Source organism: Ostrea edulis, chromosome 2 (assembly GCF_947568905.1).
Source record: "Ostrea edulis chromosome 2, xbOstEdul1.1, whole genome shotgun sequence".
Classification (NCBI taxonomy): domain Eukaryota; kingdom Metazoa; phylum Mollusca; class Bivalvia; order Ostreida; family Ostreidae; genus Ostrea; species Ostrea edulis.
Window position 1 is genome coordinate 20,969,190 of NC_079165.1, and position 62,101 is coordinate 21,031,290.

Consider the following 62,101-nt stretch of genomic DNA (forward strand, 5'->3'; position numbering starts at 1 on the left):
AGTGTACAGTTTCTCATTTTTAACCTGGAAGGGTAACTCTCTTGTTAATCATATTTATGAATCTGGAAGATTTGTCATAATAGATAACGTTTTACATGAAAACAAGTCAAAGAATTTTATGACATTTGATCTGTTTGTATATTCAGAAGGTAAATAAAATTTTCTACGATCACTAAGTGCTGAACAAGTCATGATATAATGAAACTCATCCCCAACCTCATTTTCACATACATTACAAATTCTCTGGTTTCTGGGCACACCACTCCATCTGCCTGTCTCAATAGGCAATCTGCGATTACTTGTTCTAAGTCTTGCTAATGTAAGAATGCTATTTCTTGGTACATTGGCTTCTAGATTACTTCTGGACGTAAAAATACTATTTTTAAATGAATTATAAAGTACACTTTTTCCTGATGTATTACATTCAGAAACCCTTTTCTGTTGAAATTGATCATTCAGAGTTTGTTTAATAACACTAATCAGCCATTTTTCATTTTCTACAGATTGTAAAATCCAGATATAATTTAAACCACACTTATGTAAACTTTTCTGTATATATCTAACCCATTTAAAATCAACATCAACATTGTCTTTTGTTGGGTTATATAAAAATTTGTACAAGATGCTAGACAACTGGGTACTGACTAAAACCCGGTCTCGGTCCCGGTCTTCGGTCTCGGTCCCGTGACTAAAACCCGGTCTTCGATCCCGGTCCCAGATTTTTTTATTCGATAAAAACAGAATACATCAGAATATTTTAGCCCCAATTTGTCGTTAATTTAGATATGACATATCATGCCTGCATTCTGATAGTTGATTGATAATATTGTTGTCGTCTTTCGTAAAATAATATGTGAAAACTCCGGGACCGGTGGGACCGAGAAGTAAAAACAGTGCTAAAAGCCGGTCCCGGTCTCGATATTTTTTATTTTTCTAAATAGCCGCTTTAATCTACTTTTTTATTAAAAATTATAAGAGTTTTATATTCAATGACATTCCTTTGTATGCACATGTATGTTTCTGATTTATTGTATGTTTGTGTTTTATTCCAATTTTCCTTTTTATGTCAAAATCGAACTCAACTACGTGATTTTTTTCTCCCACATGAACGCGTTATATTACATTTTCATAAAAAGATAAGGATGTAGAAGAGAAAGAATATATATGTAACACCTGACCATACGATTGATAAAATTTTCAAATTCAATGTTGGTGTATTCCGAACCGGGTCTCTGTATATGTACATGTATACGCGGGTTACTGTTCTCTCTCTCTCTCTCTCTCTCTCTCTCTCTCTCTCTCTCTCTCTCTCTCTCTCTTTACGAGTATATCGTGAGAATCGCATTAATTTGTTAAATTATGATGATATATTAGTTGTTATAATCAGGGAAGAAAAGCCTCTATGTAAATATTAGAATAATACAAAGTAGAGTGCACGTGCAAAATATGAGTCCAGAATGTACGATGTATGAAGTACTTTAAAAATTATAATTATTAGTGGAATGGGGGGGGGGGGGGGGGGGGGAACAACCAAATATTGTCCTTAAATTTTATTATAATTATTGAAACATGATGAATAATTGTTGTTGATAGCGAAACAAAATTAATGTGCACTCTTGTCAACAACCCCTCCCCCGCCCCTTTTCCAGAAAGATTTTGAATACAAGAATAATGCTTTTGAAAAGCAAATGTTATACCCCCGTAATCGGATATTCGGGCGCATTTATATAGTTTTTGGTCCATCCGTCTGTTTGTCAGTAAAAACTTGCACCTTTGGCATAACTTTTGAATGCATTTTGATAGGGTTTTCATATTTCACATGTGTACTCCTTGTGACAAGACCTTTCTTTATGTGCAATTCTTCACCTTTCAAATTTGACCTACTTTTGAAAATCTTTAACCTTAGTCATAACTTTTGAATGTTTAGTAAAAATACACGAGGGTATAAAATGCTTCACGCAGGCATACTTTTCATGAAGCGCTAACAGTAGGCCTATTTGTATTTTCAAAACTGAAATTTATTTCTTAAATGAATTTACATGTATGTCTTGCATATTTATAAATGTAGATTTCATTGCTTGTAAAGTGAGTTTATGTCTTTATGCAATTTGAAATATAAGATATTTTGAAAATAGGAAGCAAACAGTTTTTGTGCAGCATAATTAATACATACATGTATATGTTTGTACATATATGTATATAGCTATTCACAATAAATATAGTTACCAAATAATATTACAGTAAAAACATACCATAGATTATTTGAAGAACATCTAAACTCAGAGGGTATCTTCTGTATAAGTATACAGAATCTGACATTTTTGGTGAGCATATGCTCTATGTATGACACACTTTTATAGATACTATAAATATATCAGGTGGATTTTTAAAGCATTGTATCTAAAAGAACCACAAATGAAAAAAATAAAATAAAACTCAATCTAATTAAAATCAGATCCTAGGACTAGGAGACACTCACAATCGCTATAATACTTACACAGAGTATACGGCGCGGATCTAAAAAGTCTGATTTTAATTAGATTGAATAAAACTAAGTATCAAATAAGAAAGGAAGAAATATTTTATAGTTATTATTTATTGGTTATATACAAATATATATATATATATATATATATATATATATATATATATATATGTAAAATATATACCCATATAAAGAAATCGGGTTCGGAATACAAAACATGAATCTTTGAAAACTGATTTTGACAGGAATAAAATAAATGAACATATAAACTAACTGTAAATTACAAACAAATACACCAGGATAAGTACATATATATTATTTCCCTTCTACATCCTCATCTTCTTATGAAAAGGTAGTGTAACGCGATCATTTGGGACAAAATGTTACGTACATGTAAGTTGAGTTCGATTCTGACATAAATATAAAGAATATTGGAATAAAAAACCTACACACAATAAATCAGAAATATATGTATACAAAGGGATGCCATTGAGTATAAAGTCCTTATCTTTTTTATGAAAAGGTAGATTAAAGCAGCTATTGAGGGAAAATGTCGAGACCGGGACCGGCTTTTAGCATTAATTTTATTTCTCGGTCCCACCGGTCCCGGAGTTTTCACATATTATTTTACGAATGAAGAAAATATGATCAATTTACTATCAGAATGCAGGCATGATATGTCATACCTAAGTTATTGAGAAATGGGGCTCAAATATCCTGATATATTCTGTTTTTATCGAATAAAAGTATCTGGGACTGGGACCGAAGACCGGGTTTTAGTCACGGGACCGAGACCGAAGACCGGGACCGAGACCGGGTTTTAGTCAGTACCAGACAACTGTGTGTATTTACCATTCAACAATTTTACCCAGAATTTAATCATTCTAATTTTGACACGTATACACAATGGATATCTAGTAAGTTCACCATAAATCATATAATTCGGTGTAGTTGTCTTTAGATTCAATATAAGTTTACAAAAGTTTAGATGCAGTCTCTCAATGATATCTAAATTTTCAAAACCCATAATTCACATCCATAGAGGAGTATTGGAACAACTATTTTATCAAACATATCAAGTTGACAATCGATAGATGAATTCAATTCTTTTTTAATGATGGCATCTGGTTGCTCTTTACTCAACATATTTTCTGGTGTTGTAAAACGAAACAGTTCTTGAGAATTTAACTCCTAAGTATTTGAATTCTTTGACAATTCAATTTCGTTATTGTACAGCAATATATTAGAGGACTGTCTACCTTTGCCGAAAATACTAATTTTGGTCTTATCTACATTCGCTTGCAACAAAAGTTACGGCAATCCTTATCATTAGTGAACTTTTCACTTTGAAAACCGCCACTTAAAAATAATCAGTTAAGCAAAGCCGTTGCAAAATTCTTGAATAGGACTTTTCTGACTTTTAAGTTCACGTTCATTTATTTCGCTCACACCATCAATCAGTGGTATATGAGATACAATAAGTAATTAATAAAAGATAATGATAAGTCGTCTTAATGAATCGTGAATAGAAAAAATATAAATGATAAAAAAGAAAATGCAAGAGATGTACATACAATAGGTACAAACAAAGAAAAAGAGACATAAGTTATGAAGGAGAAACTCCGTCAATTGTAGATATTAAGAAACAGATTTTTCAACGATTTAAAACTTGTGGTTGACATAATCTCACTAAACTTAAGTATATTCGGTTTCTTACAAAATCTGGAATATAAAAAGCTTTTACTTGATACTAGCTAATGATTAGCATTATGAGGACTGGAACCCGTCTGCTATTTTACCTTAGTTACGTAATGTACAGTCTTTCGTTAAGTGGAATATTTAACCATCTATCAGTCTCAACAGGAAGTTGGTGCTTTGTAGTTCTAAATTTTACCTGTATTTTCCTAGATTTATTTGGTAAAATGCTCAGATATTTTTCACATCCAAAATTAGACTGAATTATTTTCATTAATTTGACCTTTTGATCAGCTGTTTATATCACTATGCCATTTTTGGATGATTTGATCATTTGATCTTTGTTTCAGAGCTGCAACAGCCAACTTCCTATCAATGAAAATTTGCTCATACCATATATTCGAAAATCTGCAAAATGTTAAATTTGGAAATATTGTGAATATGAATATTTATGAAATATACAAAAAAAAATTGTTTTCCGAACTAGTAAGTAATCTTATCTAGGAAGTACAATGGGACGCGTCCAGTCTCACCATATAGCATGTAAGAAAGGGTACTGTTCTTTGAACGGAAATTCCTTTTTTAAGTGTATCCGTTCACAATCTAATTAAAATTAGCCCCTATGTTTTATTATATATTATGCCGTAGGGTCTGACAATCCTATTCGAGGTCACGTTAGAATGAACTTTGTCACGTGGTTATGAAAAAAGAAAATGTATAATCAAAATAATTCCCGGAAAAATATTAATGAGAACAAACTGAATGAACCAATCAGCAATCCCTTTCCATTTCACTTTCGGATCAACAGTCAACATGGCGGATATACCGGAAAATCAGATGCGAGAAATGTTAGCTGTATTTGGCGTGGAAAAATTAAAAGATGAACAACAAAAAAAAATTATGTGTCTGCTGAATAAAAAAGACTGTTACCATCTTGACTACGGGCTTTGGCAAGTATCTCTCATATCAAATGCTGCTTCTTCTTCTGAAGAAGAAGAAACAAGAGGCCCATGGGCCACATCGCTCACCTGAGTCACCTTGGTCCATATCAGAAGACTTTCTATATATATTTGCATGTAAAACCGTAGTCCTTATTATGGCCCCAACCTACCCCTGGAGGCCATAGTTTTTGCAAACTTGAATCTACACTATGTCAGAAAGCTTTCATGTAAATGTGAACTTCTTTGGCCTAATGGTTCACGAGAAGAAGATATTTGAAGATTTTTCCTATATATTTGTATGTAAAACTTTGATCCCCCTTGTGGCCCCATCCTACCCCCAGGGGCCATGATTTGAACAAACTTGAATCTGCACTATATCAGAAAGCTTTCATGTAAATATCAGCTTTTCTGGCTCAGTGGTTCTTGAGAAGAAGATTTAAAAAAAAAATTCCTATATATTTGTATGTAAAACTTTGATCCCCTATTGTGGCCCCATCCTACAACAGGGGGCCATGATTTGAACAAACTTAACTCTGATCTATGTTAGAAAGCTGTTCATGTGAATATCAGCTTTTCTGGCTTAGTGGTTCTTGAGAAGAAGATTCTTAAAGAATGTCCCTATATATTTGTATGTAAAACTTTGATCCCCCTTGTAGCCCCATCCAACCCCCAGGGGCCATGATTTGAACAAACTTGAATCTGCACTATGTCAGAAAGCTTTCATGTAAATATCAGCATTTCTGGCTTAGTGGTTCTTGAGAAGATTTTTAAAGATTTTTCCTATATATTTGTATGTAAAACTTTGATCCCCTATTATGGCCCCATCCGACCCCCGGGGGCCAGGATTTTAACAATTTAGAATTTGTACTATATCAGGAAGCTTTCATATAAATCTCAGCTTTTCTGGCACAGTGGTTCTTGAGAAGAAGATTTTAAAGATTTTTCCTATATATTTGTATGTAAAACTTTGATCCCCTATTGTGGCCCCATCCGACCCCCGGGGGCCATGATTTTAACAATTTAGAATCTGCACTACCTAATAAAGCTTATCTATAAATTTCATTTTTTCTAGCCCAGTGGTTCTTGAGAAGAAGATTTTTTAATGACCCTTCCCTATTTTTACCTTTTCTTGATTATCTCCCCTTGGAAAGTGGCCTGGCCCTTTATTTTAACAATTTAGAATTCCCTTTATCTAAGTATGCTTTGTGCCAAATTTGGTTGAAATTGACCCAGTGAATTTTGAGAAGAAGTTAAAAATGTTAAAAGTTTACAGACGGAGAGACGGACGGACGCCGGAATACGGGTGATCAGAAAAGCTCACTTGAGCTTTTAGCTCAGGTGAGCTAAAAAACAACGGTGTCGGTAAGAAAATTCTGATATGCTGTCCATTAGTTTCTTTGATGGAAGAGCAAGTGACGAAACTGAGGAAGATTCCTGGCTATTCCGTGGATTTCAGGGTTATTGATATTTAACTATCGTTACTTTTAAAGTTTTTATGTACATGGAAGTGCATCAGCTGTCTATAGGCCAATCCGAAAACATGAGTTATCTTTCCTTGATCCGGAACGTAGTGCGCTGGCGTAACAGTAATTTAAGACTCCCGGGTAGTATATTCGAAAAGCGTCATTATCAACAGTGCAGAAGGTCGCAAAGATATTGCTGTATAATTTTACAGCAATCACGCCAACAAATATGTTAACGTTAATAAAAAATCACAATGTATAAGTTTTCTTCATGCACTTGGAAATAACCAACTTTGCATGTAAAATAATAGAAAATTAATGTTGTAAATAGAGGAGGACACCCCTCCCCCGATATAATGTTCTATCGTTAAAATGATGTAATTTCCTACGGAGGGCCTGTCCCGAGACAGTTAGATTGTTCTAAATATCCCTCCTTTCCAGGATTTCACGTGTTTTGAAATTAGTATATACATGTATCATATATTGCATAAATTTCCTCAGGATCTTTACTCTGAACCTTAACTTAGAACCCCGTGTTTTAAAACAGTCAGATTTACGATAAAATATCAGAGGTTGCTTGTTCAATATCAATGTAGTACATTCAGCGATAAAAGTACTGACACGATGTACGTCTAGGTATGTCGGACTGACACTTCTGGATTCTGGAAATGTCCACCTCCTTTGATATATTGGCGAGTAAAGCCTGAACTTGTAAATAAGAAGCAAATGACATATTTCCAGCTGGATACTCACAAATACAGTTTCAAATGCAAGAATAATCATAAAGAAAATCGCCACAAACCATTTTTAAACTGACATTTACACATGCAATGTTTTGAAAATAAAATAACTGTAATTGAACCCCCTGAATAGTAATAGATTAAATAAGTCAGCAAGAGTATGCACCTGTAAATACAGCCATTTTGGGTAAAATATTTCGAGCTTTACTCACATTATTTTGTAAATTTGTTGCGCAAAGGGGTTGGGGGTGGGGTTCGGGTCCTCTAAATCTATCAATGCAATTTCTGTTATGACACAATACGTGACTACATAATCAAACATCTCAAGGGGCTAAAACGAATAAAAGAGGAAAAGAGGGAAGATACAGATATGTCAAAAGCATTCTATTGGGGGTTCAAACTTACCTATTCCCCAAAGAGTATATCTGAGTGGCATGTAACACCCCCACCCACCCCCACCCCCCACCTCCGGATAACATCGGAAAAATAATTTATAACAATCGAACAATATTTAAGAAATGAAATTTTGTGATTTAATTACCTATTTTACTGCATTTTGAATATATCAGTTGAGATAAACAATCCCAGTTGCATATGTACAAATGATTTGCACACAGCGTGGACACGTCCAGTTACTTTGGAGAGAGTTACCCAAACATTGCAATCTGGTTTATTTTTTAAAGAGTCAGTTGGTAGTGATGGAATAATTTTAGCCCTGATAAAACAATGAGAGCGTTGATTTCATCTTTTGAGAATCAGTAGTCTTGTTCTGATTTCGTACAAAATAATTATGCCAGTCGTTATTGGAGACATTTGTAAACAAGTGAATATCTGATTTCCAATTCGATTTTTAAAATTCTTTCTCCACCCCCCTCCAAATCACACCCCTGACTCGATCAAGAAATTCTTTTTTGCTTCCATTAATATTTTCTTACCCTCTCGTAGAAATGGTTTCAACTGTTTTCGATTTTGAATAGCATCCATACTCAACATAACACTTAACATATTGCGCAGTCTGATTGTGTTACTACCCGGAAGTTGTCATATTCACACTAAAGGTTAGAATACAAAGAGAGATAACTCACGTTTTCGGACAGGCCTATAAATGCATCCATATATATCCGAAAATGAAACAATTCATTTGATGCTGTAACTTCACAAGATATCAATTAACGTTGTGAAAAATGACCAGAATTTAAATGTTTTGAGTCATGAGATATCGTTTTAAACCACTGCCACAGTAGAGACATGTTCAATACTATATAGTAGGCCTAGTGCATAAGTGAACAGGTCCGGCATAATCTCTTGATTTACCTATATTAGTTTAAATTAACTATATATGTTTTATTAAGCTATTTAAATACCTTGATGAAAGGTGAAGATAACGAACAGTAATCAATCTCAATTCCTATAAACAATACAAAATAGATAGTTGGGCAAACACGGACCCCTGGACACACCAGAGGTGGGATCAGGTGTCTAGGAGAAGTAAGCATTTCCTGACGATCGGTCACACCCGCTGTGAGCCCTGTATCCTGATCAGGTAAACGGAGTTATCCATAGTCAAAATCAGTGTGCCAAGAACAGTCTAACAATGATGAATGGATGGATTCCACACCATAACTTCTGTCTCCTATTGAAACACCGAGGTTTTCAGATTTTAGGACCTTTCAAATGAAGTGATTTATTGTCCTTATTTTCAACTATACCAATATATTTGGTCGTTAGAACCCATTATTGGGTCATATGCAGTCTGACTTGTTAGTTCGTTCTTGGCACTCTGATTTTAACTACGGATAACTCCGTTTACCTGATCAAGATCTTGAATATCCAGGGGTCCGTGTTTGCCGAACTCTCTATTTTGTATTGCTTATAGGAGTTATGAAATTGATCACTATTCGTTATCTTCAACTTTGCATAAAAATGAAACATAGACAAGCATATATTTAATATTTTTCAAAGCAAAATGCTTGAAATTTTTTCAAAATATATGCTATTTTCTTCTCAAATGTTGGACTTGCTTAAATTTGTGATAATCTTGTGGCTTTAGTCACAATTTTGTATGACTGTATATTTATCAATGCATCATCTTCAAACAAGTTTTATTATATTTCACGGTGTTAAGTCTATTTATGTCTATTTTGAAAGTTAAGTGAAAATGGGGGCTACATGGACGCTATATTGTTCTTTAAACAGATACATGTACTTGATATTAATTTATTCATTCCACCACCTTGTGGTTTTATATTGTGCTGTTCAATTGAGAATAATTTGTTTGTGGAAATTCATAACAGTAAAATCGGGAATAACTCAGATAAACTTTTATACAAGGATTTGAAGATTTAATCATTCAAATAACTGATTTTCATGAATGTCAGCTAAGTTGTACACCACCAAAGGCTGTCCACGATCCTCTCACGGTTGAAGTCCACCCGTGAGCATCCATAATATATACTAAATCTCCCTTGTTCAGTGCCAGGACGATGCTGCTACCAGCCGTAACCCACTTGCTTCCACCACCTCCGTTATTCGAGGCCTGTCTTCCTTTTATTTTCCCATTTACGTATAATCCGGCATGTGACATTTTACCAGGATCACTGAGAGTGTACCAGTTGAACAGGTAGACGCCCTTTGTTGGTGCCGTAAACTTCCCCGTCGCCGGATTGTACGCATTTCCTAAGTTGGTGACAACATTGTCATAGACCCAAACTGAACCGCCTTTGTACATTCTGTTAGAACGAATTTCAGCATGGAATGCTGAAGGCGGCTTCGGCTCTACAATAAACAAATGAAGATAACCAACAGTGATCAATCTCATACAAATTCAAGGTTAGGGAAAACAGGACCCGGGACCCCTTAACACACTAGAGGTAAAATTAAGTACCTAAGAGGAGTAAGTGTCTGCTGTTGACCGATCACACCCACCGTGAACCCTATATCTTAATTGGGTAAACGGAGCACCCCGCAGTCAAAACCAGTATGCAAAGAATGGCCTAACAATCGACGTGAAACAGGCAGCATTTTACCCAATGGTTGTTTATATTTGCAAATTAGATTATTGAAATATAACAGTCATAGACTTTGCAAAATGCTGACTTTAAACGAGACAGTTGAACCTCCTTTTGCTAGAGTTCCTCATTTACAATATCGTCGTGGTCTTTGGTGATCAGGTGAATTATGTGATTATGGATGTTATCCATCACAGGCTCTTTAAATCACCGCGGGTTGTGAATGATCTCTTTCCGAATCATGCCACCTGTTCCTTAAACTCAAATTTACAATTTACTGACAAATATATAGATGTCGTCAACATCAGAAACATTCTTTGTCATAAAAACGTTCATTCTTGTATTTCAGCATAGTCTACATCCTGTATTTTCTACAAATATACTTCTACTATTGCATCCAATTTTTTTAAAATTAGAAACAAACTTTGCAGTGTCTAGATATCAACTATCTTATAATTAATCCACCTAAATGTTATTGTTCTTCGTCTTCTTTCAACTAGCATATGCCTAAAGTTAGCAGCCCTTCACCGGCAATGGTGACGTTTCCATATGAGAGAAAAATTCTCGAGCGGGACGTTAAACAATATCTAATCAATCAATCCAGCTAGACACGTCATTACTGGTGATGTTGATATAGTTGAAAATTAGGACCTAAAATAACTTATTTTAAAAGATTCTAAATTCAGAAATCTCGGTCTTTCAATTGGCGACAGAACTTCATTTCAGTTTTGAATTCTATAAAAGATGATGCCAAACGATGGGCTAAATATGAAAAAGACAAACTTGATACATTGTCAGAGTGAATTAAAAGTACAAGAGGAGTTAAAATCCCGTATTAGACACATCAAAACAAGAGTACGTACCCTATATCCTTCTGTGTTTAGTAAAACAGAAGGGATAAAAGAATTAGATAGGTTACATGAGGCATATGGTTTGGTTTCAGCTGACAAAGCTTGTAACAACATTTTGTTTGTTTGTAAGGGTCATTATTACAACTGTATTCTAACGAACTTGGTTTTGATTCCACATCGTACTTATACTCCAACTGTCCTTTCAAAAGATAAAATTCTTAAAAATCATGCCACAGTTTTAGACACATTTAATATCCCAGTCAATGGAATGAATGAATATGAATTACTGTACCTATACTGGGTTCCTAAACTTCACAAAAACCCTTACAAAGTAAGATACATTGCTGGATTTACGAAAATATTAACAGCTTTGAAGGATTAACTTTAAACGTACTGTGCCACAACATATGCTAGAAGTGGTGGAAATACAATGTGGATTTTAAAACAAAATTCTAATTTTTAGTAAATTTGAAATCGCAATCTTTTCTCAAATCAACAACATCAAAACCTATGATTTTTCAACAGTTTACACGACCATTCTTTGTGATGTATTAAAGAATATATTTTTTCACATCATAGACAGTTGCTTCATTAACAAAAAGGAAAAAGGAAACATTCGTATCTAGTGATCAGTTATCAAAAAAAAAAACAACACTTTTATAAACACCACTCCGATTCCAATCACTAGTACTCTGAAGTTGAAACAAAAAATATGTTGAAGTTCCTCATTGACAATATCTTCGTAGTCTTTGGTGATCATGTCTTCCATCAATTTGTTTGAACCCCCATGGACAAGAATTGCGCCCCTTTATTAGCTGACTTCTTTTTATACTCTGATGAAGCAGAGCTTATTTAAAAGCTTCTACATGAAAAGAAAAATCCCTTGCTGTGACCTTTCAATCGACAGTTAGATATATCGACGACGTTTTATCTATTGCCAATAATCATTTTCATTCATATGTCGATTCGATACATCCCTGTGAACTCGAGATAAAACACACTGCGGAGTCCTCTACATCTGCTTCGTATTTAGATATTTTATTGAAAATGGATATTAACGGCAAACTAACAACTTAACTGTATGACAAACGGGATGATTTCAGCTTCTCCATCGTCAACTTCCAATATATATGTAGCAATATTGTTATGGGTCAGAACAAACCCTTAATATAGCGCAGCAGAATTTTACTAACAAAAGGCAATGAAATAATCAATAAGATTTATTTACAATAAATAATTAAAAGAAATTTGTTACAATAGCAAAATATTAAGTTACGGTAGTTGAATAATGAATCCTAACAAAATTTACACATAAAAAATAATAATCCAAAATCGTAGTTCCCAGTATAATAAAATTCAAATGAATCGAAAGCGTCTAACCAGAGCTTTTTATCACTGGAATATCAGCGTATATATAATAGAAATAAATTTTCTAGTACAATCTTGAAAGACCATGACGCAACCATTACATAATCTTTCTACTAAAATTAACTTGAGACTCTAGAACAATCACAGGTACACTCCAGGTCAACCCAGTGCAAATAGTATTACACAACAATATTCCAGTATCTCCTGCATATGGTGTTTATATCTCTCAACTAATTCGATACATAAGGACTTGTTTTTGTATGACCGGCTTTTAAATCGAGACAGGTTTGGTGTAATAGGGATTTCAGTAGTCTTGTTTAAAGTAAGGATTTTGCAAATTCTATGGTCGTTATAATGAGATAGTTTGCCCATATAACCTATCATTGGGTCAAATGCTGTTATTTCATACCGAATGTTAGGCCGTTCTTGTCACACTGTTGTTGACTACAGACTGAACTGTTTACCTGATCAAGACATAGGGCTCACGGCGGGTGTTGCCGATCGACAGGGGATGCTTACTCCTCCTAGGCACCTGATACATGTGGTATGTCCAGCGGTCTGTCTTTGCACAACTCTTTATTTTGTATTCCTTGTAGGAGTTATGAGATTGATGATTGTTCGTTGTCGTCGCCTTTAATCATATACAGATGTTATCGCGCATACATCGAATAAGCTGAGAGACATATCCATGAGGATATTCAGGAGATTATGGAATATTGCTACATATATATTGGAAGTTATATATGTAGCAATATAGGAGAAAAAGTCACGCGATGAGCTAAGGTGCGGACGTACTTTTTTTGCTCCGTCAATTTGACCGTCAATTTCACTCTTTATTTCGAGAAATTAATGCTAATTTCTCAAAGTTCTGAGTTTGGACAGATAGTGTATATATTTTTTACTCTAGTTACACAGTTTCTCAGGGTGTTCTTGTTTTTGGACAGTTTTTGTTAATTTGCACTTGTGTTGAGCGTGAATAGGTGTTCACAATCTACTCACGGTGCCTGTGATTCGAACGACATTTCTGAGTCTCAAAGTGTTTAAGACAACAGAATCATGGAGTGGACACAAACTCTTAAACCAGTTTATATGCCGAACAGAGACATCCAAATAACAAAAGGCAAATATTTCACCGACTTTGACATTGCAGAAGCTGCAACCGCAACTGTGTCGGGTGTGTTATGTATACAAAGAGATAGAGATCTGTGGAGGATCTACATAAAGTCTGCGGAGAGTAGGTCGAAATTAGTTACTGAAGGATTCTCACTTGAAAGCAGATCAATCCAGGTATACGATACGAACACATTCTCTGCGGGTACAGACTCTCCCGATGAGAAAGTTGTTCGAGTCTTGATTAAAGGAATACCTCTATCGGTTGAAGATTCGTGTATTAAAAAGATGCTCGAAGGCATAGGCCTAGGTGTAAAACAGTTAAGTCTACCAAAAAAAAAAAAAAAAAGAACTCTAGTCAGTCATACGCATGAACAAGTTAGATATTATTTCAATCAACTGCAGGGGGTTAAATACTGCAGGAAAACGTATAAAATTTTATACCTGGATTAATGATAGCTGTTTTGATATAATATTTATGCAAGAAACCCACTATATTGAAAAAATATATACTAAATTATGATGCAAGGTGGAAAGGTGTATCAATACATTGCTTTTCCGATTCAATTTTCAGCAGAGGCGTTTCAATATTATTTAATAAAGATTTGAATTTCAAAATACTAAATGTACATCAATCTAATGAAGGCAGGGAACTCATGGTTAACATAGCATATGATGAAAAAATTATTACATTAGTTAATTTATATGCTCCAAACGATATCAATTACAGATGTGATTTTTTTTATAAACAAGCTAAAGACTGGATTAGTAAATATACAGAAAATTTTGATAATATATTGATATGCGGTGACCTTAATTGCTCAACCGAAAATGAATCAGATAAAAGTGGTATAATTCTAAAACAATTCCTGAACAAGCTCTATTTACACGACATGTGGAAAACTATGAAAAGCGACAAAACATGGTATACATGGTGAAACGGAGTAAATATTCCAAGTAGAATAGACTATATTTTAATATCAGATACCTTTTGTTTTCAATGTGAAAATATAAGGCCTCAAAACATTCCTGGTTCACACTCGAACGGTACTAGGATGTCTGATCATAAGTGTTTAATTTTTCTTTGATTGTAAATGAAAACCTTAGAGGTCCAGAATACTGAAAATTTAACACATCTTTTTAATTGAAAATGAAACTTTCACAAACGAAATGAATACATTCCTAAAAAACTATAATTTTGATATAGAAAATGCACTAGATTCATGGGAAAATTTGAAAAGGAATGTAAAAACAAAATGTATAAATTTATCGAAAAATATATCTAAATCTTACAAAAACAAAATAAATTCTATTCAAGGAGAAATAAGTAAGATAGAAGACTTGCCATATGAAAAATAGATATGAACAAGAAAAGAAAATTAGAAAATGAATTGACAGAATTGATAAACAAAAAGGCAAATGGAGTACAAGTAAGATCAAGGGCAAAATGGATTGAAGAGGGAGAAAGAAATGCTTCTTATTTTTTTAAATTTAGAAAAGAAACGACAAATATCAAATGTGATAAAATCAATAAAAAATGAAAAAGGTACAGTTTTTGATAAAGATGAAATATTAGATTCTACATACAATTTTTATGAAAACTTGTATACATCAAATAATGAAAATGATAATAAAGTGAATGAATATTTAAGTAATATACAATTAGAATATAGTCTAAATGATGAAAAAAAAATGAATTTGACACCCTTCCCTCACTATCAGAATGTACGGAAACAGTATTCAATATGAAAAAAAATAAATCACCCGGATCTGATGGATTACCCTGTGAATTCTATCAAACTTTCTGGGAAAACATAAAACAATGTTATTATTGCACTCTTCAAGAGATCTTCCAAAAGAATACAATGACATATTCACAAAGACTATCTTTAATTACTCTCATATTTAAAAAAGTAAACCCCCAGAGTCTTAACAATTATAGGCCTATTAGTCTTACAAATACTGATTATAAAATAATACCTTTCATTTTAGCTAATAGACTACAAAAAGTGTTGGATAAAACAATACATGTTAATCAATCAGCTTATATAAAAGGGAGAAATATAGCTTTGAATGTAAGGTTAATTATTGATATTTTTAAATATTCTGAAGAAAATGATATAGAATCATTAATGTTATTTATTGATTTCCAAAAACCTTTCGACTCTGTTGAATGGAACTTTGTGATGAAAGTTCTTAAAAATATATAACTTTGGCGAAAACTTTCTCAAATGGGTCAACATACTATACAATAAACCTATATTTAGAATAAAAAATAATGGATGGATGTCCAGAACATGCAATATGCAAAGAGTTATAAGACAAGGATGTCCTATCTCTGCAATATTATTTCTTTTTGTTATAGAAATATTAGCGGTAGCTTTCGATCGAATCCAAATATTAGTGGATTTCAAAAACCAGGAATGACTAAAATATTAAAATTATACAACATGCAGATGATTGTACTCTTCCTCTTAAAGATGAAACCTCTCTAGAACATTCCTTAAAAGTTATAGCAAAATTCAGCAATGTTTCGGTATGTATTTAAGTATGTCGAAAACAGAATGTATCTTAACGGGTCTTTATATGATAAGTTGTCTTTGATTGAAATCAGGCCATATTAGAAGGGGGTCCCACTATCTAATCAGAGTTCCTCTTGGAATAATAACGACGTGGCAAAACTGCTATAGAATTCCCTAGGGGTAGATGAATGACTAGGGCAAAGATTACTATAAAACACCGGTCGCGGTAGCCTAGTGGGTAAGGAGCCGCGTCTGATCTAAGACATTTAGCATGTTAGTAACTGTTACATTGGTATTTCCCCTGTATTACGTGTAGAAGTAAGAATCATGGGTCTTTATATATTTCTAAAAATCGGAAGTTCCACATCATGGCAGGTATTGATAAATAAAGAACCCTCACCACTACGACTTTGAGCTCCATGCACAGGTCAAAATTTGTGGAAATCGACCAGCTAACGCCGGCAATGTTACAATTTCAGTGAAAAAATCTCAAATGGGACGTGAAAGAAAATCAACATTTAGATTTAGTACTAATGATACTACATTTATACTACATTGTATGAATTCATTGTAGGAACAATTCTAGTAAGGTGTCCACCCATATCCATTTACTGAAAAATTGAATAATTTCAAAATTAAAGAGATGTTGATTTAATCTGTCTAAAAGATCGAATACATTATCATACATGTAATGTCGATAGATACATATCAGACATAGACTGTTGTGAGCTACATTACAATCGAAAAGTCTTAGTAAAGCATACTTGAGTTGCAGCAGGAACTAGCATCTACCACCATGTTAACCAACTCCTCTAAAGTTTTGAATTTGTCTTTAATCAATATCTTTGTAACTCTTTTATTACAGTTGCCATCAACAGCTGCATAGATGATCATTGATTATGTAATAAGGGATTTTAAGAGGAATACTGTACGAAAACTTCATTTGTTCTATCTCTTAAACGAAAAATATTTTGTAAAGCATAATACAAATTGGTCAGAATGTAACTCTACACAATATGCCTTCTTCAAATTTTGTTTTACATCCCTTTTAAGGAATTAAGGGGATGACCCCTAGAACTGAATATCATATATATTTTGAAAACTAAAAATATTTTGCTAAACGTTGCTAACAACATTCGTAAATAATGACGATACCTATTCGACAATATAAAGTTTTGGGGGCCAGTCCTTCAAAGAAAGGGCCGAGAGGGGTCAAAAGTATTTTCTAAATATCTCAAAAACTGAAAAGAATTTGATAAACTTTATTAAAGCAAAGTCGTTTGTCAAAATTCGTGGTAAATGATCATCTAATGCTGGCGACGTTACAATATGAGTGAAAATTCTCGAATAGGGCGTGAAAGAAAAATGCCCCCATAAATTTAGCATACATGTAATGTTAAGTAGAATTCTAGTAAATCCATCAATCTGTCTATCCCTATACATTTGTTGAACAGATTAAATAATTTCAAATTTGATTTAATCTGATAAAGTTGATCCTAACATCAGACATAAATTGCTATATAAAAGAATGGACCGTTGTAAGGCAAAATACGATGAAATAGTGTGAATAAAACATACTTGGGCTGCAGCAGGAACCGTCGGTTACCATGTTAACAGATTTTTCCAAAGTTTTTAGTTGATCCTTTATCAACGTAATTCCTTTATCGCAATCGCCATTAACAGCTGCATAGATGGAAAACAACAACCACAGCAGTCCCCTGCTGTATGTAAACTTCTGAAACAGACATTTTATAGATGTAAAACTACCACCACTGAAGTTTCTTTCTGTGTGTACACTTCTAAAACAAACAAAACACATATTTACATGATCTCACTTGATGAAGATTGGTTTTTGGTCCTCAATTTTGTCTACTTCAAAACATTTGAGAATGTAATTCAAAGTGTTAAAGGTTTTCGATTTTATATAGCCAATGACACATTCATTCACTGACGTATCGAAAAGTATACTTGTTAACCTTGGCTTTGTTATCTATGACGGGGATGTTAAAGGCATCTTATACTTGTCTGCATTACAGATCTAAATAATGAAACATTGTCACGTCCCTATTCAAAACTGCTTTATTCCCATATGTTTTATTAGATATTTAGTAATATATTATATCTTGAAAAACTTCAAAATCAATTCAACATTGAGATTGGCCATAATTTTTAATTACACAGGAATTAGGCAAGCCATACTGACACATATCAAGAAGTTTAATTTTCTATAGAGAGGGAATTATTCTTAAACCATGTATGTTCCATTGAATATCAATTTTTTGGTATTCTCAATAAGGGATCTAAACCCATGTTTAAAATTTTAAATAAAAAATTGTGAAGCCAGTTGGTGAAAACAAATAGAAAAGATATTTCAACATCACACAAAAACAGTGCAAAGTAAAATAAGACCTCCCTTTTTCAACCACACAAAAGAGTAAATTAGAATGGTTTCAATTCAGAATTAATCATTATATTCTAGATGACTATAAATAGTTTTATTTTTGAAATGGGCGAATTAAACTCAAATTTGTGTGATTTATTTAAAAACAAAGAAAAAACAATTGATCACCTGCTGTGAGAATTGTTACTTGCAGAGTTCATTAATCTTTGTAATTTATAACATGTCATTTTAACCTTGGATGCCTATTTGGAGAATGGTGATGGCATATTGTTACATGTTGATATAACGCGTAATTAAACCTCATTTCAAGAATATGTGCCAGCTCTCAAATCATTATAACAATTAAACTGTATGGCTTCTATGATATTTTATAATATTGATACATTGTGTATGTTGCTTTAATATAAGTTTACACAATAATGCCTACATTAAGAAATTACAACTTTATTCGGGATAAGACTGAGAGAATTAAGTACAATGCTTTGATTGGTAATATTTTAAAAGGCGGATTATTAATTGTTGATATTGAATGTAAATTAAAAGCACTAAAAGTTTATCGGGTTCCTAGATTGTGAAAAGCTAAATCCTTCGTTTTGTATCATATTTTTGAAAGCAATTGTAAACGACTGAATATAGATGTACATTATATATCATGCAAGGTGATGTTTCTCAGATAAAAAAGGATACAAAATAGAAAAAGTACCACTATCTTATCGGCCAATGTTATGTTCCTTTAATAAATGCAAATTACGTACCTGCGACAAAGTTTCATCGGATGGAATTTTGCAACAACCGATACGGAACAATTGTAATGTTCTTGATAAGGTAATATACATTTTTTTAAAAACCGGATTTCATGTTGAGTTTTGTATGTGAAAGATTTATTTAATGAGAGAGGCAATTTCAAACAGCTTTTGAGTTTATGTAGAGCAATTTCATTTTTCTACTTGCAAGTTTATAGACATACACACAGAGAAAAAAAACTTTTCTTTTCTACACAGGAATTATGAATGTTGGAGACCAAAGATGCAGTTTCTTTTATAAAAATCTTGTATATAGGAAAGTTTGTAAACCATATTATCAAAGCGTTTAAATGACGAGTTTAGCATTGAATATGTAACATGGAGAGATATATATATCACTGTTAATTATTGGATATCCCTGATAAGCAGCGATCTGAATTTAACTACAAGCTTTTAAATAATAACCTGCTTGATAATGCTTATATCAATAAATGGAAAACAGAAACACGCACTAATTGCAAAAACTGTCACATAAAGGAAACTTCAAAACACCTTAGTTTTTAATGAAGGATGCCATGTATAAGTACTTATCTAGATATAAAATGGAAGCATGTTATTGTGATGTGGTGATTTTTACAATAGAATTATCTCTCTTTGTCCTGCTACATTTTGTTATCGAGGGTATTTTCCACATCTATTTTTAGTGATAAACAACCTTGTCCAACTTGTGTAAAGGTAAATAATTCTATACTCTATATTTTATAAATATTTCATTTTTCAAGTAATTGTGAGAAATGAAAGTATTTTGATGTTTAATGTATTTTAGTATTTTTTGATAAATTCCAAGTTCATTTCCGGTCGTCACGTGATATAATTGAAAGAGATTTGCACGAAATTTGACGAATTGTGACGAGTGCTGATAGCACTGTAAGTTGTTTCCAGCATTGCAAGTTTATATTTTCATGTACATTAAATTACTACAAGTGAAAATACTATATGGTGATTTAAGGTTGTAATTTTACTTTTGATGAAATAATTTATTTTCAATGCTTAGGTTAGAAAAAAGAGAACATTCCCTGTGGAGTCATGTTTGTCATTTACTAAGATGTGTAATTGATCAGTTATGATATATTGAAATATGTTTAAACTTACGTGTAAAGGTGTGCTTGATGCTCAGTTTGTGGTTACACTGGTAATTTATTTCTTGCTAGGTTATATACAAGTGTGTGGCCCTGTATCTGTTGAGTACTAGACTTGCATATTTGGCCCTATTTGGGGCAAGTTTATACTATTTGCAATAATGTGACATACATGTGTTATAAATGTTAATTACATTGGTACATAGAGTGGTGATAATCTTTAGTTCATAAGTAAAGATTGATCAAGGTCAGTCAGTTGTATATTCAGACTTTGTGTAATTATATGTGCAATTATTTTTCATGATTATTCAAGTGATATGTGAATCTCATTTTTGTACATGTAACTTAACTCATTTTTATTGTACAGTACACTGCCAATTTTGTCATATTATAATCATACATATATTTGAAACTAGACTAATAAATTGATAAACTGTGTAAACTTGGTGATCACATTATGATCGGATTATTTCATGAGGACAATAGCAGAAAAACCACATCTTTAAATCCGCTACTTTCTTATGTATCATACATGATATATAGGTATAAAATGCATTATAAGTTGTATTCACTTCTTATTTTAATGTTTTTCAACATGTCAAATTTTCTCAATGAGTTATTCTTATATTTTGAAATTTGAAATCAGTTTGGGATTTGGAAATATGTATGAGTCCAAACTTTATTAGTGTTATTATTAGGATAATATATGATGTTAGTAGTAATTCAACAGATGAAGTATCACATGGATTATTAGAGAAGCATACAATCGTCATGAACACAATGTAAGGGAATGGTTAAATGATCTTACCATTCCGATGATCTTTTTCGTCTCGACTTAGTGTTGTCTTCTGATGCTCCTAAGCACAATGATTGAAAAATCATAGAAGCTTCTTTACATATTCATTTATATGTATATACATCTACATACTCGTGCGTGCTATTTGTTCGTGTTGTCATGCAAAATACTCATTATATCATATTGAATGACCAAGTGAACTAGTCACTAGATAGTATTGACTTTATACTAATAGTATATAAAGCCGGTGTTATAGAGTGAAGCCTCTCTTTTAGGGAGACCTACCCTCTGCAAATTTGGATTTAACGCCCAAATACGTCTTTTAATATTTTTTTCGGCCGTGGAGATAAAATTGTTGTTATACTCTAACTACATGGATTATGATAAAAAAAAATTCCCCTAACTTTTGAAAATAGAAGAAACACTGAAAATATTCGTTTGTCAAAAATGTGAGTACATTGCTGTTAAAGTATCCAAAATTGACATTGAATTCCGTATGTTCGTACAAAATATAAATAAAAAATTAGAGAATTTAGTAAATGATCGATGATTTATACGCAGTAAAATTTTGATTTTGAAGCAAAATAAACAGATAAATTAACTACATTCAAAAATGTGATAACGTTTACTTTATTTTTCACAGTGAACGTTGTTTGCTTATAGAAAATGGTCGATCAGAGGGGAAACTAGAGATCAAACTTGACGGCGTGACGTTAAAAACAACCCCAGCGTTATCAAAGTGACATTTTATAAAATCTCTGACAAAACGATAAAAAAAATAGTTAGATATTGTAAAGTAATCAAATTCCACACGAGGAAGCTCATTCTCACTGTCAGTATTCTAAAATTAACTTGTTACGTCACAGGTGTAGTTATATAGCAACAAGGTAAACAGCGCGAAATGTAAATATGGCTTCTCGTGACAGCGACGACGACAGCGATCCATCGTGCGTCGATTTTAGCAGTTCCTCAGGTTCAGACATAGATATAAACGGAGACTATGATTCATTTTCCTCTGATACGGATGAAGATAATATCAATTCGCAGTCGTCTCTGGAAACTTCCTCCAGTCAGGTCAGTAATCCAGAAGATCCTGATTTTTGGTACGGCGACCTGCACCCCGTTTTCAGAGGAAACTGATTCATGTCACTACTTGTCGCCGGCCGATTATGTGCTAGATTATTTTTATTTAATGGTATCGGAGACCTAACAGATATACTGTAAGGAGTTCGGAAAAAAGGATCAACGGGGTGCATATTGGGTGGACACTAATGTCGAAGATATCAAAGCATATTTTGAATTGCATATACTGATAGGGTCCAATCAGCTTGAAAGTCGTGTGGACATACACTGATAGGGTCCAATCAGCTTCCAAGTGTGGACATGTAATGGTCACAATACAAGTTTTTATTACAGATAACATGCACATGAGTTCTGTAGAAGTACGTGTAAACTTCGATTTTAGCAGGTGCGTGTTGAACCCCCCCCCCCCAAAAATCATTAAATCATTTACATTTTTTTAAAAATATATAATCTATGGGTATATTCCTGAAAGAAAAAACCAAGGGGCACCAAGGGACGGTGCCTGTTAACAGTATAGTAATAAATTATTGTAACAAACTGTTGGTCTTGTACTCCCAACAACCAAAACAGGTTACAAATATAAAACATGAAGAAGAAAAGATAAAAAAAGAAAATGTGTACAATGCAATAAAATGTAATACTTGTAGTATTATAGTCCACTGTTGAAAACTGATTTGGATGAGGATATTTTCATTTTCATTGGTCATTAGCCAGATAAGCTTTTGATCACTTGTCCATCTTTACAAAATTCTTACATGATTTGTCTTTCATCTGATATAAGATAATGTAAAACTTATACGGTACCAATTTTGATGCACCAGATAGATGCGCATATTCTTTCTTCTGTTAATAATAAAAAAAAAGATTCTCATCATCCAGTGAATTGTTGTTGCATCTAAGACAATATCTCTCATGTCGAGAAAATTTTTGGGTAACGCCCTCTTTCAATGTTAAGTCTATGAGCTAATATACGGAAACGTGTTGAACATCTACTTTGCTTAAAATTTTAAACTTATCTTAGATAATTCTCAAAATCAAAGTTTTGTTTAAAAGTGGAAAAGAAAGATAATTTTTTATCTGAATTTCCTTTGAGGTTTGAATGTCATTTTTTGATGTAATATTTGAATGAACAATTTGTAAGAGCCTTTTAAAACTTGTATGTCCCTATAAAGGGCAGTTCAGATCTTTTACTCCATTACTATTGGTGATAAAAACCATGATAAAGTGATTTTGATTCTCAGTATACATCAAACAATATAGGAAATGACCAATAATTTCAAGTCTGTATCAGTAACTTTGCAAACTTTTTAATATGTCAAAGTGAAGGGGGAACCTTCCCAATTCAGACAGTACAGCACAATTAGCTGCAGATTTATGTACACCAGGTAGTAATTAGCAAACTTTAAGATATAATTTATCATGAAGTAGGTTTGAATACATTTTGTCTATTAGAATTAGTATATTATTTTAGAAAGTGGATTGAAATAACCCCAGATTTCTGAAGAATATAATAATATTGGTTTGATGGTATAGTAAAATATATCAATAATGGTTTTAATATCAAAGTTTAGTGAAATGATTGATTTGATTTATTGATGTTTTCCGCCACACTCAACAATTTTTTCAGTTATTTGGTGGCACCCAGTTTGTATTGGTGGAAGAGAGAACCCAGATACAATGTACCTGGGAAGAGACCACCGAAAACTGGGAAACTTTCTCACTTACCGGCGCGAGCTAGATTCGAACCCGCGCCGACAGAGGTGAGAGGCCGTGTGATTTTGAGCGTGATGCTCTAAACACTCGGCCACGGAGACCCTATTAGTGAAATGAAGATTTTTTTTAGGTTGAATGAAAGGTAAAGATAACGAATAGTGATCAATCTCATAACTCCTATAAGCAATACAAAATAGATAGTTGGGCAAAAATGGACCCCTGGACACACCAAAGGTGGGATCTGGTGCTTAGGAGGAGTAAACATCCCCTGTCGACCGGTCACATCCACCATGAGTGACCCCTACATCTTGATCAGGTAAACGGGGTTATCCGTAGTCAAAATCAGTGTGCCTAGAACAGTCTAACAATCGATATAAAACACGTGAGACAGCATTTGATCCAATGATAGGTTGTATTTCAGGGCTTTTTTAATATAGTTGTTTTTGAGCAAGGGAAAATGAACCAGAGGAACAAAATGAAACTCTAAGGTATTTGTAGTTGGATACACAGGATTTAGTTTTTAAGAGTCTGCCTGCCTTATTAAATATGAGGATCTTGGTTTTTGATAAAGTGATATTCAGACACCAGTCATTACAATGCCGCTGTAAAATTAAATGTTTAGTTTTTATTGTAAACTATTAACTGAGGAGGAAAGTAAAATTATGTCACCAGTGTACATTACGCAATTGAATGTACGAGATTTTAAGACAACAAGATCTGAAGATGAATTGAGATAATCTGGAAGGTCATTAATGAATACTTTAAATAAATTTGGACTTAAATTGTCCCCCGTTTGACACCTACATTTATTGGGAAAAACTGTGATACCATAACTTCAACGGCACCAGGACTTTCTAGAAGAAAACATGCTATTAATGACCTGATAAAAATTTGTTCCCAATTTTAAGAGTTTGATTTTGATTCCTGAATGAATAACGGTATCAAATGCTTTAAGAAAGTCAACAAAGCAGGCATACACATTCCCATCTTTGGTCTTTCAATATTTATCTATAATAGTCTTGAGAATAAACATATTGTCAGACGTTCGTACTTTTTGGGTAAAAGCTATCTGACATTCATTATATGATGTTTAGTAAGAAATTTGTGTAAGCAAATATCAAGTATGAAAAGTGACGATAACGAACAGCGATCTGTCCCAAAACTCCCACATGCAATACAAAATAGAGAGTTGGCCAAACACGGACCCCTGGACACCAGAGGTGGTATCAGGTGTCTAGGAGGAGTAAACATCACCTGGCGACTGGTCACATCCGCCGTGAGCCCTATATCTTAACCAGGTAAACGGAGTTATCCGCATTCAAAATCAGTGTGCCAAGAACGGTCTAACAATCGGTATTTTATCAAATAATTTCCCAGCCGCATTTGTAACCGTTATTCCTCTATAATTGTTAGGATCGTTAATGTCATTACTTGTGTGGATAGGAGTAATGTAGCCTGAAGACCGTGGTTTAGGATAATGGCCATAAGTTATAGACAACTGTCACAGATGTTGTACAAGCACGGCAACAGAAGGGTCTGACCATATCTAATCATGTAGTTTGAAATTTTGTCTAAGCCTGGAACTTTCCCTACTTTTATTTTTGAAATATCATTTGATATTTCTAATATGGATATATGTTTGTCCAAGTCATTAAAGCATTTTTCTTTTTCCAACTCACTAAGAATATCATGTAATCGGTTGAAATATGGTTAGGGTTAGTTCAGGTCATAAATAAAATGTTATGTCTCTTAAAATGGTTGATATGCAAGCTTTTTACATTGTAATTGCATAATAATTTATATTTTGCTATTATCCTTATTTGTTGTATTAAGATCGGATTAAGCTTAGATCGGGATCGAATTCCAAATAATGAAATCCGGTGAAAGCACCTCCCTTCCTCCTCCCATATATAATTCTGATTGTGGAAAGAAGATGGATGACTCTGTCGAGCCGAAAACCCACAGAAGGACATATCAAAGTTAAAATTGCAACTCCAGAAAAAAAAATTTGCATTCTAGTTAAAACAATCCATAGTTCCCAAAAATGCTTTTTTGATATGCCCTTTTCAAAGGAATATTGAAAAAATCCTATTTAAAACCAATATACGCGAAAAACGCACAAAATAACAGTAAATTCGACATTTCCAAGCAGATTTTCATATAGAGTGGGCCAAGTCTCTATTGTAAATTCAGTAAAATATGTCAGTACATGTTCAGGTGTAAAATGTTTTGAAAATAAAAGTATGGAGACTTACTCACTCTATGAAAAAAAACTTACTTCTTGTGTATAACTTTTGTCGTATTATCAAGAAAATTTCCATGTCCATGTCGGGTACCTTTATATAGCTTGAAATTTGGAAATTATTCATGGGATAGCTGAAGATGTATAAAGACAGCCTCAGTGAATTTTTGGACAGTCCCAGATTGTATATCTTTGGTTCGAATACCAATATTTCCTACTTATTTTTTTTCTTATGAGTTACTAGACTTCCCATAATTATTTGTCTCTGACATTTTATGCTAAGTTTTACTCATAGCATGCAGTCTTAATGACGATCACAAGTAATTGTTTCCAACATGCGGCTAGTGAATAAATGTAAACAAGTATGGGGCCTACTGTGAAGTATGGATGTTGTTTATGTAGACGACAACTTGAAGGAAAGTCAAAGAGATCAATTTCAACAATGCTTAAAGAAGTTACTTGAAGAGATCATGACAAAAGCCTAATATGCAATCAGTGTAGACAGTCTAAAAGGCACAGTGAAGTACAGTTCAGTACAAAAACAAATCAAGTGTCTGTTTCTGTCCAATATGTATTTGTTGGGAAATTTAATCGCATGTAACTGTAATATCGGCCCCAGAGTTGTACCAAAAGAGGCGAGAACTGATGCCTTTATTATATTTGGTATATTAGTACCAGTAGGTTGTAAATGTTATATACATTTCGGTTGAGCATCACTGAAGAGACATTATTTGTCGAAATGCGCATCTGGTGCATCAAAATTGGTACCGTATACGTTTTACATACAGTGCAGTGTCATTTGGTACCTTAGGTGCTCCAGGCATCAGTGTAATTATATATGTGTTAAAAACCGTTTAATGTCTGATATACATGATGCTGCCTGTGAAACAAACTCTGATGATAATTTTGATTAAATATCCTTTGAAGTATGATCTATATATTTGTCTTTAATTCTAAATATTGTGGACAGTGTTTTAGTACGGTACTGTATATATTGTAACTACGGGTACCATCAATGCGGATTTTAGACTCCCGATTCGTGACCAGTGCCCAATCATGAATACGCTTGTTGTTCGCAAAGTTCACCCTTCTTTTTGTTTCAACTTTAGCCTTATTATCTCTATCATATAAAATTAGTGCGCTTGCTATTCTTGTAAATCCGATTTCCACTCTGAGATTGTACACTTTCTGATTTTCAATTTTCAAAGAATTTTTAATTTTGTCGTTTTAATAAGATATTGGTGGCGCCTTTTTGTGTACGCCACCTTGTTACACATTGTAATCATTTTATAACAATACCTGGGATAAGCACTAATTTACAATGTAAATAAAATAAATATTTATGTTCCGTTAGCCTCAGCTTAACCTTGCCAAGTAGACTAGGCTTGTTTTTTGGCATGACAGGCAGAACCAGTAACACAGTGTTGAATTGAAAAAATGTCATTTATTAATAAAATGACGAAAATGAAACTTGACAAAATAATGGGGGTCAGAAAAGACTAGAAAACATTGGTAAACGTCTTTGGATAAGTATTATGCAATCTGACCCCCAGCAAAATCTAACATAAAGATATATGGGGGCCAAAAACATGACCCCCAACAAACATCACATAATATTATATGAGAATCAACTAATCTGTTATCTAAACAACACAACCTGCCTGTCCAGAAACTTGACAAAATAATGGGGGTCAGAAAAGACTAGAAAACATTGGTAAACGTCTTTGGATAAGTATTATGCAATCTGACCCCCAGCAAAATCTAACATAAAGATATATGGGGGCCAATAACATGACCCCCAACAAACATCACATAAAATTATATGAAAATCAACTAATCTGTTATCTAAACAACACAACCTGCCTGTCCACAAAAAGGTGGGTAATGTAAAAACTACAGGCAGGTGGGTAATGGAACAATACAGGCAGAAAACAATTACAAAGGAGGTAGTACTGGGGTTGGATGGTGGGTAACAATAATTTTCGTAGCAAAATTTTGTGTGGCTTCTCCTTCTAGTAGAACAAAGAACAATGATCACATGGTAGAAAGGTTCCACGCTGATTGGTTTAAAACATCCAAACAGCAGCTTGGGTAAACCCAGACCCTGAACAGTGTAGTATAATGTCAACAGAACTATGTAAAAATAGGAACATATAAGTACATGAAAAATACATGGACATGTCACATAAAAGTTATTATTTCACTTCGTATTAAATAATAACTTATTTATGTTCCGTTAGCCTCAGCTTAACCTTGCCAAGTAGACTAGGCTTGTTTTTTGGCATGACAGGCAGAACCAGTAACACAGTGTTGAATTGAAAAAATGTCATTTATTAATAAAATGACGAAAATGAAACTTGACAAAATAATGGGGGTCAGAAAAGACTAGAAAACATTGGTAAACGTCTTTGGATAAGTATTATGCAATCTGACCCCCAGCAAAATCTAACATAAAGATATATGGGGGCCAAAAACATGACCCCCAACAAACATCACATAAAATTATATGAGAATCAACTAATCTGTTATCTAAACAACACAACCTGCCTGTCCACAAAAAAGGTGGGTAATGTAAAAACTACAGGCCACAAATCCAATAGCATATTGGATCCACCCACCCAAAGGCGACTTGGCAAAATGAAAAAAGAACTTCTCAGTTGAAAAGTAAGCATCTATGTACAAAAGAAAAACTATATAGATATAAATGTGTTATCAACCTAAACAGTAAAAACACTATGTACATCACAAAAGAAAACAAAATTATCACGACAGTGTCCCAAATATCACTTAGGATACAACACGACAACCAGCAGGGCAAACGACTAAAATAAGAAAAATTATTAACAAAATCCTAAATTAAACCCCTCTGGAGGAAAAAAGTCTTGACGAAAGGCATTGAGGCAACAGACCGCTTCTGTCATGCCGGGTGATGAGCGCGACTTGGGATGGAGATAACTTATGATAAGGACATAAATACATGTACAGCAGACTACTTCTGACCAGTATTGAGGTGTCATGCAAGAAACTAGGCATAGAATAAACTGGGGGATTGACCTTATACCACAGACTACTTCTGCACAGTATTTGAAAACTACGGGAATTGACCTTATACCGCAGACTACTTCTGCACAGTATTTGACAACAGAGGCATGTGCCTACAGTAGACTACTTCTAAACTGTATGAAACATGCGATAACCGGCGTGTTTTTATGTAGGGGAGAGTACATGAACCGCAGACAGCCTTGTCTCGTATTGAATACATGTATGTCTAGTTGAGATATATACTTAAATCCTGAAGGAATGTATGCGAATGTACCGACGGAATGCATCGGAATTCCACCTGCCTAGTTTTTGAATAATGTTTTGCGAGTAACCTAAAGAGGCAGCATGTGTGGCAGCGCCAATCCTAAAACTATGTCCCTTGAAATTGTTTGGGTCAAGGCCAATGAACTGGATAGCGGTTTTCAGGTATGAAGTAACTTTTGAATATGTGACAGGTAAGCCATCCATAGTTTGGAATAGAGGACCTACCCTGTGATTGAAGAACTGCAGGTAGGTGAACAAGGCTTGGACTGGACAATAAGCTGAATCGGTAGCCGACTGAAGGGAAATAACTAAAGGAGTATGATGCTTGTTAGTCTTGTACTCCCTCATGATTCATTGAACCCCTGACAAAGTAGTACCCTGATATTCGAAGCTTATGTCCGGGCGTTGTAAAAGATGTTTACTGGATTTGACCGATTTAGCTGTAATCTCCCCAAGTCTCAAGAAGGCATGAAAAGCTAGCAGGAAAAGTGCACGTAGCATAATCCTAAGAGAATACTGGGTTACAGTGTGATTTAGGGCATTTAACAACTGCTGTAGAATGTCAGCAGTAATAGGGAGACGAGTATCTTTTGTTGGACCCAATGCCTGGCAACCCTTGATAATCTTTTTGGTCACAAAGGCCTGAGTAGGGTCAGTGACATTCAGTACTTTGTGGACGTAACTAACAGCTGATATGTGTGAAGCTATACTACTAGAGGAATAGTTGCTGGAAAACAAATAGCCAATGAAATTGCATATATCAGTAACTGAAATGGGAAAGGTTATATCAGTTTTCCAAGATAGGAGCAGTTGCCAGCTGCGGCGGTATGCAACAACTGTCGATGTAGATAGGGCAGCAGCCAATAACTTCCTACAGGTTGGACTCATATGCTCAAAAGGTCTTTTGGCACTTGTGTCTGCTGTTGATTCAGATGTGGAGCTATTGTGAATGCTTCCTGAAATTTGAAACGCGAAAGATGATCTGCTAATGTGTTTTTCTTACCAGCAATATGTTTTGCCTTAAAAAAGATGTTATGAGTAAGGGATGTGAGGACGAGTCGTCGAATGAGTTTCATAAGTGTTTTTTCCTTACAAGATTGCTTGTTTATTGCATGTACCACTGCCGAGTTATCAGTCATAAATAAAATTTTCTTGTTTGAGAGCATGGTGCCCCAAAGTTCAAGTGCCAACACAATCGGGAAAAGCTCTTTTATTGCTATTTGATGATTGGCTAAATCGTTTACTGCCTCCCAACCCAAAGCAAACCATTCAGTGCCCAAGACCGCTGCAAATCCTACTGAACCCGACGCATCTGTGAACAATAGTTCTTTATCTGAAGAATGTCACAGATCCGGTAAGATGACTGATTTACTGTTGTAATTATCCACGAAGTAGGACCACATATGTAGGTCCGCTCTAGCCTCGGAGTTTAAGCGAATGAAAAAGGAGGGGTTTCTAACTCCACAGGTTAGGTCGATAAGTCTACGTAAAAAAGCACGCCCAGGGACCACAATTAAACAGGCAAAATTGAGAAGACCTATTAATGATTGTAATTGCTTGAGAGTGATCTTTTTCCTTTTCTTTGTTCTTTGCAACTGATCTCTTATCTTGACAAGTTTGGGTTCCGGTAACCTACATTCCATCGATATTGAATCCACTTCTATCCCATAAATAATCAGACAAGTGGTTGGAGGATGTGTTTTTTCTTTTTTGATTGGAATACCCGTTTTCTCACAAAGACTAAGAAAATTGTTTAAATCCCTATTACACGTATTGGAATTTTTTGACCTAATAAAAAAGAAGTCATCTAACATATGCGACATACCTAAAGCCCCTAACTTTTCACACATAGACCATTGTAAACTACAGCTGAGGGATTCGAATATTTGGCATGAACTGGATGCACCCATGGGAAGGCATCTGTCATAGTAGTAATGACCTTGCCAGGAAAACCCTAATAATTTGTAGTCGTCTGGGTGAATTGGTATGATTCGAAAAGCATCCTGAATATCAGCTTTAGCCATTAAAGAACCCTCACCGAAAAATTTTACAAGGTCAGTGACAACATCAATGGAGTCATATTGTACAGTGGATTTTTCAGGGGGTATCATAGAATTTACTGAATTATTTTTTGGAAAAGAGAGGTCATGTATAACTCTAAATTTGCCTGGATCAGATTTTGGGACAACACCCAGAGGAGATGCTATGAAAGGTTCAAAAGGAGGAGAAGAGAATGGACCAGCAATGCGGTTACTCTCTATTCCTTGGGCAATGAATTGTTCAATTACTGACTGATGTTCATAAGCACTACTGTGATTTCTAGAAGTGGTGGAATATGGAAGATTCTGACAACCTAAATGAAAGCCAAATGAGAACCCGTTTTTTAGGATTTTAAGTTTTTCCAAGTCGTAACCCCCCAAAAACTTAATCAATTCTTCTATTTTGACTGGGGTTGGAAGACTTGTGGTAGGAATACTGGGATTTTGATGAATCCGAGCATTTTGATTTTGGGTGATTTCCTTTACACTGCATAGAGCTGTGTCTAAAGGAGCAGGGGTTTCTGGTACACTGGTCACCTTTGTTGTATTGAAAACAGAATTTACCTCGAAAGGACTGATTCTGTGATGGTTTGTTATACGTTTTGGGGAGAGTAGCAGCTCTTAAACGTAATTCCTGGATTGGGTTCTGCCAGGGAACATTAACAGATTCTTTAAGTTTACGAAACTGTTCATCGTAAGACCTGAAAGCATTATCCCCATGTAAGCGTTGTATCTCGCGTATCATGTGGGCATACTTGAGGAGGTGTGGGGCTTGATGAGGGAACTTTTCAATGTAAACGGATGTAAACACCAAAAAGGCATCCGTCCATTGAGATACTGAAATGGGGTTTTTGTACCGTGGGGTTTGGTGCAGATTAATGACACCAGTAGAAATAGTGAGAGATAGTGGTTCCTCTCTTGCATGTAACAATTGACGGAAGTCAATATACTCATTATTCCAAATCTTTGATTTAGTTTTGAAGGATAATGAGGAGCCTAACGGTACACCATCATAAAGGATAACATTAGCATTACCATATTCGGGGTTTGTTTGCCCTGCTGGCTCACCTAAAAAGACTTGGTCTACCAAGGTGCCAATGCTAGTGGTGGTACTAGGTGCTTGCAGTCCTGCAATCTGAGGAGTCACAGCCGGAGAAGAGATTTCCGCTGCTGATGAGGGAGTCGTATTTTCCCCACTGGCAAGGGTATTAGGAAATTGGTCCAATGCGGAATGAGGCGAAGATTGTCTTAAAATTGCACTTGCCAGTCTGTCATAATCAATCGCCTGGTCCTGGGATGGAGAACCTGAGGTACCTGTAGCTGTGTTGGACCCATCATTGACATGCTCGGCTGCTTCTGTAGCGGTCGCAGAACTTGATCGGGATGTTCTCCTTGCTTTCTTTGACGTGATAACCGAACCGGTTCTCTTGGGTCGTTTTGGTGGCATCCCTGAGACCTAGGAAACATACTACTGAGCATTAGTTAAGTCATGTAGTAACCCAAGCTGTGGAGAAAAGAAATCTGTGAAAAGACTATACAGATAGCCATAAAATTTTGTCTTTATGAAGGCATAATGAGATACACAAGATACTCTTTAAATCAATAAAAGGCAAACTGATCAAATGCCATTAACATCACGCAATTAGCTAGCGCATTGTAAACAATAATGATATGCCAGTCTCCTGCATATCACTGCCCAGTAAACGCTTTAATTCAAAGGAGAAGCCAAAGTAAGCTTGCATATATCTGTATTGGCAGACGGAAGAGACAATATAAAAAGGTGTAATGCAAGTCTGACCTAATATTTAGAGCATATGAGCAGCATGTCTCATGCTGTCCAATACAAAGCCATGTAATACATAAACTCATAAATTGCTATGCTCAGAGCAACATGGTACAAGTAGATGACAAGATGCCATTTCATAAACACATATGGTCCTGTGTTTGACAAACCAATTCGTACATGAAATGATTCCACTTCCCAAGCACGTATGGTCCCGTACTCATTGGAATACCAATATCATATTCAATATGAGGTGATGCAACATTCTAAAACACGTATGGTCCCGTGTTTAGTAAGCATAACAGGAATTGATGCCACATTCTAAACACGTATGGTCCCGTGCTCAGTAAGCATACTATGTACCATAAATGAAATGGTGCAACATCCTAAACACGTAAGGTCCCGTGTTTAATAAGCATAAATGTACCATAAATGAAATGGTGCGACATCCTAAACACATATAGTCACGTGTTTAGTAAGCATAATATATATGAAATGATGCAACATCCTGAGCACGTATGGTCCCGTGCTCAGTGAAATTAATTTGTGTACTAGGTCTACTTGAAAGGATTAATATACCGTCGATCAGTGTCAGGTACGACTACATAATAGGTCAGACATGCAAATTTGAATTATAATACCACATTTATACTGGCCTGAAGTGTGAGGTATAAGTATGTCTATAATGAAGTATTGCTGAGCGGACACTCCTCCAAAATTTGTGCATCGGAGATGAGGTCACAACATGACTATTTGGTGATCGGTCATTCAAATGGACACCGTCTCTGGACAAGAAGGTTAGGTCCCTCCAAAAACCCCTATGGTGCCAGAAATATATCTCTTCTTCTCGCATACAGCGCTCTTTTAACCTCAAGTTTATAGACACGACTTTTGTGTTGAAATTGAAGTCCGCTGATGACGCCCATGGCTGACGCCGGAAGAGTTGTCCAATGATGACAGTTTTGATTCCTATCCCGAGGTGCATGTAGGATGCCAGAGAGATAAGATCCCGAGAGATCTGCTCCACAGTCCCACGGGCTATGTCATTTTCCCCCAACTGAATAAAACAGACGTGTGGAATGTTTGTAAAATACAACATATTCGGTGAGCGGGGTACATGGTCGATTCGTAAACCCCCACGGGCACGCACTACCACACGAAACTGTCCTTGATCTAGGTTCAAATTACTCAAATTCCGGCTCGAGTCCATGTAGCGTTGCAACCGGGTCATAAACGAATGTCCAAATAAACAACAATGGAGAAAATCCGGGCTGTCTATGTTGTGGCTCATCTCCGTGACCTAAATACAAGACCGGTCACGCAAGCACGGCGTGACGCTGTGTCAGTCACAATAAAAGTGTAAAGTAAACAACTCACTGTTCAAGCTAAAACAAGCAAAAACGTCCAATCTCAGAGCAAAGTTCAATGCATACGCACATCACATTGTACACATAGAAAAATTGCGATGAAAATCCTCGTAGGTAGTAAATAATAACAATAATTTTCGTAGCAAAATTTTGCGTGGCTTCTCCTTCTAGTAGAACAAAGAACAATGATCACATGGTAGAAAGGTTCCACGCTGATTGGTTTAAAACATCCAAACAGCAGCTTGGGTAAACCCAGACCCTGAACAGTGTAGTATAATGTCAACAGAACTATGTAAAAATAGGAACATATAAGTACAGGAAAAATACATGGACATGTCACATAAAAGTTATTATTTCACTTCGTATTAAATAATAACTTATTTATTCGGATCTATCATTAACCTATAAATAATTGTTTATTCGGTATATACATACATACATACAAACATACATACATAAACACCAAGGATAACCCATGAAAGCTAGAAAGGTTATTTCCAATGGGGTCCTTTGATCCACGGATGTTTGCGCTAGGGGGTCATTTATGTGGGAGGAAACCGAAGTACCCGGAGGAAACCCACGTGTCCGAGCGGGCGACCGCCATACTTTATCACATACAACCACTGCCGATCACGTGGATCGAACTCGGGTCGCAGCGGTGAGAAGCGAGAGCGCTACCCGGACACCCTGTAAGATATCTAAGTTTAAATTATTCACCATTTGACCTTATCCCAGCTATTAATTTACATTTTTATAGGTAAATCTATATTATATGTGATTTTGTTCACTCCTTGTCATTTATCTGCACAATAAATGGCACAATCACTCAGCTTAAGGTTTTCTTGTTTTCCTACAATGGTTCAAGCAAATTTAACTTTTAATTACCATAAAGGTTTAACCTTTGTTTAATGAAAACGTTGTGAATGTAAAATGTTGATAGGTCAATTACATCTGTGTTGTTATTTTTTCAACTCCTTGAAGTCTCTCAATCAATTTTCAGTACGATTTTGGGTTTTCAGCATGCAAAGTTTCTAACTGTCTTAAGAAATTTTGTTTAAATTCTCGATATTTGTACTTTCTCATTTGGTATATTCTCTATATAATTTGTAGTGGCTACCTTACCAGTGACAGCAAAAGACATATGGTCATTACAAAAAATTCAAACATGCAAAAATGACAATTATTCAAGGAAAGTTTTACATAATTTATGAAATATTTCCTATGAAGTAGTTAAGGCTTATAATTAAATTCACAACCATGATCGTGTTCCTTTTTGTTGTAACGAAATATGGCGAACTTTAAGGTTGATCAGAGAAGCTGCAACCACGACGGCGTCCCCTTTTGTTACAGCAGAATTTGGATCTTCCACGGTCAGGAAGGGGAAAGTTCAACTTGTTATGTATCGACTTCTTGAATTTTTTTCTGCCAATATCAAGATCCCTTTTGTAGAGAGGTGATATTTGTCATCAGCCAGATATCCAGGACTTGGATTACCATTCATCAACATATCGCTATGATCACTGTACACAGTGATTTGTTTCTGTAGGGATCCGGATTAGAATAGGTCCTCAGTATCCCTTGCTTGTCGTAAGAGGCGAATAAATGGGGCGGTCCTTCGGATGAGAGTACAAAAACCGAGTCACAGCAGGTGTGGCACGATAAATATCCCTCCCTGCTCAGAGACCGTAAGCGCCGATCATAGGCCTAAATTTTACAGCCCTTCACCGGCAGTGGTGACGTCTCCATATGAGTGAAATATTCTCGAGAGGGACGTTAAACAATATTCAATCAAGCAATCATATATTGGATGTACCAATCAACAATACGTCTGGTCTAGATGCTCTTCCAACACCATTTCTTGCATACCTATGCATTTACCATTGTTCTTCACATGGATGCTGTCAACAGCAACTGAATATGACAGAGGATTGTTCATCTGTTTTGGAATTTTTTCGTTGGAGATGTTAAGCATAGTACCCATGTCCTGTACCTGTCCCAGGTTTTGAAGACAGTTGATTGTTGTTTCTTCTAAATCTAATAGTCTTTTGTTGGTCTTTCCTTGTAACTTTCGGATGTTTCGCTAATTTCAACAGCTCCTTTTCGATTTACTCGAGTTTTGCTTCTTCTGCATTTATCAGTTTCTTGTCCATTTTTTTTTAGTACAAATCTCAGTCACCTGAGTAACCTTCTTTATACAGTGGTCAGTGTTCTGGTTAATAAGTTTAACTACACAATCAATGTCTCTGTGGTGACCATGTTCACGTTTTCCAATAATGTCCGTTATACATATTTTCAATTCTTAGTAAATTTGACATGAATTCTCACGTTTTCCAGTCCGATCGTTTACATCTTGCTCATTAGTTTCATTAGTATTAAGAGCCAATGTAACTGATGGTTGGTCTCAGAGTAGACTAGGGTTGTGCGGGAAATGCAACATTCAGTGCTCTTGACTTATAGAATTCCGATGCATTGTGTTTAAATTCAAGTTTTTCAACAATTCGTGAAGCAAGGACACTCAAAATATGGACAAGGGGATTATACTCAAGAAGGGCAATTGCTTTGCAAAACAGTATACACCTCAAAACCTATTAAACGAGGATTGAAGGTTGATTTCGTTCAGTAATGCATCATATTAGTTGAATGTCTTGTATATATTTCATAATACATGTTTGATCTGAATATAAAGTGATGATATTTCAGGAATTTATCAATACTAACTATCATATTAGAAAATTAACGAATTTAGGACAAGATAGTCAAAGAAAAAAAATCTAGAATTATCTTAGAGTCACTGTTACATGTGTTGAACAATATGCTTTCGATTTTGTCTGGAAGGTTTGGATGAGGTGTGAACCAATGATTATAAAATATATCTGAGAAAACATAAAATGCAAGGACAGTACCTTGGAGAAAGAGTGGTTAAACATCTCTCTAAGCTATCAAAATGGAAAAGATAACACCTGTCCTATGACAGGTACGTAAACGTTTGAATTTGACATATTGTCATGATTAATTATGTTCTGTGATTCAATATTTGAAACAAACATCATTTTCAAAGAATAAAAAACCCATCAAAAATAAGAAAAACCTTACTGAAATAATAGTTTTCATTCTGTAATTAATAAAATAAAGTTATTGACAATTAAAAAAATTAGTAAGTTCTAAGTAAGAATTCTATTGTAGATATTTTTAAAACATCGATTCCTTAACTTCAAAACCTTGAAGCTAATGGCATCTATGCTTATGGCACGATCAGCACAAACTGCAAAAAATTCCCACAACAGCCGAAGAACCCACATTTTATAGGAAATATTGAGGAACTATACATGTAGCTTGACAATTCAATTACCTGAACATGGAAATATACTGAACCAGTAAGCTGCTAATTTGAATCTTTTTCGTGGTTTTCATGATCTTGATATACATCATTTGAAACTCAATATCACTGAAAAAGGTATGATATCCGTTTTCACTTTGCGTATTATTTCACAGGTTCATATAGGTTCAACCACATCCGTCGAGTGTTATGTTGATACAGCGACCACCTGCTGTTGCTGCCTACCAGGAAAACTACTATGGGGTAGATCGTGCCAAGCAGTATCGCTCAAAGTGGGCGACAATTAAGAGAGTACTGGGGGTACTTTATGAATTTCATATCGGATTGATTGATTGATGTTTATCGCCAAACTCAACAATTTATCAGTTATATGGTGGCGCCCAGTTTTTATTGCTGGAAGAGAGAACCCAGATACAATGTACCTGGGAAGAGATCCGAAAGTAAACTGGGAAACTTTTTCACTTACCGGCGCGAGCGGGATTCGAACCCGTGAGGTGAGAGGCAGTGTGATTTTGAGCGCAATGCTCTAACCACTCGGCCACGGAGGGAGTGGCTCTGGTTAATACCTTTCTACTTTGAACGATGACACCTTGGGTTGTGAAACCTAGAAAACACACCCATTTTGATATTGTCATGTGTCTACTTGCAGACTTTTCCAAAAGAAAGAAGTGTAGGTATGCAAACACACAACGACCTATTACAACTGCTGGTTTGAGCTGACATCAGAGCATCAAATTAGAGAGGCGTGGACGGTGTAAATAGTGCACACAAGGGGGCAAAAGAAGAGATATTGCTTATGGTTGTGATATGTGTATGGTAAATATGTGCCGAGGTGCATGTTTTCAAGCATATTATGCACACAATCAACTTCCAATTGTTTGACTAAATACATTTATGTACAATCGTGTGTGTATGTTTGTGTATGTGTGTGTGATTTACCTTTTTGTACTCGAAATGTTCTGTACATAACTTCATGGCCATTTTCATCCTTCACTATTAAAATGTGTTCACGTTTCAAGCTGCAAAAAGTTAATATCTATAACTACCAAGCTTTTAATTGAAACTTCATAGTATATGTATCTTACAGAAGCAGAGATTATATCATTCCAATGCAAGGTGAAGATAACGAACAGTGATCAATCTCATAACTCCTACAAGCAATACAAAATAGATAGTTGGGCAAACACGGACCCCTGGACACACCAGAGGTGGGATCAGGTGCCTAGGAGGAGTAAGCATCCAATACTTAGTACAGACCTCAAAATACAGTCCGAAGTTCTAAATGACATGAAATTAAAATTGATAATTTGACTTTTTTTTACCCTGATATTGTCCAACCGATCCTTATGCGAAAATGGCGACCTTCTGATGCACCACCAGATGAGGTATGGCGTGTCGTTCACCAGATAGTCGTCCCTTTGATATATCGTTTTGACATCGTGAGATTGCTCACGATACACCCATGTCAGGTCATTTGGGTGTCAATAAGACTTGTAACAGGATTTTGAGTCATTTTTATTGGCCTAGGTTGAGAAAACATGTTTCTGAATTTTGCAAGTCTTGTCGCGTTTGCCAGATTGTAGGTAAACCTAATCAGAAAATTCCATCTCTCCCTCTCCAACCAATTCCAGCTTTTGAAGAACATTTTAGTCGAGTGTTACTAGATTTTGTAGGACCTTTGCCTCAAACTAGGTCAGGGAACAATTATTTATTACTTACTATCATATGTTCATTCTTCACTGTCAACATCACAAGGTCAGATAAATTAACCTAACTCGACTGCGAACATTGAAATTGAACATTAATCTGTACCCAAAAGAATTTCAAAGATATGCACTGAAAATGATTACGTTTTCGATTTAGAACATTTGATAGAGGAAATTCGGACTAATTAATTAATGTTAATTTTAGTAAACATAAGCACTTAATATGCTATATTCACATACGCCCATTTACACCTTATATATGTACATAATACGCTATGCAAAGTTTACTCCTTGTGTAAATGTAATTGATTGGCGATGCGTTCACTTGCATTGGCAAACTGTGTGTAAATAAATTTTCCAAGCAATCTGGATGTATTCTGAAGACAAAGAATGAGATGGATGAAAGGCGAAGATAACGAACAGTGGTCAATCTCATAACTCCTATAAGCAATACAAAATAGATAGTTGGGCAAACATGGACCCCTGGACACACCAGAGGTGGGATCAGGTGCCTAGGAGGAGTAAGCATCTCCTGTCGACCGGTCACATCCGCCGTGAGCCCTATATCCTGATCAGGTAAACGGAGTTATCCGTAGTCAAAATCAGTGTGACAAGAACGGCCTAACAATCGGTATGAAACACGTCAGACAGCATTTGACCCAATGATAGGTTGTATTGACGAACTAGATCGTTATAAACTAACGACCATAGAATTTGCGAAATGCTGACTTCAATCGAGATTGTTGAAACCCCTGTACCATCAACTTGTTTGTCAGTAGCTTACCTCGATTTAAAAACTGACTATACGCAGAACAAGCTCTTGCAGGTGATAAGGCTACATAAATATGGGAAGTTGACGATGGAGAAGCTGAAATCATCCCGTTTGTCATAGAGTTGAGTTGTCAGTTTGCCATTAGTGTCTACTTTCAATAAAATATCCAAGCATGAAGCAGAAGTCGACGACTCTGTGGTGTCTTTGATATCGAGCTCACAGGGATATATCAAATCGACATATATCCTTATCATGTAACTTCGTTTTCTGCTCAAGTGCTATTCAAAATAATGTTTTAAAAATTGAATTTACCAGGGTCACTGACTAGAACTTCTAATAAGATGCAATTTAAAGAAAATCATGCCATGTTTTATAAACAATTACGATAATTTGCACATGTGTGTAAAATTTGCAATTTTACACCAGAAGTAAATTCATTCATGTGTAAATTTGATTTGCACAGTGTCTTACTAGATGTAAATTTTGTACTAGGAGTAAAAATACTCATGTTTAAATCTTGTGTAAAAATTTTACTCTTATCCTTAGCAATTCGTAGCAACCCAGATTAATGTGGATTGTGTTATAGTTTTTTAAACAATGTAAGTATAAGAACTCATTTACATGTACACATCACCCCCGTTCACGGCACCAAACTATACCCAGATGCAAAAGCGTATTTGTAAAGTTTGCACACTGTATGTAAAAAAAGCGCATGTGAAAGGGGCTTTAGATTCAATTATAATGATAGGATCATGTCATTTTAGGAGTTGACCTTTTTTCAACTTCCCTAAGCCATCACACATTGCGCACATGAATATATCTCACAGGATTTTGGTGTGGGACTCTTCACATCCTCGTTTTCACTTCACCATACAGATGAATTCCCATATGACAAATCACAATACCTACCTAAAAGAAATTTTATGTGAATTTTAGGCTGCCGCAACAATGAACCTCCGATTTTAGGTTAAATCCAAAATACCAAGTTTCACTTCTTTTGACGCAGTCATGGTTCGAGCGGGGTTTATACTCACAACCTTCCGGTCACCAAGCCAACGTTCAAACCACTGATCTGCCGCGACGGGTATTATTTTGGGAAGACGTCAAATGCTGTCTGACGTGTTTCATACCGATTGTTAAGCCGTTCTTGGCACACTGATTTTGACTGCGGATAACTCCGTTTACCTGATCAGGATATGGGGCTCACGGCGGGTGTGACCGGTCAACAGGGGATGCTTACTCCTCCTAGGCACCTGATCCCACCTCTGGTGTGTCCTGGGGTCCGTGTTTGCCCAACTATCTATTTTGTATTGCTTGTAGGAGTTATGAGATTGATCGCTGTTCGTTATCTTCACCTTGCATAGCACAGTATATTTCAACCAAATATAATCGTACACTTGGAGACGATAAAAGAAACATGTTCAATTCTATTTCATTTAATTTTAAGTACAGTATAAGAAATTCAATTTCCCACCCCAGGCCCCTAAATAAAAGCATTAATTCTACGAAACAAAAAGGAGTCGTTCTCGTGTCGGAGATACATAGATATGTATATCAATTATTAATTTTAAAACCGTTCAAATACACAGAAGTTACATATCGATTGGATCGGAGATACTGTGAAAGCTTTGATCCCTGTACTTGAGTATTCTACATCAGTGTTTCAAACAGCATACTTTTAAAAATAGACCACAGCCTCCACGCAGTCGGATTATGAAACAGACAAACGCATGTGATTCAAGAGCTACAATCTCCGTAGAATTAATGCACATGCAGCAATGGGTAATCCCCGACCTGTCCCTGTGCTACTCCCACTGACGAAATGTTCTCTAATCAATTTAGATACAATTATTGTATGGGTATGCATGCTGATAACACTCAGACAGTGGTTCTATTTATACAGAGCTACGTCACAACATTTTACAAAGTTAATGATAAAAGCCGTACAGAAACGCGGTCAGAATGAGACCCACAGCGGCATTCACGTTCAGAATTGTCCGCCATTTTGGATTTTCTTTCAAATATACTCGCGCCTATATGAGGATCGTCTTGGCTATGACTTTGGGTGGGCATTCCACAAATCTGATCCACCCACCGTCTCCACGTTGGTCTATTATCGCTTGCATCGTCCATCACTTCTATTGTCTCACCTGAAATATATTGAAGTTTCTTTTAATCATCGAATCAGATAGGTAACTCTTCATCGTCATAATGGCTGACTTCCTTTTAAACTTATATGGAAATATAAATATGAGCAATATTTGTATATTTCTTTTAGATTTGATTACCCAGCTGGGTAGCTAAGTAGGTTACCGCATTGACTGCTGAACTGTAGATCGCGGGTTCAAGTCCAGCAAGGGTTTTAATTTTCCTCCAGATTTCTTTCTACGAAAACTGCATTATTTTTTTCCTAAATGAAGTAAATTTGAAAGTTTTCAATTTCAAAATATTGTTGTACATATCCTTCACTTTTCATCCATATCATTTCTCTGGTTTAGTATTCCTCCTTAATCAAATCAACTTAAATTTGGATATTTCTATCCCCCGTGACAAACTTTGAAGAATGTAGTGTCACAATGGGTGAAGGCTTTGGGTTTTGTTTCTGTTCAATTTTACTATATCATTTTGGTTGGTTGTTGGTGGGTTATTTCGTGAAGGGGGGTATTATTGCTGTTTTGAATAACTTTATTTTTTTAACTACTACCCTGCATCGGGAATGCTACAGCCACTGTATGTATTGATGTCCGCCTGTTTGTCAATTAGGATTTGTGTGTGTTGATAATTTAACAAAATATTAACAGTCCCTGTATTATATTAAAACAACAACAACAACAACAACAACAAACATCCATTCCTCTTGAGGTCACGAGGTAAAAAGTAAAGAGATTGGGTGAGAAAATCACTTTTGGATTATATGACACAATAACTCCTTAGTAGTTTATCAAGTCTTTAAATTAGGTACAAAATTACATGTAGGTGAAGGTAAAAGCAGACAAATATTGAAGTCAAAAGTCAAGGTCACAATAGCATGTATTATTTCAATTCAGAGCAGGATCTTGGTAATCTTTGTAAATGCTCTAGTTGCAGTATGTACCTTCATCATTCTCTTCCCCTTTGCGCACATCGTCACTTTCTTTCTTTTCCTCAGACATCGTCATTTCTACATCATTTCCCGAGTTTTCGTATTTTATTCTTTTAGCCCATGTGGCACCTTAAAGCTAAAATGATAATTAAAAATGATTTTTTCTTAAATATTGTGTTCGAAATAACAACGAATTTCCAACCCATTCAAAAAATCTATTGATCAGTTTGAAAAACCAATATCATGCATTTTGTGGTTATCTGACCTGTTCCTCTGTCCGATCTGTTATGGCACAGCGACGTCTGTACGTCCGCCCGTTCTGAGTTTTCTGTTTCTAATTTCATTTCTCTCACATATCAAGCTGAATCTTCCTATGTAGCTTCTTTGTGGATCACTCTAGATCATGTTGCAATTTTGATCGCATTTAACATATCTTGCAGGAGTTTGTCCCTCTATTTCAAAATTGTTATATAGATGGTACATAATTTTTCCGGCGATCTCCTCCCGTAATTGTTCATGTAAAGACCATCTTGCTTTAGCGATTGTTTGTATGAGTACTGAAGATGGGCAGGTGGCAAGTATTTTGATTTTCTCAAATGTTTGAGAAAATTACAGGTTGTTCAGCTTAGTTCGTTTGAGGAAATATTACATGGGGAGTACAAGATTTGTCCGGTGAACTCCTCTCACAGTTTTCAAGTGAAAACTCTTATTTACGGAGTATTTGTATGGGTACTGAAGGTGTGCATGTGGTCGGAATTTTGATTTTCTTCAAATTAATGAACTTACTCAGTTTTGAGGAAATATTGCATAGAAAGTACACGATTTGTCTTTCTTTTTTTTATCTTCCACAATTGTTGCGTGATGACTTCCTTTTTTAAAGAGTAATTGTATGGGTATGGAGGATTGTGACAAGGACTTTGACTTTCTTCAATTTTTGAGAAAATTACATGTTGTTGTGTACACGATTTGTCTTTTTTTTCTTCCACATTTTTCAAGTGAGGACATTATTTTACAGAGTATTTGTTTGGGTATGGAGGAATGTGACAATGAGAGGGATTTTCTTCAATTTTTGAGAAAATTACAGGCTGATGAACTTAGTCCATGTTGAGGAAATATTATATCAAATACAGGACATGTTTTTTCTCTCTCATGTACTCCTCTCACAGTTTAGGGTCTTTGTAAATAACTTCAAGATGTGCGAATGCAAGGATTGTGATTCTCAACATGTTTTAAAATTTTCTTTGGCGTTTTAAATATTTACAGGTTATTGAACTTGGTCAGATTTGAGGAAATATTTTAAACACAGAACTCTTGGTTTGTCTGTCTACTTTCTGTCAGAGTTTTAAGCTAAGACCCTTTATTCATATGATGAAATGGAAGTATGGCATAGCATGATGATGACTGATACTACCTGAGGCAAAGCTCTACAAATCATGGCTTAAGAAAAACACCCTATGTAAGCGTTTTCACGAGCGTATTATGTACCGTTTGCGGTACTCTTGTTGCTAGCACCTTTCATAAGTTGTTAATAGCGCCCGAAGAATTTCTTGCAATGCTATTCAATGCGGGGTCAAATGACGATGAGAATTTCAGCTTACGAGGAAACCCCAAGCTTAATCGCAGAGTTAGAGAACGTTTGCAGTGGCAGATTGAAAGCCTCCCTAATTTTTTGCCACGAATACAATACATTACTGGCATGTATAGATGAAAACTACAGATTTAGAACTCAACATTTCTGAGTATTTAGGCGAATACATGACATTCACATGTGCCCCCGTTCGAAAATCCTGGATCCGCAACTGGTTTGCGGCGTATTTGTGCACCGTTTATCATGAAAGTACAAATGTTAATCAATTGAATCAAGTAAATTTAGCATGAAACGAGAAACTGTAGTTTTATAAATATTGGGGGGTGGGGGGTTGTAGCATATACAGGTGTAGTTATAAGTCAATTCATCCGTTGAAAGCCTCCAATTTCAAAATATTGTACACATCCTCCACTTTCCTCGCATTTCAAATTTCTCTGGTGTGTTATTATGTCTCCTCTCTTTCAGGGGAAGACATTGTTTTTTTTTACTTTCTGTCCGTCCGTCTGTCAGTCACAAAATCTCGTGAACGCGTCTCCTCCTATATGGCTTATCGGATGGACTAGAAACTTTGTACAATGCTTTATTGCCATTAGTAGATTTGTAAATGTGCACATTGGTGGGACTGGATGACCCAATTATTTTCCTATGAGTTATAATCATATAAGCCACTAGATGAAACCCCGCGCAAGTGTGAGACATCACAAATAATATTGCATAGACGAAAGGCTTTTTTAATGCATGTTTGAATTGTTGCACAAATATACTGAATGAAAGATGCAAGGTGAAGATAACGAACAGTGATCAATCTCATAACTCCTATAAGCAATACAAAATAGACAGTTGGGCAAACACGGACCCCAGGACACACGAGAGGTGGGATCAGGCGCCCAGGAGGAGCAAGCATCCCCTGCCGACCGGCCACATATCTTTAACTCAAAAGAATGTAAGAACAATTTATAAATAATTTCGTGCATTAGTTCTGTTATATTTATTGATATCATATACAGTAAATAACTCCAAATTAGATGTTCCTTATGTAACATAAATGTTCTCTCTCCGTATTGAAAATAAGATTATGATTTTACGACAGCAATTGAAGTGGCGGATTTGAGGGGGATGGGTGTCATCTGCCATCTCCCCCTAAAATGTTCAAATTTAAAGTACATCGTGGTCTCTTGTTGAGCCAAAAAAAAAAACCCATAAAAGAAGGAATGATCTCTTTCACTCTCGGAGAATTAAATGAATCTTCTGATTTATTGAATTACCTTTATTGGGAGAACTTACACTTTGTTTTCCCAAAAAGCCTTATCATTTGCGTCATTTTATTAATTTCCTTTTCCTAAAACTGATAGAAAATAGTAAAAATAACTATATAGGAAACATATTTAAAGCCCTATGAAATCGGTAAAATCAAGGAGCTTCCAGGGCCTTCGCACCCTGGGCCCCACACCAGGGCTTCGCACCCTGGGCCCCACACCAGGGCTTCGCACCCTGGGCCCCACACCAGGGCTTGGTCTTGGGCCCACCAGGGGCGTCGTTTCTTCTAGTTAAACACAATATTCAATTAGAACATAATGCACTATATGAATGACAAACAGAAAGACTGCTGTATTGTAAACAGTGGTCTGATTTCTTGGACATTGTCAGGTAGTGTACATGTACAAGATGATTTCGGTAAAATGTTTTAACTTTAAATTTATAAGGCACAAACTTCCCAGAACAGTCCCGGACCATTCGATATCTGACATATTGGACAGTTATTAATTAATTACTTACTTTCACGATCTGTGTCATCACAAAACATGATCAACTAAACTAAAAACTTTTTTGTGTTTATCCATGTGTTTGTACATATCAGTAACTGTTAATAAATTAATACCAAAAATGCGTAATAGTGACTTCTATAAGCACGGGAAAAAGTTAAAGAAGATCGAAAATATCAGATGAATATCGTATTTAAAAACTTTTCGATGTGTCAGATCGTTGGTCTAGGAAGGGGGGATGTCCTTCGTTTAAGTTCTTCATAAAATGATAAAGCCTGGTCAAAAGTATTATAAGTATAACTAACACCGAACACCTACATAATTTTATGCTGATCATGTTGTAAACCAATCACAACTTTTCGGCTTGCTGGAAAAGCCCGAGGATGTGCGATTGCTTTTAGACAAAATCGTCTATAGTGACTTGGCGCTTCGTTCTGGATATTTCCATCTTGCCGATTTAAGACTTAAATCACGGATTGAAGAAACGGACAGACATATTTTATCTATTAAAATATTATCGAAAATTATTTCTTCTGTAGGATCAAAATCAAACATTGATAAACAATGGATTTACCCCATATCGTATTATCTTAAGTTGCCATTAAAAATAATAAAACTGGCTTAGATCCGCCAAAGCGTCTCCACCACTGTGATTTTCAGGGTACTTTATCGAAAACGAAAGTAGGGTTTTAATTAGATTAACGATAGTTACTAATCAAGTAAAATTCTATTATAGCTTACGGACTTCACCTCACATGTGGAACGATAGTAAAGGTGCAAACATAAACTCTGGAGCAAGTGTTTCGGAGTTTATTGGCAAGCTTTGTTGATTTATAAGTATAGATACAGGAGGAGAAGCGTTCATAAGCTATTTTGACATCCTCTAGCCCTCCTAGATCCACTATAACGTTTGGGAAAATAATTTCATCTATAAATGGCAATGAAATATTGCACAAAGTTTCAAATCTATTCGGTAAGCCATATAGGAGAATAGTTCACAAGCTATTTTACATCCTCCACCCCTCTTATATCCACTATTATGTAACTTTTACAAAAATAATTGGACACTCATATTCCGACAATATGCACATCTACATATACAAATGGCAGTGAAGCATTGTACAAAGTTTCAAATCTATCAGATAAGCCATATAGGAGAAGTGTTTAAAACTTTAAATTTTGTACAATACTTCAATGTCGTTTGCAGATGTGCATATTGTAGGGACAGGGGAATCCAATTGCTTTCCTTAAAGGTATAGTGGATCTGAGGGATGGAGGGTGTAAAATAGTTTGTGAACACTTTTCCTATGTGGCTTATCGGAGCTCATGCTTTCTCCTCCATACCATGCAGTACATTAAGGGGAGGATGTTTGATTTGGAGCACTTCCAATTTGGGGACCTGGGAAGACATTTGTTTTTCATAAAAAAAAATATATCTCTAGTTCCTCCTTAAATCATTACTACAAGACGCCTTTAGATATCTCAGTACCATTAGCACACTCACAAGGCTAATTAATTCTTTTTTGAATCTGTACTTCCTACAGAAGGGGTCTCCGTGGCCGAGTGGTTAGAGCAACGCGCTCAAAATCACACGGCCTCTCACCTCTGTCGGTGCAAATTCGAATCTCGCTCGCGCCGGTAAGTGAGAAAGTTTCCCAGTTTACTTTCGGAAGGTCGGTGGTCTCTTCCCAGGTACATTGTATCTGGGTTATCTCTTCCACCAATAACAAATGGGCGCCACCAGATAACTGAAATATTGTTGAGTGTGGCGGAAAACATCAATCAATCAATCCTACAGACACCTGAACATTGTTATACCAAATTGCATAACTTTGTTAATTTATATTGTATTGATAAATTTAGAATAAGTTTGTCTCTGGACCAGTTGTACGGGCATATGTAAATAAAATCGGAAATAATTTAGATAAACCTTTATTGAAGGAAGTAGATAAACAACTGGTTGTTATGCATGTCAGCCCTGTTGCACACCACCAAAGGCTGTCCAAGAGCTTTTCACATCTGATGTCCATCCGTGAGCATCCATGATATATACTAAATCTCCCTTCTCCAGAGCCAGGACGATGCTGCTACCAGCAGTAATATACTTTTTGTCATTGCCTTGGTTATTTGAGGCCTGTCTTCCTTTCATCTTCCCATTTACGTATAACCCTGCATGTGACACTTTACCAGGGTTACTGAGAGTGTACCAGTTGAACAGATAGATACCTTTACTTGGGGTCGTGAACTTCCCCGTCTTTGGATTGTACGCATTTCCTACGTTAGTGACGACATTGTCAAAGACCCAGACTGAACCGCCTTTGTAAATTCTGTTAGAGCCAAGCTCGGCGTGGAATGCTACAGGTATTTTCGGTTCTACAAAGTAAAATACACGAGGAAGAAAGTTAAAGGTAGCGAATGTTTGCAAAATCTTCAAGGAATTAAAAACTTTGTGCATGGTAGAAATGTATCTTTTAAAGGAATTGTATTCAATGGGCACATTGAAACCCTGTACATTGCCTTGTTCGATCATTATGTAAAGAAATTATATCGGTCTTTAGACTTTGTCGACTACCATTCTTAAATATACGAATCATTATCTAAGCGATGGACTGATGACATTTGCTCAGTGATATCAATGGTGTGTAGATAATTCTGCATTTATATGACGAGAAGCTGTTATACGTTTTGAGTGTCTAAATTATTGTATGCATTCCCGTGGGGAATTCCGGGTTAGAATAAGTCCTCAGTACCCGTTGTTTGTCGTAAAAGGCAACTAAATGGGGTGGTCCTTCGGATGAGACTTAAAAACATCGACACCCCGTATCACATCAGGTGTGGCACGGTAAATATCCCTGCTCAAAGGCCATAAGCGCCGGGCATTGTCCTAAATTTTGCAGCTCTTCACCGACAATGATGATGTCTCCATATGAGTGAAAAACTTTCGAGAGGGACGTTAAACAACGTACAATCAATGGTATATAATATGCAGAGAGGATACAATGAATGTGATACAAAACACTGTTGTAACTTTGCTAAATTAGACGATGAAAACAAATTATCATGGTTTCTTAACTGTGAAAATATTGAACCAGTTTCTGCTGAATGTGAACTAGCTAGACATGCTATTTAAATGTACATAACCAATTTAATTATATAGAAAGAGAGGGTGAGGAATTATATATATCTAGTATTGCTGTTTATGCGTGCAATGTGTATGTTACTTACAAACAGTTTTAATGTTTTGTAATAATCAGAACCTTGAATTATCACGTGGTATCGGTTGCAACGCCGGTATTGTTATGATAATTATTAGTTTCTCCCATTCAAGCAGTATGACCGAATTTTCCTGCTTTGCATTAGGATACACGATGGTACTACATCAGTTATGATTAAGGTCTTCCGTTTGCAACGGAAAACCTTATTGTTATTGTGAGTTATTGAGGTCGTCCGTTTCTAACGGATCTTACTGTTATTGTAACTATTTTTGTCTATTATTACTAAGGTCTTCCGTTTCCAAAGGAAGACCTTATTGTTATTGTAAGGTTTTTTCTCTAATATTTTTAAACGAAATTAATGGGCGCGATTTCCCGGATATGCGTCGACCGATTTTTGTAAAATTTTCAGGGATGGTAGATATTTATTTGAACTCGAAACTTTTTTCTGATTTTGATTACGTCACGTATTACGTACGATATTAACTTTCAGAGGGCCACTTTGTCCTCGAGTGTTATTTAAAACTATGGAAGATATCAACTTTAAATTTTCAGCGATTGTAGAGGAGACTTGATAGATGAAACATAAAGCATATTGCGATTTGTCAGTCGCAAAAGGCACTAAAGCTCACCTGGACTCGAAAATGTGCGACAAATTTTTGTGTGCAATTTTTGATACATTTTCGTTAATATCTTTTAATACGTAAATACTTTGTAAAGACATATAACAAAAGTAGGAGGTAATGAAAAGATGCATTTGCCAATATCCAATTTTATGGGCCAGATCCTGAAACAAAGGTCTGAAAGTGGTCGAAAGTATTTTCTGAATATTTTAAAACCTAAAAAGAATGTGTGAAGCATTATTAAGGTAATTCCACCGTTCTAGAATTATAGGTTCAAATAAAAATGATAAAATTAGTATATTGTGGTATTAATAAAAATTTTTCTATCAATTAGGACACATATACCCGTTATCAACATTAGAAAATTGCTATTTTCTTTTAACAGCATTACCAAATTTTACAAAAACTGGTTATAGTGATATAAAAGTATTCACGACAATTTCATGAATCTGTTTCTTTAAAAAATATACAAATTGTTTGTGAAAAATACAGAAAATCTATAGCATAATGAACTTGATAAATAATTTAATGAAAACAGAGTTATTGTCCTTGGATTTAATTGATTGAAACATATAATTGATTATTCATATATAACCTAGACGTTTGAAATATTTTATGGTTAACAAGATTTTTTACAATAACTATTTAAAAAGACTCCTACAAAATGTATGTTTCTGGCATGCATAAATCTTATCAAATCATTGACTTTGCAAAATCTTATGATGTCACAGGAAGGTGGAACTACCTTAAAGCAAATTCTTTGTTGTAACGATTTGCAACTGATGACTTCAGCAAAATGATCATTGATTATATAATTAGGGGTTTTAAGAGGAATAATGTATAAAAATGTCATTCTTTCTATCTCTTAAACAGAAAATATTTTGTAAAGCATAGTACAAATTGGTCAGAATGTAACTCTAAACAATATGCCATCTTCAAATTTTGTTTTACACCCCTTTTTAAGGAATTAAGGGGATGACCCCTAAAACTGAATATCATATATATTTTGAAAATTAAGAATACTTTGCTAAACGTTGCAAAACAACAATTGTAAATAATGACGAGACCTACTCGACAATATCAAGTGTGGGGGCCAGCCCCTCAAATAAAGGGCCGAGAGGGGTCAAAAATATTTTCTAAATATCTCAAAAACTGAAAAGAATTTGATAAACATTATCAAAGCAAAGTTGTTTGTCAAAATTCGTGGTAAGAAATCATCTAATGTTGGCAACGTTACAATATGAGGGAAAATTCTCGAATAGGGCGTTAAAGAAAAATTCCCCCTTAAATTTAGCATACATGTAATCTTAAGTAGAATTCTATTAAATTCATCAATCTGTCTACCCCTATACATTTGCTGTTTAAATTAAATATTAATCTGATAAAGTTGATCCTAACATCAGACATAAATTGCTATATAAAAGAATGGACCGTTGTAAGTTAAAATACGATTAAATAGTGTGAATAAAACATACTTGGGCTGCAGCAGGAACTGCCATCTACCATGTGAAGAGATTTTTCCAAAGTTTTAAGTTGATCCTTTATCAACGTAATTCCTTTATCACAATCGCCATTAACAGCTGCATAGATGAAAAACAACAACCACAGAAGTTCCATGCTGTATGTACACTTCTGAAACAGACATTTCATAGATAGATGTAAAACAACCACACAAGTCACTTACTGCTTGAACATCCCTGAACCAAACAATTCAGAGATGCATTACTTCAATAAATTAGAATTTGCTTTTAGTAGACAGCATTGTGTCGTTGAAACTAATTCGAAAATTCATTATTTACAGCTGAGGACAGTACAATTCTATTCACGATGTTGCAAATAACGTTCTATTAAACTTAGAAGTATTATCATATATTTTGTATTGCTTATAGGAGTTATGAGATTGATCAGTGTTCGCTATCTTCACCTTTCATATAGATAAGAAGAAAGAATGGAGTCTTTATTGCATCTTTAAAAATTTGTTTGGATGAGACAATTAATCTTTACAGATAAAGGCTTTGAACTCTTCATTCCCAAGCTTGATTTGACAAAATTAACTACATGTGGAATAGATTATATACATGAGATTAAAAAAACCACTCAAAATAGTCTTTTGGATAGATGTCTTTAATGCTTGAATAGACTTAGTTCAGAAAGACAGCCTTCTTATAGAAAAGGCAAAAGGTGATATACCACTTTTTCTTAAAAATCCAAACATTATGATAGGTAAAAAACATATTTCAATAAAAATCTGTTTGAGTATAACATACAATATGTAAATGATATCATGCATGAAGATGGTACTTTTTATAGATATAAAAACTTTTCATCGATTTATCCTTGTGTACATATAATTTTTTTTTTAGAATTTATGGGTATAGTACAGGCAGTAAAAGCATGGATGAAAACAAAAAATAATGAAAGGGCTATATTTAAGGTACAAAATCCCTTGATTTTACCTAATATTTTTAAATTGTCATGTTGTAAGAAATCAAAACATGTTTATGATATACATGTACATGTATTGAACTATAACGATACTGAACCAATCTGTAAAACAAAATGGAACACTCTATTTGGACCATCTTCACAAGTCAAGGGTTATTGATTCGTTACCTCGCACTAACCCTTGACATCAGTCGCTATCGAGAAGAAGCACATGATTGGTATGCAGCCTGAAGCTGCAAACCAATCAGACAACGGCTTTTATAATCGGTCGAAAACAAAACTAAACAGTAAATACGCATGGCGACGGCATTGTGGTGTAGAATTTGTGGCCAATTAGTACAAGACAGATACCGTCGATTGATTTTCGGGGGTTCGTTTTGCTTGAAGAAACAATTAGACGAGGTTTTGGGGTATGAGCCTAATGAAAATGATGGATTGTCGAAGTACGTTTGTCGACTATGTTTTAACAAATTAAACAAATTGTCCAAAATAATGGGAACAACTTCGTAAGATAGCGATTTACCACTGCCGGTTTTAGTCCTAATAAATACATCTTTTCCTTCTCTGATACATGATATCAAAAGCTTTTGGTTTTCAGTCAAATGATCGATTTGATGTTTTTCACTTATCTTTTCGTCAACGGACGCCATTTTTTACTTTCTGTTTATTCCCTTACCAAATTTTCATCTGAAACACGAAATCCCATTGGCTGATTAATTTTAGCGTATTGCGTCATCCTTCTTCTCGAGCCCAACTTTTAAATACCGACTGATGTCAAGGGTTAGTGCGAGGTAACAAATCAATAACCCTTGACTTGTGAAGATGTATTTGAACTTGAAGAAAGTGAATGGAAAACAATTTATAAGTACCATTTAAGTTAACAAAAAATTCAAAATTTCAATGGTTCCAATATAGACTTATGAATAGAATTTTGGCTACAAACACTTTCCTGCATAAAATTAAGAGGAAGGATACAAAAAGTTGTACATTTTGTAAATTGGAAGAAGAAACATTGGAACACCTCTTCTGGGAATGTGTATATGTTCAATCCTTTTTAAATACTTTGGAAACATATGTTGAAGAAAATACAAATCTAGTTATCTATTACAAAAAAAAAAAAAAAATTTTTGCTGGGATTTCTTGATTCAAACAAATATATTCAAAACACACTTTTTCTGTGGTTAAAGTACTACATATATACAATGAGGTGTACAGAAAAGACATTAAATATTGTAGTAGCATATCTCATTTTGAAAAAGAACTATGAGACCTTGAAATACACCTATAAAAATGGTGAAAAAACAAAATTTGACACAACCTGGAATGGATGGGACCTTTTATTCAATTGAAACAACCTTTTGATATATTTATTCTCTCTCTCTCTCTCTCTCTCTCTCTCTCTCTCTCTCTCTCTCTCAAAACTCCCCCCCCCCCTGTAAATTGAAGATTGATGCATATGTGGCATATTGTGTTGATATTACAGAATAGAAGAAAATAAAAAAATATTTAAAAAAAAGGAATGGACTCTGTATTTGAAACTTTGAATTTGTTATATCAAATGGACATTAACGGCAAACTGACAACTCAACTGTATGACAAACGGGATGATTTCAACTTTTCCATCGTCAACTTCCCACATTTATGTAGCAATATTCCATTATCACCTGCATATGGTGTTTATATATCTCAACTGATTCGATATGCAAGAGCTTGTTCTGGGTATAGTCAGTTTTTAAATCGAGGTAAGCTGCTGACAAACAAGTTGATGGTACAGGGATTTCAACAGTCTCGATTGAAGTCAGCATTTCGCAAATTCTATGGTCGTTATAACGATCTAGTTCGTCAATACAACCTCGCATTGGGTCAAATGCTGTCTGACGTGTTTCATACCGATTGTTAAGCCGTTCTTGGCACACTGGTTTTGACTGCGGATAACTCCGTTTACCTGATCAGGATATGCGGCTCACTGCGGGTGTGACCGGTCAACAGGGGATGCTTACTCCTCCTAGGCACCTGATCCCACCTCTGGTGTGTCCAGGGGTCCGTGTTTGCCCAACTATCTATTTTGTATTGCTTGTGGGAGTTATGAGATTGATCACTGTTCGTTATCTTCACCTTGCATTCAATTTTAGGTCACCTGAGTTTACTCAGGTGACCTATTGCAATTGATTGTCGTCCGGCGCCGTGCGTTGTGCTTTAACAATTGAACATTTTTAACTTCTTCATAATTACGTATACCAGTATGTAAAACTTATACGGTACCAATTTTGATTCAACAAATAATGTCTCTTCAGTGATGCTCAACCGAAATTTTTGAAATCCGAAATAAAAGTAAATTTGTAGGTCCTAAGAGCTATTTTAGGGAAAAACAGAGTGCCAAAAAAGTGGAGCCAAATTCGTCTAAGGATAAGAGCTATGCACAAGGGAGATATATATTGTCTTTTATTGTTAACTAGATCAAGCTATATTAAGTGAAAATTGATTCTATTTTGAACCCATAATAGTGTGAATTCACATGATGCCGAACTCTTTCACTGATATATGCGATAAACAGGTGTCCTAAATTGATAAGAACTATTAAAATGAAAAGGCGATATATGAAAGAGTGAAGATAGCTAACATTGACTGATTTCATGAATCCTTAAACGAATACAAATTTTAGAGTGGCGCAAACATGAACCTCTAGAAGCACCAGCGATGTGATAAAGTGTCCAGAAGGAGTAACACCAACCCTGAGCCCTATATAAGACAAATAGGACAATCCGCAGTTAAAATTAGTATGCAAATAACGGCCCAAGCTGGTACAAAATAGGCTAGAGAGCATCCCACCCACTCTAAAGTATACAATATTGAAAGTAAAGCAAACATGGAACCCTGGACACACCATACGTGAGATCAGGTATCTAGGAGGAGTAAGCATTTCCTGTTGAACTGTCATAAACTGTTAAAATTCCTGTGATATCAACTTATTTGTCAGTAGCCTTTCTCGGTTTAAAAATTGGTTATACATAGAATATGTTCTCTTTAAAAGTGAAGATGTTTTTCTGAGAACACGTTGTGCATGCATCCAAATGTCAAATTGAAGGTCACAGCAAGACATTTTTCTGATACTGAAGCTTTAGAATAAATTCTGCCTCATAAGAACTCAACCAGGTCAGTTAATAATGAATCATAATTCGTGTTAATGGGGAAATCAAAGAAACTATTTAAAGACCTTTAGGTGACTAATTACACTGTTTTTCTTTCTTTATTTCTTTATTTAATGGCATGTTAAAGCTCTCAATATATGATGGTTTTCTTTTTGCCGAAATGAAAAAAGAGGTGTTTTGTTCACAAATAAGTCCAAATTTCGCTGTGAAATTAGCCACCTAAATGTCACCAAAGACTTCTTCAATATTATGAATAAGAAACTCCAGCATCTTTTTAATTTCAACTTCGGAGGACTTGTGCATACGATCAGTACGATGTTTCATAAAGCAATTGTTTTAGAATATGAATAATTCTGAGTTCCGTTTTAATTGAAAGAGTTACTGTTCATTGTGTCAAAAAAACCTAGTCTTTAATTTTTTCGTGAGGAATAATGCAATCTGATTAAAATACACATCTCTCAAATAGCGCACAGCGCAAATTGGAAATAATGGTGTAAAGTTTTTAAAAGTGTTGGTGCTGTTTACTTCGGAAAAGATTGCGATTTCAAATTTACCTAAAGGTCGTTAATAAAGTTAATCCATCCCATTGATATCAAATCTTGTCTTTTGATGACCAGGACGATGGGCAGAAATAAAATTGATGCATATTTAACTTCACATTACTTTATGAAAGGATCACAGACTAATCTCGAGGGCATATCTTGAACTTGTTCGATTCAGTGGAAATTGAATTTGAAAAAAAAAAATTGGTCGTGGGTTTCTTAGATTCTCATTTGCATGGAAAAGACTGTAACTGGCCATAACGTAACTCGGTATAATATGGAATAATTATGGGGGAATATCTGCATGCTTTTCAAGATAATGCGTTGTCGAAACCGGTCAACAGGGGATGCTTACTCCTCCTAGGCACCTGATCCCACCTCTGGTGTGACCAGGGGTCCGTGTTTACCCAACTATCTATTTTGTATTGCTTGTAGGAGTTATGAGATTGATCACTGTTCGTTATCTTCACCTTGCATCTAATCTTCCCATACACCGAAATATAAGTATTCTTACCATTTCAATGATGTTTTGAAATTACCACTGAGTGGGGTTTGTCGTGTGATGATATGTACCTGAAATAGAATGGCACTGTTGGTTTGGTTACAATGGCAACTGTAGACACTGTTGATTGTGTAAGTCACAATATTCAATATTAAGTGACGTAACAAACTGAGAAGATTAAATTTACTAGTACTTATTTTGTTCAATAGCAGAACTTGTAATAACGTTACATAAAATCGGTGATGGATCGGCTACTCCGAGGATGAAAATTACTGAATCAAATGAATAAAATATAATTTTCTTCACATGACTAATGAACTAATTATCGATAGGAATTATAAAACATTTCATCGTGTCTTTATTCGATCCAAAGCACTTTTAACAGATTAAGTGAACGAAATTCAGGATCTTTATACATGTATACACTTTTTTGAGATACGATAAATTACTACATGCAATAAAACTTTTTAATAGACTATCTTCTCGAATCAATCGGAACATCGGAATTGTAATGGAGTATTTGAACATTAACAATAGAGTAAAACAGCTCCGACTGAATCACGTCTTTGGTATTTTTCATGAAAAATGTCCAGATTATTTGAAAAATAATTTTAAAAGAAATTGTTCATCCAGATCAACTAGATCAAGTAAGCTTAATTTCGTTTTACCAAGGGTTGAGAAAATGGAATCAGAAACTTTTTATTTTACATGCAACGGCATCAAATATTGGAATTCTCTCCCTGATAAAATAAAATGTATAAACAATAAATTTTCATTCAAATCTGCAGTTAAAAACATTTACTCAACAAAATGAAGAAAATGGCAGATAGTGCCTTCTTGTATTATTGATCACATATATTGTCTTTATCATACATAGTTATTAAGGTTGTTATTTGTTCAAAGCTCTGTATTCCAGCAATTTTCAATACTCGGCACTGTTGTGTTGAAATGTAAGATATTTAAAAGTATTCATATGTGTTTCAGATCAATGTCTTTCAATGTCTTTCTTGTTTGCATTATTTCGTTATGCTAATAATGATAATATATTGTGTATGTCATATTATAAGATCAGAAGGACCCCAATTGGAAATAAGCCATATGGTTTTCATGGGTTATCCTTGGCATAGGCATATACTCCTGTACATTAATTTATTTCATTGTGCTCTTAAAGTCAAATAACTGTTAAAATTTACCCTTTTATCTTATGTATTTAACATCAACTTTTCTTTTAACTATATGTTCCTCTGTGATATTGTCTTGTATTTATATTGTGTATATATATATATATATATATATATATATATATATATATATATGTGTGTGTGTGTGTGTGTGTGTGTGTGTGTGTGTGTGTGTGTGTGTGTGTGTGTGCCTATTCCTAAATAAATAAACTAAATAAATAAATTAAACTTTAAAAAAATAACCCTCTAGTCTATCAATAGACTATGTATCTCTAATAATATACCTTGTAGTAAATTTTACAAATTAACCTTTAACTTCATTAAAACTCTTCTCGTTATATATGTACTGACGACAAATAAACTTACCTCAAAAGAAGTTCAGATGATACAAATATAACTGAATTTTACAGTTATTTAGATACTGTTCTTGTGTTAATAATTTTTTTCCCCTCATAGATTTTATGACATATGCCCTTGTCTCCTTGTAAAGCAATATCGAATTGGTTTCAAATTGAAATTGACTTTACAACAGCTGAGGATATTATTGTCGATGCTCACTTAATTGCTACTTTTAATTCCCCGAATAATCATTCGACACCCTAACAATTTTGAGTAATAATTAGTTTAACACACCCTGAATATCTCCATTAATCATTGGTCTATATGCACCTTGAATATCTCGAGTAACCATTGGCCTAAATACACCCGGACCATATCAAATAGACATTACTCGAGATACACGTTGAAGATATTGAGAAATCATTGGTCTAAATACACCATAAACATCTCGAATAATTAATGAACATCCTGTGATTATAACCCCCCTCGCAAACGAAGTTTGGGGGATATACTGGAATCACCGTGTCCATCTGTCTGTCGTCAGTCTAGCTAATTAGTTTTCCGCACTTTTTTTTCTCTATTCTTGCAGATATTTATTTGATATTATTACATTGCTTTGCAGTAACAAGTTACAGATCAAGTTTGAATTTCATCTCGGTACGTTATTTTTTGCGCTAAGTTATGATTTAATTTCGATTTGAGCATATTTTATTGCATAAATATACAAAGGGATTAGTTACAAGTTCTAGCAACTTAGAAAATCTCTCACGTTATGGACTTAGAAAAATAGCATCATTCATCAGTTTTCCGAATTTTGTTGTGCTTGCAAATCCTTCATTATTATTATCAACATAATGTAATTATTTTGTATGTATCAAACTTTCTTTCTGTGTAAATTGTTTCTAAATTTACAACATTTTCTATCAGGTTTTCCGTTTATCGTGAAGATCGTTTATCGTGTTTTGCGTTTATCAGGTCTATCATGAAGATCGTGTATCAGGTTTTGCGTTTATCAGGTTTACCGTGTATCCTATCGTATCGTGCGTGTATCCTATCGTATCGTGCGTGTATCCTATCGTATCGTGCGTGTATCCTATCCTATCGTGTTCTATCGTTTATCATGTCAAGAATAACGTTGCGGTATTCATTGGATATTTGGTACATTGATTTGCCATAACAAATTAGAAATCAAATTCGATTTTCAACTCGGTCCGTTGCCTTTTATACGCCCTTCATTAAACGGAACGCATTATGTTATGGCGCTGTCCGTGCGTCTGTCTGTCTGTCTGGCTGGCTGTCCGTCTGTCCGATGTCATGTTTTCCGGACCTTTTTCCGTAACAGATGCACGCACGGCTTTGAAATTTGGTCACAATTTCTCCCTCAGGAAGTGTAAGTGTGAATTTGCATTTCAGCTGGATTGGTCTGTCCTTGACCTACTTTAGGGCTATAAGTAGATCAAACAGTTTTCCGAACTTTTTTCGTTACAGATAATGCCCTGAAATTTACACATAAGCTTCCTCTCAGAGGTATACATGTTATGTTTGCATTTCAGCAAGATTCACCCGTCCGTCCGTGACCTACATTAGACATAAGAGTTTTCCGGGCTTTTTAAAATTACGAATACAGATATTCCGCTGAAACTTAGTCACAGGCTTCCCCTTGGAGAAATACAAATTCAGTTTGCATTTCAGCTGGATTGGTTCATCATTGACCTACTTCTGAGCTACAAATAGGTCAAACACGTTTCCGGACTTTTTTCATTAAAGATACAGATATTGCCCTGATAGTTAGTCAAAGGCTTCCTCTTGGAGGGATACAAGTTCAGCTTGCATTTCAGCTGGATTCGTTCATCCCTGACCTACTTTTGAGCTAAAAATAGGTCAAGCAGTTTTCCGGGCTTTTTTCATTACGAATGCAGATATTGCCCTGATATTTCGTCAAAGGCTTCCTCTCGGAGGAATACAAGTTCACTTTGCATTTCAACTGTATTGGTCTATCCTTGATCTACTTTTATGCAGAAAATTTATCAAATAGTTTTCCGGGCTTTTTTTTTCATTACGAATAGAGATATTGCGCTGAAATTTTTTCACAGCCTTCCTCTTGGAAGAATACAAGTTCACTTTGCATTTTAGCTGGATTGGTTCATCCGTGACCTACTTTTGGGCTACAAAGAGGTCAAACAATTTTCTGTGCTTTTTTCATTACAGATATTGCCCTGATAGTTAGTCAATGGCTTCCTCTTGGAGAAATACTAGTTCAGTTACATTTCATTGCTGGATTGGTGCACTATGGCCCACTTTAGGGGTCAAAATAGGTCAAATAGTTTTCCAGATTTCTTTTCAATATGGTCACAGGTATTGCTCTGAAATTTTGTCATAACCTCCCTCTCAGAGAAATACATAATCAGTTCACATTTCAACTTAATTGGTGTACCATGACATACTTTAGGGCTAAAAGTAGATCAAATGGTTTCCTGGACTTTTTATCATCATAGATAGATAGATATTGCATCGACGTTTTGTCACAACCTCCCTCTCAGAGAAATACATAATCGGTTCACATGTCAGATGGATTGGTGCACCATGACCCACTTTAAGGCTTTTCTATTCAGAATGTGTGTTGTATCAATTCAGAATGCATAATGCATCCAGGTTGAATTTCGTTGTCCGACGGGCGTATATTGTACCGTTTACGGTACTCTTATTCACTTAGTTATTGCCCTTGAACACAGAAAAATAGCATGACTTTTCAGTTTTCTGGACTTTTGTGTTGTTCTTGCATATATTCATTTGATATTTAGTACATTGCTTTTCCATACACGTACTAAGTTACAGATCAGATTTGAAATGTTTCTGGTCTAGTCTTTGTACACGAATAGTAGTTTGATTTCCAACTATACTATTTTATATTGCTTGTAGGAGTTATGAGATTGATCACTGTTCATTGTCTTCACCTTTCATTCATATCCTGGTTCCCCAATTTTCCCCTTTACCATAACCTATATAATGAACTCGAAATATTGTTGCAGTCGAATAAGTTTTGCAACCGGTAGGTAACTACATGT

The 62,101-nt window shown here is 35.1% G+C and overlaps 3 protein-coding genes and 1 pseudogene across 5 annotated transcripts; 1 reads left to right on the forward strand and 3 right to left on the reverse strand.

Moving 5' to 3' along the window:
• Positions 1–9,632: 9,632 nt before the first annotated feature.
• LOC125681878 (complement C1q-like protein 3) lies at positions 9,633–21,351 on the reverse strand. The gene is made up of 3 exons (XM_048922135.2): positions 21,275–21,351; positions 17,762–17,918; positions 9,633–10,099 (listed from the first exon to the last, which is right to left on the reverse strand). Exons 1-3 carry the CDS (start codon positions 21,275–21,277, stop codon positions 9,699–9,701), a joined length of 561 nt encoding a protein of 186 aa, XP_048778092.2. The 5' UTR covers positions 21,278–21,351; the 3' UTR covers positions 9,633–9,698.
• Positions 21,352–27,724: 6,373 nt separating this feature from the next.
• Positions 27,725–35,124, reverse strand: LOC125660876 (uncharacterized). Of its 3 annotated transcripts, none has more exons than XM_048892689.2 (3): positions 34,806–35,124; positions 32,714–33,101; positions 27,725–30,562 (listed from the first exon to the last, which is right to left on the reverse strand). In XM_048892689.2, the coding sequence occupies exons 2-3, from the start codon at positions 33,090–33,092 to the stop codon at positions 29,958–29,960; spliced, it is 984 nt and encodes a 327-aa protein (XP_048748646.2). In that variant the 5' UTR covers positions 33,093–33,101; positions 34,806–35,124; the 3' UTR covers positions 27,725–29,957. The 3 variants fall into 3 exon arrangements, with proteins under 3 accessions (XP_048748646.2, XP_048748644.2, XP_048748643.2); XM_048892687.2 differs by having other exon boundaries at positions 34,085–35,124; XM_048892686.2 differs by having other exon boundaries at positions 32,714–35,124.
• On the forward strand, positions 34,989–38,468 carry LOC125679780 (uncharacterized; annotated as a pseudogene).
• Positions 38,469–48,959: 10,491 nt separating this feature from the next.
• On the reverse strand, positions 48,960–59,091 carry LOC125681877 (complement C1q-like protein 3). Its single transcript, XM_056156390.1, has 4 exons — positions 59,064–59,091; positions 57,529–57,587; positions 52,354–52,510; positions 48,960–49,416 (listed from the first exon to the last, which is right to left on the reverse strand). Exons 2-4 carry the CDS (start codon positions 57,529–57,531, stop codon positions 49,016–49,018), a joined length of 561 nt encoding a protein of 186 aa, XP_056012365.1. The 5' UTR covers positions 57,532–57,587; positions 59,064–59,091; the 3' UTR covers positions 48,960–49,015.
• Positions 59,092–62,101: the final 3,010 nt, after the last annotated feature.

Coding starts and splice junctions, on each gene's coding strand:
- LOC125660876 (XM_048892689.2), bottom strand. CDS start 33,092: ATGCCACCAAAACGACCCAAGAGAACCGGTTCGGTTATCACGTCAAAG. Junction 30,563..32,713: donor GGTAGACCAAGTCTTTTTAG/GTGAGCCAGCAG, acceptor TTCAAATTTCAG/GAAGCATTCACAATAGCTCC.
- LOC125681877 (XM_056156390.1), bottom strand. Junction 49,417..52,353: donor CAGTTCCTGCTGCAGCCCAA/GTATGTTTTATT, acceptor TTTACTTTGTAG/AACCGAAAATACCTGTAGCA.
- LOC125681878 (XM_048922135.2), bottom strand. Junction 10,100..17,761: donor CGGTTCCTGCTGCAGCCCAA/GTATGTTTTATT, acceptor TGTTTATTGTAG/AGCCGAAGCCGCCTTCAGCA.